This window comes from Microchirus variegatus (assembly GCF_963457635.1).
Source record: "Microchirus variegatus genome assembly, chromosome: 9".
NCBI lineage: Eukaryota > Metazoa > Chordata > Actinopteri > Pleuronectiformes > Soleidae > Microchirus > Microchirus variegatus.
Window position 1 is genome coordinate 9,961,800 of NC_139810.1, and position 60,948 is coordinate 10,022,747.

General features: G+C 41.4%; 4 protein-coding genes across 4 annotated transcripts in view; 2 read left to right on the forward strand and 2 right to left on the reverse strand.

Annotated features, from left to right (window-relative positions):
- Nucleotides 1-10,818, forward strand: part of slc26a6l2 (solute carrier family 26 member 6, like 2) — a gene marked incomplete at both ends in the record, with an annotated part of 22,888 nt that extends 12,070 nt beyond the window's left edge. Inside the window, 11 exons of the mRNA XM_083895022.1 lie at nt 2,555-2,668; nt 2,792-2,869; nt 3,001-3,096; nt 3,458-3,564; nt 3,670-3,739; nt 5,385-5,477; nt 5,637-5,723; nt 9,227-9,574; nt 10,348-10,402; nt 10,580-10,710; nt 10,792-10,818. Coding sequence (XP_083751148.1) covers nt 2,555-2,668; nt 2,792-2,869; nt 3,001-3,096; nt 3,458-3,564; nt 3,670-3,739; nt 5,385-5,477; nt 5,637-5,723; nt 9,227-9,574; nt 10,348-10,402; nt 10,580-10,710; nt 10,792-10,818 — 1,206 coding nt within the window. The remainder of the gene's footprint in view (nt 1-2,554; nt 2,669-2,791; nt 2,870-3,000; nt 3,097-3,457; nt 3,565-3,669; nt 3,740-5,384; nt 5,478-5,636; nt 5,724-9,226; nt 9,575-10,347; nt 10,403-10,579; nt 10,711-10,791) is intronic.
- Nucleotides 10,819-13,712: 2,894 nt separating this feature from the next.
- On the reverse strand, nt 13,713-35,071 carry LOC310931627 (sodium- and chloride-dependent creatine transporter 1). The gene is made up of 14 exons (XM_083894844.1): nt 34,454-35,071; nt 32,476-32,775; nt 28,464-28,595; nt 27,683-28,010; nt 27,031-27,163; nt 25,052-25,186; nt 23,879-23,982; nt 20,491-20,615; nt 19,432-19,544; nt 17,307-17,447; nt 16,113-16,215; nt 15,915-16,015; nt 15,667-15,837; nt 13,713-14,657 (listed from the first exon to the last, which is right to left on the reverse strand). Exons 1-14 carry the CDS (start codon nt 34,482-34,484, stop codon nt 14,529-14,531), a joined length of 2,046 nt encoding a protein of 681 aa, XP_083750970.1. The 5' UTR covers nt 34,485-35,071; the 3' UTR covers nt 13,713-14,528.
- A 6,554-nt stretch (nt 35,072-41,625) lies between these two features.
- Nucleotides 41,626-60,577, reverse strand: LOC310931794 (transmembrane prolyl 4-hydroxylase-like; the record flags this gene model as incomplete). Its single annotated transcript, XM_083895023.1, has 9 exons — nt 41,626-43,286; nt 45,727-45,850; nt 46,049-46,139; nt 48,997-49,182; nt 49,283-49,445; nt 52,070-52,160; nt 52,821-53,017; nt 59,141-59,222; nt 60,218-60,577. The coding sequence occupies 9 exons, from the start codon at nt 60,575-60,577 to the stop codon at nt 43,072-43,074; spliced, it is 1,509 nt and encodes a 502-aa protein (XP_083751149.1). The 3' UTR covers nt 41,626-43,071.
- Nucleotides 55,892-58,481, forward strand: LOC310931705 (secreted frizzled-related protein 5; the record flags this gene model as incomplete). The annotated part of the gene is made up of 4 exons (XM_083894936.1): nt 55,892-56,451; nt 57,306-57,481; nt 57,566-57,652; nt 58,156-58,481. The coding sequence occupies 4 exons, from the start codon at nt 55,892-55,894 to the stop codon at nt 58,479-58,481; spliced, it is 1,149 nt and encodes a 382-aa protein (XP_083751062.1).
- Nucleotides 60,578-60,948: the final 371 nt, after the last annotated feature.

Genomic DNA, 60,948 nt, shown 5'->3' on the forward strand with positions numbered 1-60,948 from the left:
TTTGTTTGCTCTCAGGGATGGCGGTACCAGACGGCCGGCTGATGTAGTAGAGCGAAGTGCTCTAGCTGGGGTGTGTGGTCTGATCAGTGTTTGGAGGTAGACTGGTGCAGTTCGGTTGATGGCTTTGAAGGCCAGCACCATGGTCTTAAATCTAATGCGGGCCGCAACAGGAAGCCAGTGGAGGTCACGGAGGAGGGGGGTCACATGGGATAATTTAGGTAGATTGAAAACGAGGCGCACTGCAGCGTTCTGGATACGTTGCAACGGTTTAGTCGCAGAGGCAGGGAGTCCAGCCAATAGCGAGTTGCAGTAGTCGAGGCGGGAGATGACCAGGGATTGAACCAGGAGTTGCGTTGCTTCCTTTGTGAGGAGGGGCCGGATCCTTCGGATGTTGTAGAGGGCAAATCTGTAGGATCGGGCTACCGCGATGATGTTGGGGGTGCAGGAAAGTCCGTCGTCGAGGATTACACCCATATTCTTTGCAGTCGATGATGGCGATACAGTGAAGTCTTCAACAGTGACCAACAGGTCCATGTGAGGGCAGTTTTTTCCCGGGATGAAGAGAAGTTCAGTTTTACTAAGGTTGAGCTTGAGATGATGAGCAGTTGTCCAAGTGGAAATGTGTGCCAGACATTCCGAGATGCGCGTGGCAACATGGGTGTTGGAGGATGGGGGGAAGGAGAGGAACAGCTGGGTGTCATCAGCATAACAGTGGTAAGAGAAACCATGTAATGTGATTGCAGAGCCTAGTGATCTGGTGTATAGTGAAAACAGAAGCGGTCCTAGTACTGAGCCTTGAGTGACACCAGTATCCAGGGAGCAGGGTTTGGACAAGGAGCCATTCCACATGACCTGAAAGGTGTGTTCTGTCAGTTATGATGTGAACCAGGTTAGGGCAGAGCCAGTAACGCCAAGTTTGGCCAGAGTGCAGAGGAGGATTTGGTGGTTGACTGTGTCAAACGCGAGGAGGTCGAGGACCGAAGAGAGGGACGAGGTTTTTCAGGCCTATGTGTATCATGTTTATTACTTCTAACTGTACTTGTGTTAATGCTTAACTGTAGGTGGCTGGTTTTTTATTGAGGAAGAGCTGCTTTCATATTGCCCAAGGTAGACTAGTGTAGCCTAAAATAGAACCCAAAACTTTCTAGTTGAAAGAGTCACTCTATTACTGACCTAGCATCACAGTTGTACAGTGAAATGATATCTATTCTGTTCCTCAAACCTGTTATTCAGTCATTTGCACATAAATGCTTCATTCAAATCATCAGTTCAGTCAAATGTGTTCAAACAAGCCTATCAGCTCCACACAACTCTGTCTATGTCTCTCAGTATGACAGTGTCTGTGACAACGTTCCTGTGCTGCACACAGTGTGATGTTTGCACCACGACTGATCGAGGCGACTTAACAATCGTTCATTTCAATCTGTCGCGATTTTTGTCTGCCAGCAGAAAGCAAAGCAAATCAAGTGCTCCCTTAAACAAAACGACTGCCTGACTACAGGTTTGCATTTGCCAATCACAGTTGCTGTTTCCTTCATCATGCAGCTCCAAGTTTCCTGGATAAAAAGACTGATAATTTAACAAAATAGCTTTGTAAAAAGACATCAGTAGACAACACTGTTTCTTTTGTATGTGTGTGCTTGTGTAAGAGACAGTGGACAGGGATAGGGGGAGACAAAAGTAGGTCATAGGCTGCAGTGTTTTGGTAATTACTCAGACGTCCATGATAGAGAATGCACCTGGTCTATAGATGTGGGTCACTCAGAGGTGGCCACAGCCATCCGTGGAGGCATGATTCTGGTCAAGCTGTCAGAAAAAGTAACAAGATCAGTAAGCCCCACAGAGTGCCCTGCAAGGTTGCTCGTCTCATCTCTGCTCCTGACTGATACACTTCTGCTCGGAGTTATACTTGGCAACTTTGCCATGTTTGATGCCATCTCCAAGACATACAGCTGCCTGCCCCCAGTCACCCTACCAAGAGTAAATGTTCCATATGGCCTAGACTCACACCAGGGTGCAGTATAGCGACAGGCTCTCCAGGTATCGACCTCCTCCAACAATCAAATTGCTGAATGACTAGTTTTTTTTCAGAAGTTGTTTAATCCACTTCATCTGTCCAGCAACAGGAATGTCTCTTGGTGGACATGCAAGATTAAACAATGCTATACTGACACAAAAGCCGTGTTTTCATTTAGTGGAATGGTTGAGTTTGGTACAGTGTGGGACATAGTTTTTTTTGCATTTCCATTAGGAATAGTACCAAAATAACCAGCCCCAACTGTTTCATTTTTTGGCACCCTTCCGTAAGAGTAAAATGGTGCGGAACAACCCACATCCTGCCTACCATGTAAGGGTACTGTTCTAACGCGAAATGCAAGCCTGACCCAGGGCTTTACCATCCCAAACACAGCAAAAGCGAGTCAAGTGGAGCTGATAAGCTTAATCAGCATTTGGGCTGTACGTCCGCCAAACACTAGCATGGGAATAGGCAAGTGGAATAACACTCCACAAAAACTCTGATTCACCTGTCACTGTGTTTCTCTTCTTCATCCAGGAGCTGGTGGCTCTGGGTCTCAGTAACACCGTGGGCAGCTTTTTTCAATGCTACTCTGTGACCTGCTCATTGTCCCGCAGCCTCGTCCAAGAGAGCACAGGGGGCAAGACACAAGTAAACACACCTACACAGATGTGCATTCACAGCACATTACCTCTAATTTCTGCTGTATATTCAGCTAGAGACCATTTATTGTGCAGTAAGAGTGTGTGTACCTGTGTGTGGGCTTTGTTGTAGGTTGCAGGAGTGATTTCATCCATCATTGTGCTGATCACAGTTTTGAAAATAGGTGCTCTCTTTGAAGACCTCCCCAAGGTAACACTCTCCTCCCTGTGCTGTTTCTTGCTAATGATCATTATCTATCCTGGCATAAAATTTAATAACCAAAAAAGGCTGTGGGTGTACGCAATTAAATCTGTGCTTGTGTGTGTGTGTGTCTTCATCAGGCTGTTTTATCTACGATAGTCTTTGTGAATTTGAAGGGAATGTTCAAACAGTTCACGGATGTGCCCATACTGTGGAGGACCAACAAGGTTGATCTGGTACGATTTCACGCTCTCAGCTTGCTCAGTTCACAACTGTGTACATGTCATCACATCATGACTCATAGACATATGTCATGATTTGTTTTCCTCCAAACAGGAACATCATTTATTAAAGTGACACCATGTTAGTTATGAAAAATAACACCTCAGGAAAATGTTAACTGACTTTATAAATCAAGTGCAAATTAGAAGTCAATTTTCCCATAGAATTCCATTCAAACCAAATTATTTTTTGCAACTAAGGAAGTCGCCCTCTGGTGGCTGCTGACCGGCAAACTAGAACACTAAACCCACTTTTGTATACAGTCTATGTGCTGACCCTGCACCATTGACTCATTGTGTTTACACTGCCCTCTAGCTGGTGTGGCTGGTAACATTTCTGTGCACCATCCTGTTCAACTTAGACTTGGGTTTGGCCATCTCCATTGGCTTCTCCATGCTCACCGTCATCTTCAGAACACAAAGGTAACTGCACAGCACTTATTATAAAATATTTATATTCATCTTTTTTTCCTGCAGCTGCAGCACAGTCTGTGCTCTAATGATGTAATTTTTCATTCCTGATTTCAGACCCCGTTACTCTGTCTTAGGCCTCGTGTCAGGCACTGAGTTGTATCTAGACACCAAGAGCTACAGGGAGGTAAGAGGCTCATTCTGGAGTAATGGGGGGAAAAAAATCAGTTGATTGCATACTTATGAAAATGTATTATCATTATTTTATCTTCAATGATAAGACTTGGTACCACTTTACAATGAAAGTGACTGCTATTTAAGAATGGCAAAAAGGAGGCTTTCTGGAATAATAATACATTATATTTGTAAATTATGCATTCAACTTAAGAGGAAACTCTACCTGAATGAAGTTGCAATGTATACAGTGATTAAAAATTATTTATATTGAGTGGTAACAGCAACACTAATCAGAATGGTAATATTACCATAACTATAGGGATGAGTGGATACGATACTGGCAATCAGTATCAGTTTGATGCCGGTCGAAAGAAATCACTGGATCAAATATTATATGGATAAAAATATAAAATCCCTTAAAATCCTATATATCTAATACATGCTTGTGGGCTATTTATTTCTTCTTTATTGGAAGAAGAAGAAGAATATTCGTTTGAGAATACAGTTTGAGAATTCTATCTTTGAAATAGGGCACAAATGTGTTGTTAACAGCTTCACAGTTTTAAAAAAAAGCCTAAAATGACTGTTATCACACTGATATCATCATCATGTGATATCAATATCAGACACTCAAAAAAGAGCTATTGTGCCATCTCTAATAATAGCCTTCAATAAACGAGTTGGTCATCACACAAAAACCACATATATGTATATATATATATATATATACATACATACACTAAACACCTTGTATGTGACTTACTGTGTATGTCCTTCTGTTACAAACCATGATATGAGATATACCACATTATTTTGGTTCAATACCATGTAAATGAGCAAGTGTTACAAATCACTGTGGATCAGTGGGGTGAAAATGTGGAACACTGATAATTATTATGACTAAATAATATAGGCATGGACAGCTCTAGGTTATGTATGTGTTTACAGTTCAAAGTAAACATTTGTTAAATTTGATTAACTAAACTTTGACTTTGGACCTTTTGTGGTCACATGCTTAGTACCTGCTTACATATGTGTGTTCTCACTATTTGGCAAGTCTAAATATATGTTGCCCTTTTGATCTCATGTGTCACAACATGTCATCCTATTAGTTTTAATACATAATTATAAACCACTTAGATCAGTCTTCTTGTAAAATGGTACCACCATATTTTTGTTTTGTTTTACATTGAGAATGTTATGTATTTCCAGCAAATTTTCTACAAATCTCCATGACAACCGTTTTCAACTGACCACCCCCTCAGTAGGAAGCATTTTAATATTACAATCCTTTTTTTTTTTTTACTGTAAACATATTGTGGCATGACTCTCGGGATGCCAGGTTTGGTCCAGATTGAAAGAGGTCAACAAACACTCAGTGGACTGCCATTAAACATGAATAATTTGTGAGCACATACGTAGTTGCCCTGAGTCTGTGGAGGATCAAACTGCAGTAATACTGATCTTCGTTCATCTTTTCGTCCTAAAAAATTGGCTGAACTGAACTGACCCGCTTAGAAGAAGACTGTGGGGAGAGTTGTAGGAAAACTCCATTTAGATAAACAACACCAGGGGGAGAGAGGTGGGAAGTGCCAACAAGAGCAGAAGCACATGTGTTTTTCTGAACTCTTCAACCCTATAATGTCTCCCTGCAGGCTAACGAGATTCCAGGAATCAAAATCTTCCGTTCATCTACGACTATCTACTATACAAATGCTGAGATGTACTTGGAGGCCCTGCAAGAGAAGGTTAGCCTTCATTAATGTGTGTGTGTGGGTTATATATTATTACACGTACAGTCCTTGTTTGGCATCCACACCACCCTCTAATTGCTTTTCATCATCTCTCTTACTCATCTCACCTTCTCTTTTTATCTCTTCAATGCCACGCTATGGCTTTATGAGCAGAGTGGAATTGATATTGGGAAGCTGCTGACGGCAAAGAAGAAGCGAAAGGGGGAGCTGAAGCGCAAACAGGAGAAAGAGAAAAAGAAAGGGAACGCAGAGGTAAAAACAAACAAGTGTTGTCACACATTTACAGGTTTAAAACCAGTTCCATAACTTTTATGGTAAATGCTCTTTTTCTGTCACAGATCTTTCATACGCGTTCACACGATCCCATTTAAATGAATAAAGGAATGGCTTTTACATTTGGCCAAATCGTAGCAATCAAAGTTCAAACAAAGCATTCCTGGGTATAGTGGTGGTGTCTACATCTCGTGTCTGGAAGCGATTTGTTTCATGTCAAGACAGACGGAGGCCACAAAAGTTTGTTAATTATTATTGGGTGACGGTGTATCCAGTGGTAGAGCAAGTCTTCTTTCAACTGGAAGGTTGTGGGTTTGATTCTATGGAATTACATTTGTGTCAATATAACACTTTTTAAGAAGCAAAAAAAATATGGAATTAATCCATCCATCCATCCATCCATCTTCTACCGCTTATCCGGGGCCGGGTCGTGGGGGCAGCAGTCTGAGAAGGGACGCCCAGACCTCCCTCTCGCAGGACACCTCCAGCTCTTCCAGGGGGACCCCAATGCGTTCCCAGGCCAGCCGAGCGACGTAGTCACTCCAGCGTGTCCTGGGTCTTCCTCTGGGTCTCCTCCTGGTGGGACATGCCGGGAACACCTCCAGAGGGAGGCATCCAGGGGGCATACAGATGCCCGAGCCACCTCAGCTGGCTCCTTTTGATGTGGAGGAGCAGCGGCTCTACTCCGAGCTCCTCACCCTATCTCTAAGGGAGCGCGCCGCCACCCTGAGGAGAAAACTCATTTCAGCCGCTTGTATCCGGGATCTTGTTCTTTCGGTCATAACCCAAATTCCATGACCATAGGTGAGGGTAGGAACGTAGATTGACTGGTAAATCGAGAGCTTTGCCTTTCAGCTCAGCTCCTTCTTCACCACAACAGACCGATACAACGACCGCATTACTGAGGCCGCTGTCCTGATCTGCCTGTCAATCTCACGCTCCATCCTTCCCTCACTCATGAACAAACCTCAAGATACTTAAACTCCTCCACCTGAGGCAGGATCTCTACACTGACCCGGAGGAGGCAAGCCACTTTTTTCCAGTCGAGAACCATGGCCTCGGACTTAGAGGTGCTGATTCTCATCCCAGCTGCTTCGCACTTGGCTGCAAACTGCCCCAGCTAATTCTGGAGTTCCTGGTTCATAGGAGCCATCAAGACCACATCATCTGCAAAGAGCAGAGATGAAATCCAGTTGCTCCCGAACCGGACCCCCTCCGGCCGCTGGCTGCGCCTATAAATTCTGTCCATAAAAATAATGAACAGAACCGGTGACAGAGGGCAGCCCTGCCGGAGTCCAACATGCACTGGGAACAAGTCTGACTTACTTCCGGCTATGTGAACCAAGCTCGTACTCCGGTCGTACAGGGACCGCACGGCCCTTAACAAAGGGCCCCCGACCCCATACTCCCGGCGCACCCCCCACAGAATGCCACGAGGGACACGGTCGAAAGCCTTCTCCAAGTCCACAAAACACATGTGGACTGGTTGAGCAAACTCCCATGAACCCTCGAGCACCCTGCGAAGGGTATAGAGCTGGTCCAGTGTTCCACAGCCAGGACGAAAACCGCATTGTTCCTCTTGAACCCGAGGTTCGACTATCGGCTGAACTCTCCTCTCCAGTACCCTGGAATAGACTTTCCCCGGGAGGCTGAGGAGTGTGATCCCCCGATAGTTGGAACACACCCTCCGATCCCCCTTTTTAAAAAGAGGGACCACCACCCCAGTCTGCCAGTCGAGAGGCACTGTCCCCAACTGCCACGCAAGTGCCTTGCCACTGGGCAGCTTCCTAACTACTTCAGTGACTTCGGCTTGGGTAATGGATGAGTCTACCTCTGAGTCCCCAGCCTCTGCTTCCCCTAGGGAAGGCGTATCAGTGGGATTGAGGAGATCCTCGAAGTATTCCTTCCACCGCCCGACAATGGCCCCAGTCGAGGTCAACAGCTCCCCACCTCCACTGTAAACAGTGTTGGCGGAGTACTGCTTCTCCCTCCTGAGGCGCCAGACTGTTTGCCAGAATTTCTTTGAGGCCGACCAGTAGTCCTCCTCCATGGCCTCCCCGAACTTTTCCCAGACCAGAGTTTTTGCTTCTGCGACTGCTCGGGCCACCATCCGCTTGGTCTGTCGGTACCTGTCAGCTGCCTCAGGAGTCCCTCGAACCAACCAGGCTCGATAGGACTCCTTCTTCAGCTTGACAGCATCCCTTACTTCCGGTGTCCACCACTGGGTCGGGGATTGCTGCCGCGACAGGCACCGGAGACCTAACGGCCGCAGCTTCGAACTGCCGCTTCCACAATGGAAGTGGAGAACACGGTCCACTCTGACTCAATATCTCCAGCTTTTGTTGAAGACCTCCCTGACAGGTGATTCCGCCAGGCGTTCCCAGCAGACCCTCACAACACGCTTGGGTCTGCCAAGTCAGTCCAGCTTCCTCCCCTGTCAGTGGATCCAACTCACAACCAGGTGGTGATCGGTTGACAGCTCAGCCCCTCTCTTCACCCGAGTGTCCAAGACATGCGGTCGGAGGCCAGAAGACACAACCACAAAGTGGATCATTGACCTCAGGCCTAGGGTGTCCTGGTGCCACTTGCACTGATGGACACCCTTATGCTTGAACATGATGTTCGTTATAGACAAACTGTGACTAGCACAGAAGTCCAATAACAAAACATCACTCTGGTTCAGATCAGGGCGGGCCATTCCTCCCAATCACGCCCCTCCAGGTCACACTGTCATTGCCCATGTGGATTTTGGTTTGTGGGCAGGCCTTAGGAATCTGCCTGCTGATTGGCTAATGAGTTTTGAAGCGACAGCTAAATAGGTCGGAGGTAATTGTAAATATCTGACGTTTGTCAGATTATAAACATTAGATATTTACAATTATTTTGTTGGATGTCAAGGGAGAACGAGTTCCAGATCGACAGTGACTCCAAACCTGTGACGACTTCCGGTCTATTGAGCTGTCACTCCAAAACTCACTAGCCAGTCAGCAGACAGCTTCCTAAGGCCCGCCCACAAACAAAAAACCACAGTGCAAATAACCGTGTATTAAGTGTATTTTAAAAGAATAAAATACAATATTTTTGAATGATTAATGCAATATTTTTGAATGATTAAATCAATAGTGTCATTTGAAAATTGTGACACAAATCCAATTGCGTATGGAATTGGATTTGTCTTGCCCAATTGGATTCGTTTGTCTTGCCCATGTGCCAATGTGTCCATGGGCAAGACACTTCACTCCACGTTGCTCCTGACATAATGTGCCGGAGCTGTGTGAATGGGTATGAAAGAAAAAAAATGTGCTGCATATGAATGTGTTGATGAATGGATGAATGACAAAACTGTAGTGTAAAGACCGTTGAGCGGTCATCAAGACTAGAAAAGCGCGACATAAATAAATACACAAAATTTAAAAGTTGATGTGTGTGTAATGGGTGTTTCTATGTTTGTTTTTTTCAACTTTCGATAGAAAAAAGCAGCCAGACACTTGACCAGTGGTGCACACTACTTGAAGAAAAATGAAGGAAAGGCCTCTGAAGGACTGAATGGTCCAGTCAACAGTGCGGCCATATCCATGACAGAATCCTCTGCGTATGGCTTCAGTAAAGGAAACATTAACTGGGCTTACCAACATGACACAACCATGATGGATTCAGACTCAGAAGCTGGTTTCCAGATCTATGACAGCATCGAGCAGGTTTCGCACCATGGCGACGAGGAGAAGAGATGGAGCGGCACAGTGCGCACACACAGCATTGTCCTGGACATATCAACAACCAGCTTTGTGGACACAGTGACTGTGAACACGTTCAAAAATGTATGTTTGTATGTTATCACCTGATGTGACTACAGACCGAGACGGGACCATATGTCATTTTATCACACATTGCGAGGAAAAAGCACCCACAATAAGTTGATTGTGGTGAATTTCCATTATTGCGATAATTGCGAAGAGAGAAAAATGTTAGGTCATGATTCAAATTATATTTAAAGGTCCAGTTAATATACTATTAAAAATACTGTTTCCATAGCCTTAGAAGATTAAGGCTAGTAGTTTAGGAAAGGGCCTTGCTTTACTGTTTATGTTTCTACGGCAGACTGAATTCACAAATCAGCCAGTGTTTCATTTCCTTCACCTCACCCTTCCCTTCCTAGTGTGTTGGAGAAAGCATCAAAACTCAAAACGATGTATAGTTTGTCCATTGTGGGCTACTGTACAGTAAAAGAAATATGGTGGTTAAAATGGCTACTTTCGTAGAGCTGATCCCCGGCTTTTGATATAAATTTAAAAGGCTCATTCTAGGCTAAAGAAAAAATACTACTCATTTTATTTTCAAATTAAAAAAAGCCTTCACCTATTTAATGTTGTAACACTAGACCTTTAAGTGTTTTGTTTTTCACTTTAAAAGAGGGGTGTAAGAAAACTATCTATACACTAACAATAAGTGTAAAGGAATATAATTTAAGATATAATTTTAAACAATTGAAGCAATAATATGAATAACAAGATAATAATTCCATATTGTTTATTATTTTCTCTTTTTAAGGACAAAAGACAACAACAAAGTAATATCTATGATTTTCTCCCAGATTTTCAGGGACTTTGGGGAGGTTGACGTGGACGTTTATCTCGCAGGCTGCCAAGGTGAGTGTCACACCAGACAAAATAGAGACAACGTTAATGTCCTTAATGCAGAGTCAAGGCACCGAAGCTCTGGATAATCAACGCATCAAGGCCTCGGCCACATTGTTCTTTGTCTGACATGTCAGCCGAGCATCAATATTTATGTCTCTAATCTTGTGGTCTCCCGTTGTCGTGCAGCCTGTGTCGTGGAGCAGCTGGAAACTGCAGGCTTCTTCTCCGAGTTGATCCCGAAGACTAAGTTGTTTGTCACGGTCCATGACGCGGTCATTCACATTCTCAAGAAAAAGCAGCAGATGGATGTCATACTAGTATGTTCACCACAGTGTGTTCACTCAGTATCACCACTGGCATTTTCTCCTGAATGTTGCTCTCTCTCTTTTTTTTATTAGGATATTTGCTGCAACACTCAGATGTAACCATCAGGGGTCAGACTGTCCCAGCTCTCACCACCTTCCTCCTCCTCCTCCTCCTCTCTGGCTACAGGCTGTTCCCCTCCTCACCATTGGTCATCATTGTCTCCTCCCTCTTTCAGTGGGGGAGAATGCACCACCTTGACATGGCGGCTGGTTGCCATGGAAACACAAGGGAGCCGTTGCTGTGGCAACGGGGCTTTTTATGATATCGCCTAATGAGATAGCAGGCAATACGTCATTGCAGTTCTGTCTCTCGCGCTGTGGCGTGTGCAGTGAGTGGGAGAATGTAACAGACTAAAAGAAGTCTTTATTTATAGCCTGTGTGACATAGTAGAGAGAGAGTGGGGGGGGCAGACGTGAGTGGTGTGTTTGTGTGTCGAGCTGCTGCGGTTTATTGGGACAATTAAAGGCCTCACCCCAAATCAAGGCAAATGTCTTCCAGCACTAATCAATAAAATGTAAATATTAGTCATTAACAGGGAAAGACTGTGCCCTCTGGGAGGGCTTCCAAATCCTCACACTAACACCCATTTGCTCAGAAAACCCACAAGAAGGGGCTGAGAAGCAGATATGGTATAATAGGTGCAGCTGTGTGGGTGTATTTACACTCAGCTGGGCTTTCTTCAGGCGTCTGATTCTTCTGACAGCTCATGCTCCCCTTTCCATTTTTAGGCTCCAGCATGGTCTGCTGTATTATCTTATCTTATTATATTATTATATTATTATTGTCTGTTTTGCATGTGATGAAGTGTCTGCAGTGTCACACAGTATATGCTACATGTTTATATGTATTTAAGGGCTTCTTTGGACCACTTGTTCAAGTGTATTCACATACAGCTGTTTTTTTTTTTATTTCTTTGTGTTGGAAGCTCTGTAAAATGGATTTGTATTTGTGTCTTCAACAGAGAGTTCAGGTCAAACACTTTAGCCACTTAACAAACGCTCACCTCATGTAATCCCTGCCCATTTAAGATTATATTCATTTTACCATTAAACGTAAAAGTTTTCCAACTTTGTCCATAAAGAATCTCAAAAGTTCAAATATGTTATTTTGTGACTGCAGAGTTTGAAATAGATACACATAGTTACCAAATGAGGCAGCAGTAAAACAGCAACTTCAATGCAGGAAGCAGTGCATAAATGTCTGTATCCTGTTGGGGAAAGGCCATCAAACTGATCAAATATTTTGCTAAGTGGCTAAAAGGCTAAAATCTGTCATGTCAGCACCTGATACGACTAGAACTCTTTAGTCATCATCATGTTTGATCAGTAAGTACTGTTTTTCCTCATTCAGATGGTTCTGAAACAGTGGAAGATCACCAGAAAAATAATGCTCCACATTCATTCATACTAAAAAATGATGGCAATCGGTCTCCACCTGTTGGGAGAGAGCAAACAATCAAGTCAGGTTCAATAGAAACAGAATATATTTCTATAATAGTTGTACAGACAAGGTTTTAACATCAGTCTACTACATGTCATAACTACATTTTAAGTCATAGAGAAGTCATTATTTGAGGATATTATGTTCTTAATGAAGCTGCTACTAAAATACAAAAACAACTAAATCAAAAAATTCTGTTAATGTTAATCACAGAAAAGTCAAAAGGAATAATAACAAAACTTTGACATATAGTCAACTTAAAGAATGATTTAATGAGAAAATGAGCAGCTCCTCAAATAAATGCATCTCAAAAGATGTTCACACCTCAATTCCTGATGGAAATCACTGCTATGGTTGTTTCAGCCAATGTAATTATAATCGTAGCCGCTTCATACATCCTCATATAGACAAAGAAGTTCCTATAAAGGGAATTATCGCATGTCAGACTACATCTGTGATCTGTAAGTAATATCTTGCAGAACACAGAAGCACAGTTAGATGTTTGAGATCTCAGGTATTGGTACTGAAAAGGTATCCAGGTAAACAGGAGGCTTTGCTTTCATGGAGAGAACATTTCATTTCCTGTTTAAAACTCTCCTTTGATGTCTAGATGTACAGTTCAAATATATTTAGAGCTGCAACTCACCATTATTTTCGTAATCGATAAATCAATCTTTATTAATCGTTTGTTTCAAAAAATGTTTAAAAACACTGATCAGTGTTTGTCAAACCTGGAAATGACGATGTTTTCGAATGTCTTGTTTTGCCCGTAACTCAAAATGATTCTGTTTTAATTATTTATTTGTTATGTGGAGCAAAGACACCAAGAAAATATTCACATTTAAGAGTTAAGAATTCAGAAATCTTGTCTAAATAGTGGAAAAAATCTTCAAACCGATAAATTGATTATCAAAATATTTGACGATTAATTGTGCGATCGATTAATAATCACTTAATCGATGAATTGTTTCAGCTCTAAATGTAGTCATTTAACATGCATCATGTCCAAACCTCTATTTTTGTTTCTATTTAAACTGACTCGATTGTTTTGCTCCCTGCAGTAGATGTGAAGGACCGTCTTTATAAATGGGTAACTGGGTCTAGAAGTAGAGGCCTGAACTTGTAGGAAGCCTGCGTCTCGTTTGTTAGTCATCAGGGTCACAAAAGGACCACACCAACACAAACACTGTCAAGTATTAACTATATACACGGCATATTTCCTTGGAACTATCGCTCATTGTTGCGTTCACTGACACGTGACACTCCAGCTAACGGCTTCTTTGTTAATGTTTGACTGTGAAAAGTTTTTTTTATACAGGTGTAATAATAGTGTAGCATGTTTCGGTGTCATTGAAGCAGAGCTGTGTCTGCACGTATGCACCGTGTGTTGTTTTATGAAGATGTCAATAAAAAAAAGTCACAAAACGACATCAGAATCCATCTTTATCTGGCCGTTTATTGCTTCTTTCCTTACATGGCATGAAATTCTCTTACACCTCGTGCACATCCCTCGTCTCCTGCCGTCGCAAAAAAATCCCGACTTTAAGATTCTCTCTCCTTCAATTTCAGTGTAAATATTGATCATCATCCCCTCCAAAATATTGTTAACACTAATGCACAGACCCTACAATACACTGGTTAGTTACAAGTGGGTGAGTTAGTCTCTTTTTTTTCTTTTTTCTTTTTTACAAATGGAAGTTGTATTTTCATTTTTTTCTTTTACTTTTAATTAGGAGAATACACAATGCTACATGTAAATGGAGACACCGCTGCCATAGTCCAACACACACGCTCTCTCTCTCTTCATATTAGACACACACACTCACGTGCGCACACACACACTCAGACCATGGCATATAAGCAACATGTATGAGGGTTGTTTCTTTTTTTAAGTTTGACCAGATTCTCTTTTCACTCACAATGTCATGTCGAAGGGCTGGCGAACTATAATACAGAGGCGCAGAAAAGGGAGAGATCTCGCAACTACACTGGACACGCCACACTTACAGAACAAGACGTGACATAACAGCACAAAGGCAGGAAGTGGAAAGAGGGGAGAGTTGGCGAGGTAGCGTCAGACAGCAGAGAGGAGAGGGAGCATCAGCCGGCAATGACTGTATAACATGTGGGTGTGTTTCAGTTCTTCTCCCGTCTAATCTTTGGTCCATTTGTCCAGGGCCGTTTCATAGCTTTCTAAAAACTGTGTGAGGTGCGTAACTGATCTGCACTTTGCTATTACTGGGCCGGTGTGGTGTGCATGCATTTTGAGTGGGTTTGCATGTGTTTGTGTATGTCAGAGTGCAGATGTCGGATGTCGGTTCTCAGCTCTTCAGATGACACTCTCAAAGAGAAGGGTGCTCTTGGTTTCAGCGGGAGGCAGAAGTTTGGCCTCGCTTTCTGGGGCCAGGTACTCCAGGTGATGTCTGCCCCACACTGGGGTGGTCAGGTGCTGCCATCGCTACACAGAAAAGAAAAAAAAGACAAGGACATGAGGAGCAGTTCCCTGGAGTGATGTTTTTAGTCTTTGTTCTGTGATTATTTGCTTTTTATTTATTTATTTGTTTTTAAAACAGAACTTTGCAAGTCTTTGCCCTTTTTCTCTACAGAGCTCCCCTATATTTTCGTGTGTACATCACCATAAACATTTACACCACCATAAACATTAATCCACCCAGTGTAGCCATGTCCAGCTACGACAGTTTTCTTTTTTGTCTGCGCTGCCTGTCTAAAATAACGCTATCACTGCCTTGATCTTATAGCTAGTACCTGCCTCAGGTGTCAGGTGTGTGTGTGTGTGTGTGTGTGTGTGTGTGTGTGTGTGTGGGGGGGGGGGGGGGGGTGTCTGTGTGTGTGTGTGTGTGTGTGTGTGTGTGTGTGTGTGTGTGTGTGTGTGTGTGTGGGTGTGTAGTGCCATGAAGCAATTTGTGTTTCTGAGATTCTGAGGACTTTGGGACTCTTTATTTGACTATTTCAAATCTAAGGAAGTGCTTTAGACAAACACAGTGTCTACAACAACATTTGCACTTTGCAGGAGTTACAGTTGCTGCTCTCTCTGTTTCCTACAGGCGGTGTAGTACTGTTGGACAGATACGGGAACCAGGCTGCAGTGTTCATACACGCAAAAAAAGTCTAAACTAATGCAGACAGAGTGACGTGTGACTCAGAGAACATCAGAATTCGCACCACCTCAGCAGCTGCAGCTTCCTTGATTTATTTATTTCACTTCCTGACTTGGTGACTAATATAACTTTCGGGGATTTCTTTTATGATCAGGTTTGATGTAGCTTGAAATCATCAAGCCACTGAAAGTGAAAACGTTTTTTGTTTCAGAGCAGTTTTAGAGGTGGTACCTTTTTTGCACCTAAGGTGCTGAGTGTTACTTTTTTTAAAAGCTACCTGAAGATTAAAAACAGAGACACAAGCAAAAGAGAAGGAAGGCGTACAAAAACAAATGAGCCTATACTGACCTCTCGCAAAGATCCTTTGCAGCGCAGTAGTTTGTAGAGGACAGTGACAGGAATACAGAGCATGGACGACAGAGCTAATGCCCAGCCAAGCGCCTCACCCCATAGAGGGTAAGTATACACTGTGTTGTAAGTCAGGGGCTTGTAGTTCACCACGTGGAACAGGAACACTCCCTACATGTGCACAAAAATGTCACATTTTTAAAAAACTAGCAGGTAGAATGTACAGAAAAATATAGAACAACACTTACCACGCAGACAATAGGTGTGATGTAGGCCCAGCACCACTTCATGTAGGGGAGGGGCTGATAGCCAATCATACGCGCCACGTCATCCAAGAAACGGTCCGCACCTAAGAGAGCATACAGTATGACATAAAGACGCTGAGATGATGCATTCAATGGTGCTTTCTGTGTTGTTAGCACTGTGGGTTTGAAATGCTGCCTTACCATAAACCCATGCGATCACAATGCACTCCCAGAAGGCCTGCCACAACAAAGTGATGCCACTGGCAGAGTAGTAGTCAAACAGCTGGAAGACATACATCCCTCCCTGGCAGAGAAAAAAGAGAGAGCAGACAGAAACACGATCGTCCCGTTAATTGTTGATGTGTGGCCTGATTTCAGCCTTATCTCTGTTGTTTCATCACAGTTCAATCCTGGTAACAAATGTGCTCAACTTTACTTGAGCACAGCCATTTGTGTTCAGTAAACGATAAATGTGTTGTATAATGTTATTATTATTTACACATATTAGAAGAAAATAATATAAGATACAATAAAAAATCTATTAGATTGTGAAGGAGGATTGTCTAAAAGACTTCCAGGGGCTTGAAAAGTGAAGCACAGTTAGACTTATCCAACGGAGCATGGGGCATCTGGAACAAAAACAATTCCCCCCCAGGGATTAAGAAAGTATTCTGAATCGGAATCGGAATCTGAATGAAAAGCCCCAAAACAACTCTAAACATTGCAGCACATATGCCAGGCCTGTATGTGGTGCTCTAGTTGTAGTGCTGCTAAAATAAATACACCAAAAAAAAGAAGACGTGCACAACTACAAAGATTACAAACTTCTACAGGTTCTACTAAACCTGATTCAAAACATAGTTTTAAAAAATGTGTATTTTTCGAGAATTGATACAGGTACAATAGACGGGATTGTGTTCTTCTTTGGCTCCGTTTACAGCCTTTGCTAATTCTGTCCCATCCCCTCAGTGCATTTTCATGGAATTATTGCTACTCTAACACTGGTAACACCTCCCTGCACTGTAAATAAATATGAATCTAAAAATAGAGTTGGACATCATCATGGAATGAATGCAATAAAACATGTGTCGCTATGGGTTCTGAGAGTCTCAGAGATGGAGAGATGGCCTCTGGGTCAATCTGTCGTGTATTAAATATTGTGTTCAGCGCTCAGAGCAGAGAGCTGCAATTCCACAAACGTCAGTATTTTTAATATCCTTAAACAACAATTAACAACTTTTCTAGAGATCCCGCCTATACTACAGCTTTAAAGACGCTTGTTTTCATCTAGTTTCTGAAGTTATTTGTGTTACAATCTTCCAGTTTCTTGTTCAGATGATGTATCCGGCACGATTCACAAATTTATATGTAGGAGGTTAAAAACACATCTTGTACCTCGGTGACCATAGACATGTCGATGAGGAAGCAGATGAAGCAGCAGATGGCTGCCACCACCTCGCGGCGCAGAGAGCCCAGGACAGATTTAGGTGGGAGCATGTCCATGATTCCCGTGATCAAACCCTCAACCCCGACAAACTGAAAACAAGAGAGAGAGAGAGAGAGAGAGAGAGAGAAAAGTGAGTGATGGTCTTAGAGACAAAGGAACACAAAGGCCAGGGGGGTCGGGCTGACACATGAGTGTAGGAACATGCATGACCTACATTGTGTCCTGCAGAGTTGTCACAACAGTGCCCACTAAATACAATTCTCAATACCAAAAATGTACAGACATATTTTCACAATAAAGATTAGAACAAAATTTAACTATTTAAGTGAATAAAACTTTATTTTCTCTAATAACTTGGTGTATTTGTGTTGTTTTTATCACTCAGCAAATAGTCGGTTTTCATCTGTTCCAATTCTGGTGACAGTAAGAGACACAACAGACTTTTAAACACAGATAAGTGTATTCTGTTAAACAGCGGTGTCAAACTAAAAGGCCAATGAGTGTCTCGTCTGCTCAGAACGAAAATAAAAGTCATACTGTTTGGGGAATAAACTACAGAGTACCAGGGCAACACTAGAATAAGAAAAAGAATGGGAGTTTTTGAGAATAAAGTCGTAATATTTTCAAGCAAAATCTCAATGATGAAAAGATGAGGCACTTGAAGCATCTTGTGAAGTCATACTTAAGTTTCACAGATTACAGGACACCACACACAGCACCACATGAGCATCAGTGTCAGAGGTTTGAAAATATTTTGTAAGAAAAGGAGTATCTTCTGATAAATGAATCACTCAGACTTGAAGGAAGGAACTCCTCTCTTTTGCAGGGAGGAAATGGGCTGGTCGTGGTTACTGGTTACTGTATCTGTGTGCTGTTCATAGAGGTTTTACAGTTTCTCAAGAAACAAGTGCTGTTGATAATTAAAGACTTTGGAGATTTCAGAGAGGCCAGAGAGCACAAGACTTGAGAACATATTGATTCTTATGATAAACTGAGGCAGAACTATAGCCATCACATTATGTGGATGTAGGCATACGTCACAAAAAAGTGGTGAAAAAATATTACACAATTTTCCCAGTCAAATGATGGCTTTATTATCATAATCTCATAATAAAATATTATGACTTTATTGTCAATGTAGCCCTAATAAAAAATGTTCAGTAGGGGTGGGAGCTTAATCAAATTTTACAATTTATCATTCTGTAAAAAAACAAAAACTATATAATTCATAACTTGATATCAAGTGGTGGTGCCACGTGAAATCAATTTAGGGACCATGTGTGGGCCCATGTGTCACAGGTTTGAGACCTCTGTGACATTAACATTCGACAGTGTTGAATAACCCTGTTAATGTCACACTGTTGCTATCGATTCTGTTGCAAATGAGTTCTATTCAAAAGAAAATTGGACACAAATTGAACAAAAATGTCCAGTTAAAAAAAAGGAGAATAAAATAGAGGACAAAACAAAGATCGTCCTTGTTGCTTTTGTTGCATTTCCATGACTTCCCACTAACATTCCTCTCAGCCAGTGCACTGCACTGTGTCAGATGCACCTGACGGCGCGTCAGCTCTGACCACACTCTCCTCAGCCTCCCGACAACACAACACAACGCTTATGTGTATATTTCAGCCTGCAGACTGAGCTCAGCTGCGGAGCGAGCTATTTTTAACAGTTTACTAGAAATAGCAGAAACATCGAAGGACAGCGAGGAAAACAAGGAGAGCAGTGGACAGAGAAGAAATACTGTAAGTGAAGGAGAGAGAATGGAAAGTGAGAGTAAATGAATGAGCTGGAGAAAAGACAGACTCTCTCTGTGTGTGAATCAGACAGAAGCTCATTGACAAAATCCCTGGCCAGTAAAACAATGCATGTAGGCATTGGCACAAATAGACACACAACAAACAGGCTTATGAGAAATGCAACGCTGACACTGGACGTGGTGAGTTTAGGAGGAAATGAGGCAAATAGAGGCAGGAATGTAGATCTGGCTGATATATCGAAGTCTGAAAGTGCTGCAGAATTAAAAATAAAGAAGCAGGCTATTATAAATAAACGATGAGGTATCCGTACCTGGCTGTCCAAGCCCAGTATGAGCAGCATGAAGAAGAAAAGTGCTGCCCAGAGTGGTGCCAGAGGCATCAGAGTTACAGCCTTAGGATAGGCTATAAAGGCCAGGCCCGGACCTGCACATTAAGAGGCAGAGTGAGAGGCATCAAATATCAAGGCCAAAGCTTCTTCAAGTCCACACATCAGGTTTGAAGGTAAAAGGGTAGACAGTCAGACAGACCCAAAATATATCTTGTGTCATAAATGTGTCATAATTGCAAATTATTATATTAATTAGTGGCTGAATTATTGGCAGAATCATCCAATTCATCCACATTTTCTTACAGATTTAATTCACAATATATTTTGTATTCCAATATTCACTGTATTGCGTGATTGAGCATTACCACATTTAGATGTATTAGTATGTATGTAGTATGTATTTAGATATGAGTTGCTTACAATAAAACAAACAAACAATAACATTGCAGACATTGCAGTTTGCTAATTGGATAATTTAATTTAAGGTTTTTTTTCAGACCTGTTTATTTCGCATATATGATACAGCATCAATGTGTAACATTTTGCAAAATTGTATTACTTCAGTTAGCATTAAAACAGTTAGCATCAAAACACAAAAGATGTTTAGATTGTCCATTTGTGGGCTACTGTAAAAAATATGGTGTTACATCAGCTGACCTGATATAAGTAAATCATTGTGTGTGTTGGCAGTTGTGTATCTGAACATATCAGTGCAAACCGCAGAAGTTTGACCAATGAACATTTGGATGTGTCTCCATCTGGTAATCTGGTACCTCCCCGTGTCTCATTCCAATCAACAGATTGCAGACAAACAATGCTATTCCTCGCACTATAGTCTTGTATTTATACTAGGCGGGAGTATTTTGACTAACTTAACTGCCTTGAACTTGAATTTACTGTATTGCTATCAGTGTTTACTCCAAATCTGTGACATTGAATAAGAGATTGACATGGACCTTGGGTGATATGTTTGTGAAAAAGCCCAGTCAAGTGGTCGCTTAGGTGGCTAAATGTAAATGGTTGGGGAAGCTATATCCTTACCACTCTCAGCTACCTTACTGATGTCCACGCCTTGCTCTGCAGCCATGAAGCCCAGCACAGAGAACACCACGAAGCCTGCGAAGAAGCTGGTTCCACTGTTGATGAGAGCCAGGACGAAAGCATCCCTACACAGAAACATGGAGGAAGGAGGAAGAACAGGGGAACAGAGAGAGAGGAGGGGAAACAGAAGAGCAAGAATGAAACTGTGAAGCCAAATATGCATTATAATATCCTGTAACATGAGGCCCACAAAACACTCTGTGTTGGTAAATCAGGAATCAATAGTCATTTTCTCTGAAAGCTCACTCTTTCATAGGAGGGAAATAAACTTTGCAACATGCTTTGTATTTGTATCTCACATAATAATGAATGCATTTGGGAATAATAATAAAAAAAATTCCCATTCAAATAGAGAGATCTGAAATTGATCAAATTTTATTTGGTAGCGAATTACACCTGACATAAAAAAGCAGATTGTCCAATCGCAGTATTTGACAGCTGTTACCATTCACTGCGCCTCACTTATTGTCTTGTCGTGGATAAACTTGGATATAAATTCTGGGGCAAGATTACTGACACATCTAATTTAAGAAAACAGTGGTTTCCACGGAGATGTGTCTTTTACGTTGGAGGACCTTCCTGATTCAATGTTCCCATTTATCCTTTACAACCCTAACCACCCTGGCACCAGCACTGGGAGTACACTGGATGTGGTCAATCAAGAGTGTCTGATTAACAATGAGCAATGCACCACCAAACTGGCAATCCTCTGCTTACAAGCCCAATTCCCTTGCACTCGATCTTGCTGCTGCCCTGAGACAACAGAATTTGATCAAGCTGTCAATTATTGTCCATTATCCATTATTTTTAGTGCCCCGATTATATAAAGAGACTAAGAGATGTCTTATTTAAGATTGGGATGTTTGAACCCAACTGTTATACCGCAACAGTTTCTTTACTAAGTCAACAAGTACAGCGAGCAATGACCTTCAGTTTATTCTGATAAGTCCAGCGCTGGCTGCTCCAGCCAAGAATCTCAATGGTTATTATAACAGCAACCTCTATACTCAGTTGACCGTCAAAAAGCTACTCTGGTGGAAAGGGGATGAAACAAGTGAGAGTGGATAAGACCACAATTATTAAAAGTCTATAATTGGTGATAATGCATCATTATATGCTACAAAACAAAGCTGTTGAATCAAGACAAATTTAGGGAAGGAGAATTTTCCATGTAAGGGTGCAAAATGTTAATTTATGCAATAAGTTGTGCACAAATTAATACACTATTAACCTACTGTACAAATCAAAAAGCTATGGTACCTTTGTTCAACTGTGCTTTGAGCTGAAGTTGACAGACTAATGGCCATTTTTTTGGTTTTGGTTGGGTTAGGTATTACAAAATAGTACGTACTCAATGTGGACTTAGTCATCACTGCATGGCTGCATTAAAATGTGATGACTTTGTTTTACACCTGCACACACAACATTTGTGAATGAGTGACTAGTGACTTGCAAAGCAGTTGTTTTCAGTGTACCTGAATCATTAGATTTAGTTCATTAAAACTATTTGTTCAGTACTTCCTCCATAGACTTCCACCAGAGAACAGACTGAAATACAGCAGCAGGGTTTGTGATGCTGCTCATGATCAGCAGTGCTGTCCCTAAATATACCAGACTCCTCTGTTAAATATTGAGATTTTAAACATTTCCCTGGTAATTGTTGGCGATTAACCAACATTTTTAGTATTGTCAAGTATTTTGAACTGATCTACAGTTTGGCATTGTTCAGCTTGATTCTTGTGTGGGACGGCTCTTCCTGTGACGGCACTCTGACCAATCAGTGGCCAGCAGTCTTGCAACATCACACATAGTACCTACTCAGCTTGCTTTGAACCTCAATCAGGTACTAAAAAATGTACCTGGTACCAGGTACTTCGAGAGTGGAAACGCAACTTAACCGTGCCGAGCCAAGGCGAGGCAAGTAGAGCCTGTGGACACGACAATCCTATCCTGAACCGACTATACAATTTAACTGTGAGCTTTGTGTTCCCTTAATCAGAATCGTTGGATATTCATGTGTAGATATTTAGCATGCTGCTAACTTTTGAGTTTAGTGCATAAAGTTTGCATTTGTCATTGGCAAATTTTAGCTTAGCACATTAGCATGTAATGCTAGGTCAGTGCCAAAAAACATTGACAGTTGAAACAGTTGAATGATCAACATGTTATTTTCTGCACAACAAAGGTGCATTCGTATAAAAGCAAAGATCTTGAATACCAATATTTATTTTCTAAAATTGTCCAGGGGGGGCTGGATGGGGGTTGTGTATTATCTCACATACCCGGAATCTTTTCCAGCCAACTCCCTCGTCAACATTTCAGGCAATGTCAACACGACCACGTTAGAGCTCAGACGGCATTTTCCAGGAAAAAAAACAAGTGGGTGAGTGGGTGACTTTCCCCCTGTATGACCCCAAGTACCACTCCTGTGGCCTGAACATTACAGAGTTTTCTCCTGCTGTCTTTGTAAACACAGCTGACCCAGACAATCTCCTGCTGTGTTCCTAATATGTCATTTACAGACATTTTAGGCCAGTTCATGTCTGGTTGACACTAGAGAATCAATAATAGATAATAGATAAAAAGGAAACCAGTTTTAATGTCAACAAGACCCCAAAGTGTAGTCCTGAGTCCTAAATATACTGACATTTGGGAGCAGTTTATATACACAGGATATTCCTGTGTGTGTGTGTGTGTGTGTGTGTGTGTGTGTGTGTGTGTGTGTGTGTGTGTGTGTGTGTGTGTGTGTGAGAAACAGAGCAGGGCAGACATACCTCACTATCTCAACTCATCTTTTAACTTCCAATTAAGGTCAAGACAGAGGAAAATGCCAGATGGCAGCATATTCATGAGACTACTATTACAGACGCTCCAAATATAAACAGCAAGTGATTTAATTTATTTAATTTTTTTTCAATTATCTCTACTAATGCTGAGGAGCTCATAAATGTCTGAATATTATTTACATATCTGTCTGTCTGTTAAGGGTAAAGATGTTTAAGCTCTACAATCCCGTCTTTATTAACAGCTTTAAGACAGGAATGATTGGAATGATTGACTTTCTATTTTAGCAGTTATTGAAATAAAACAGAGCTTGTAGGGAGGATAAAGGATGATTCTTCTATTATTATCAGGGAGGATTCACGCGATCCCTTTAATTCAGCAAGTGTGAGTCATGACAGCAGGTTTCAATCCAGTGGGAATACTATCTTCATGGCGTGTTCAGTGTTCCACAGCAGTGGACAGAGTCTGGCTGATGGTGTTTGTGTTGATGCTGGCCTCCATCCAGTGACAGTGGTGTCTGATTTTATGTTGTGTATGAACTCACTGGTAACAGTTGTTATGGAAGCGGTTGTAGCTGCCCAGTGCAGTCAGAGCACCCAGGCCAATGGCGTAGGAGAAGAATATCTGAGTGCCTGCATCAATCCACACCTGTCACAGGGGAGGGGGGAAACTGTGTGAGCACATTCCACATGCTTTGTAAGCCATGTCCCTTAAAGCTGCAATAGGCAAGATAACGAGGAAAAATTACGTTTTATTTCAATTAAAATACTCTTATATTTTGAGGTTGTAGTTTTCCTGTCCAGAGCTCCTCTTACCACCTGAGCACAGACACAGCAGATAATCTGAGGAAATCTTTCAATCTCAGTAAGCCTCATGTGACCCCATGATGGGTCAGAATAAACAAAAGCTGTAATGGCGCCTATAATGTGCACAAGTCTCACCCCCCCCCCTCTCTCTCTTTCTCTCTCTCCCTCTATCAGAATGCTGATTTTAACATACACTGAAAAGTTATGATGGAAGTATTGGGAAACAGGAAACTGAAGTTCGTAAACCACTCACTCTCCCACACCAAAGTCCATAGAGAAAATCAGTGATTTTAGCTCGCGTGGACACAGGAGCTGCTGGTCTACTGCTGCCTCGTGTGGTCACTTTGCGTCACTGAGGTCAATCTGAACAAATGATTTAAATGCTGAATTCACTAAAATAAGACATTTTAAACTTAGTGATGGAGGCAGCGGTGGATCAACAACACCTGTGTGCTGTGATGTTAAAACCACTGATTTTCTCTATGGACTTTGGTGTGGGAGAGTGAGTGGTTTACAAACGTCAGCTTCTTTCACTTCAAAATACTTCTTTGAAACAATGTAATGACGTCATAAGAACACATAACGTGACACACGGCTGCAGATAGGATTTAATATGACCCAACTTGTTGAGATTAGAGAGGAAATTGATTCAATGCAAGGTGACTTAACGTCACGTCATTTTTAGTCATTTGAAAATACACTTGTTTATTTTGATATATATTTTGTAGTTTGTTTTAAATTATTTATTTTTCAGGTATTTGGTATTTTACTTTTAAATACATGTTTTGCCTGTGCATGACCATCAAAAGTCTGCCTACTGTACCTTTAATCAACCCAGATGTACACACATTTGTCACATTTTCATTTCACCATAGACAAAGAGTATGTATACTTGTGTAACGAAGTTATACCTGGGCTTCGCCGAGTTTGGACCAGTCTGGTTTCAGGTAGTAAACAATACCATCAATAGCTCCAGGTAAAGTGACTCCGTGGGCCAGAAGAACAACCAGAACCAGGTATGGGAAGAGAGCCGTGAAGTACACAACCTACAGAAAGACGGAAAAGAAAGGGAACTGTGGAGTACGTGTCGTGACAACATAAGTCAAGGCTACACTTGGAGGGGTGGGGGAAGTGAATAGTGAGTGCTATGCATTGACTTGCATTAAGTTAAAAAGTATAAAATTCCACACTTAACATTTAAATTCCTCACATAACCTGAGTTAAGTGCACAAAAGGATATGATTATATGATGAATTTAACACGCTAGCTGAACAAGTTTAGTGCTTATTAACAGGGTCCATCAGCTATGCTCAAATGTTTCAATGCAACACCGCATAAGCATGTTTTTATTACTTTGATTAAGCAATTACCTGCTTTGCAAATACTCATGTCTTAAGAAGAAGCCCATTAGGTCCTTCCTGTAGATGTGTAATGGGCCCTGTCATGTTACTTTGTAGAAAAGGTAGCCTGTAAATGGAAAGCCAGACAATTTGTAAACCTCCTGCAATAGCAGGGGTTTGTGGAAGACCTTTTCAGAATGTAATAGCCTTTGTCACTGTTAAGCTGAGAAAGCAGCCCCATGCTACCTAGTAAGAAGCAAGTACGAGCTAAATCAGTGTGGTGAGAGCTGAAGTGCTGTGAACGCACATATTTGATCTGGGGGGCGAAACATGGGCAGATTTAAAACACCTACATTGTGGAAAGTTTCTAATCGGCTTACAGCTGGCTGCCTTCATCCCCCTTACTCTATGAGCCGTAGCAGCTCTGGAGAGACAGGTTATTCAAACACAAGCAGCTCCATTTGCTATAAAATAAGGATGAATTATTTTTGGCACTCATTAAAAATACTTATGCACACATTTTTTACATTAATAATAAGCAACTGAAAACAATGTTCTGTTCATAACCTGACTGACACGTTAAAGCTGCAGTGTGTAACTTTTGGTGCTTATTTTTGGTGTTTATTCCGCTTCTGTTTGGTCTTCATGAACATTATTTGTATAATAGTACATCAGACCTGACTCAGGGAGGGAGCATTTGTATGTATACAGCGGCAGCATAGGGCCAGGTGGGGACAAAGAGTGCTTACGATTTCACTTCTGAAACTGAACCTGAACTCTTTTCCAACTCAGAAATCAGGTTGTTACGACAAAGCGCCACCTGAGAGACATTTGTTTCACTTTAAATCAGCCGTACACATAATACCTTTTAAAAACAAAAGCTGTTTCTTATCGACTGATATTGTTTCCAGCGGCTAAGAATGGTTAGCCTGAGACTAGACTGTGTTCAACTGGAACACAGTGAACATCGGGGGTTAACTTAACTCCATAGTTCCGACATCTAAGTTGCGATGTAAACAGAAAGCAGCCTTAGAAGCACAGGGAGAGTTTGTGTAGAGCTGATAGACTTCATCTGCATTATGCCAACTGATTTGACAATAATGTTGAATCCAATGAAAATCAGTAGAGTTTTAAAAAGTTACGCACCACAGCTTTAAGCTGCATATATAACAGCATAGACTTGTATAGCTATCATTACACGTGAGAGAACAGAGAGGGAAAAAGCAACTAAGCAAAGCAGTTCATGTTCATGTGTGCTTAGACATGTGTTCATGTGTTTCAGTCTAGACAACTTATCCTCTCACTATACCAAAGCTGATTTTGGGGTCAAGGGGCGAAATGCTGCAATTACGTGAACTATTTCACATGAAGCCATGCAAATAAAAGGTCTGACCTGCATGAACCCTGACGCCAGAAATCAGCAACATTTTTTTATGTGACAGTGTACTGTTTGAAGCCAGTTATGTGAATCTACGCTCATAAACCCCCGAAAACACAGACATTAGTGACATTAAAGCACTGTGAAATTGTACAGCTGAGAAACACATTACCTTGCCGGTAGATTTAACACCTTTCCACATGCAGAAGTAAACAATGACCCAAGTGGCCATGAGACATAAGACCATCTCATAGCTGATGTCACCAGCCTCGTGCAGGCCACCAGACAGACGGAGCACTTTACGCCTGGGAGGGAGAACACAGAGATAGAAGTTACCAAATACAGCCATTTTAAGACCATAAGTTCATCCTGGAAGTCAAATGACTTGCACTACAGACGTGTTTATTCTTTCCTGCGATATTCACATAGTTACACATATTGTCCATAAACAGTAGATGTAGTCTTACAGGTGCAAAACAAACTACCATTTGCACATCAGAATACAAGATGGTCAAGATATCACATTAAAAATATTGATATAATCAAATAACCTGGGACCCTTGACAAAAAAGGTGATAGGAGCTAAGAGGTGAGGTGCTAAATTTTAAGCTCCTGAATCAAAGAAGCTCTTCTCTTTTCTCCAGTGTTTCTTTTCATTCAGTAAAATAACTGAGGACCAGCTCATCATCACTAGAAGCAAGTTTGTCCTGGTCCTTATAATGGTCCATTATAATGTATAATGTATTTCTTTGGCAGTAGATAATGGTTTTCAAAACCAAATTACATTGGGTTGCATGACACTTCTGAATAAAGCGACAACATACTCCCAGAACTCGATGACCGGGGAGCGCATTCCATCGGACTCTGCGCAGCTGCCGTTGAGGAAAAGCTGAGCTGAGGTCAGATTCACTGGGGACACAGAGGCGGTTAGGTTGGACGACGGTGTGGCTGCAGTCGCCTGGGTGGCGCTGCGGTTGTAGCAGGCACGTCGGAAGTCCTGTGTACAGTTGGGAGTGTTCCAGGGATGACCGCAGGTGGCCCACGGCAGTGGGTTTGTGAAGGAGTGGAACAGAAAGTAGAGGCCCCACACCAGAATCATGATATAGTAGGTGTTACAGAAGAACACGATCACCATCGAGGCCAAGCCCAGACCTGAAGGAGAGAGGGTGATGAGACAACATGAGGGGTCCAGGTAAAATACAAAAAAACATGTCAAGTCAGTGTGGTGAAAATATAAGCACCTAACCCGTCAGTATACACATACACTTTATCCTAAAAGACAATGGACAAAACAATGCACTGTCCATTACACTAAAGCTGAACTTTTGACTTAAATGTGACCTTGAGATGTTAATACTGATTGCACAGCATCATGGCAATTAAGAAAATCTATTATTCTCTGTCACGTTGATGCAGCTTTTGCAGAAGAAATGATTCCCTATCTAAAACAGTGTTTGTTACAAGCTTATGATTAGAAATACTTTGGCATCTTACTAACTGCTGCTTTGTGATGACATTGGCCCAACAATACTATACAACTGTAACTAACTAACTAACTAACGGATGACCTCTGTGTCGTAAAAAAGAGAAAGGTACAGTACATACCTTTAAAGAGGGGCGCGATGTTCCAGGCAGAAACCCCTCCTTGCTTCATAAATTGTCCCAGTGCAATCTCCAGGAAGAAGACCGGGATGCCCCCGATGAACACGATCAACAAGTAGGGGATCAGAAAAACACCTGCAACACACACACATTTATGACATCATGTGACTCAGTTAAAAAAAATTCAAAACAATTTTAAAAGTCTAAAAACGTATTATTCGTTATTTTACCACAACAGGTGTATTTTCCACGCAGTTGCGTTGAAAAACACACTCAGACAGAAAATTGAGTATTAATTGTAATAAAACATATTATTAATAATATTTCCACTTTTTAGGAATTAAATACCTTGGATTAATGTATGTTAGCAGTGTGAATAAACTGCACTAACATGCCACAGAGTTGATAGAGTGCAAAATGTGTCACATTTCTTTTTACCCTTTAAATCAAGGAGAATAAAAGAGTCAGACAAACACTGTGCGTCAGAGTTTTCTATAAATAATCTCCTCTCGGACTCTTGCTCTGCAGCAGAAGCTGCAATCCGCAAAAAGCAGCAGAAAAAAAAGACACTTTTTAATTCACTTAACAGCGAAGGTTTGATTGATAATGTAACTGGGTGATGCCGCCACAGTGCTGCGCAGATGGGAGGGGAGGAGTCACATGACCAGCTATGACGCAGCGCAAAAGGGAGGGGAGAGAAGAAAGGACACAGAGAGATGGATAGATCACAGAAAAGGGACACAGGGAGAGATTAAATAAAAAAAGAAACTGGGACAATGCAGCACCATGGTGGCAGAGGAGGTTTAACAAATGCAGCAATGTCACACTCCGCCGCATCTCTGCAACTGCGCTATTGATTGACAATTGGTGCTTCATTCAGTCCATCATTCTTTGTGTCACTCTGTGTGACCAGAAGGGCTGCAGCCTTATAAGGAAACGTTTGTGAGCGGGAGACTAAGAGGGAGAGGGGAGGGAGGGAGAGAGAGCGATGCAAGGAGGCGTTGAATGGAATGACTGGAGGAAAATGATATTACATTAAACATCAATACCCCCAACGTATTGGCCAATGTAATCTTCCCTCTAATCGTGACTCGGCCTGACAGTTGAGTCACAATGAAATAAATGAGTCTTAATTCTCATCTCTCGCTCGCCTCCAGTTGAGTGTGTCGCTGATTCAGAAACAAAAATTTCAACCAAAGAGCTTTGGACCTCGTCTGAGACATTCATTGTATTGCGTACAATGTGGACGCCCTAGATTTCGTCGAGGGCCGTGAAATGAAGAGCGGTGGTGGCGAAAAAAGGGGTTGGGCGCACGCTCACAGGGACAGTTATTGTGCAACATTTCCATATGCCTCCTTATCAAGAGCAAGGGTGGGAGAGAACACCTTTGTATACTACGTGCGGGCCGGGCAGGAGCACAGGAAGGAGAGAGGTGGGAGGGGGGAGAGACACGACGACTGTGTGAGGCAGGCCATTGTTATACGATACCAGAAGGTGGGTATCAAAGCCATGGGTCACAAGACCCACACAGACATGAGAGGGAGGGAGAGAGGGAGGGAGGGAGTGCTGGACTTAGAAACACACGTATGCACAGTACGTGTCACACTAGTCCATTTAATTTCAAATGAGCACCTCGTAAAAAAAAGAAATAGCAAAAGTGGGTAGGGCAGAGATAAGACAAGTCAAGGCCAAAACCTGCAGTTGGCAGTGGTCACCATGAGCTAAACTGGCACAGATGGACAGGGAGAGGATACAGGGGGGGAAAAAAAGTACAATAACAGCTCATATCAATTCCAGCGAGGGTTCAGCAGCAGTGCAACTGTAGGACAACGTGTTCTGTTTCACAACATAACAAGAAAAGTGTTGTCCTAATGAATGCGAGGAGTCTCTGACGAAATACCAGGAAGATTCTTCAATTAGGGGGTGAAGTGAAACTTTTTTTTCTCATGAAGACATTTGTAGGAGTTTCACATCTCATCAAGCAGAGAACTGAGTCATTGGAAGAGTAGTTCAGGTTCTGTGTACAGTATGAGGTGCTGACACATAGTCAGCAGTGAGCATTGTGAAACATGTGACTGCCAGCGGGGACACGAGGAAAGGCAGGTTTTAGACACCCGTCTAGAGGCTCATCTATAGAATCTGATGCTTGTTTAAGTCTATGCTATCTTTAAAATGTATTCACTGAATTATCTGTAAGTTACAAAGCGTGTAGACTGAAGTTTATAAACTGCTGAGCCTCCCACACCAAATTCCATTGAGAAAATCAGCTCACATGGACACAGGAGCTGCAGGGTCTACTGCTGCCTTGTTTTTGGTAAATCTGTTTATCTGTTAAATCTGTAATCTGTTTTTCAGAAAACAAAAGCACAAAGTAACACATTTGAACTTGCTGATGAAGAAGGCAGTGGATCAACGACTCCTGCGTGCCGTGACGCAAACTTGCTCATTTTGCTCATGGACTTTGGTGAGCGAAGTGAGCTAAACCTGTGACCATATTCTTAAAATTTCGGAGACTTTAGCAGGCATAGATTATGTTGGATTAGCCTTTTGTTAAATGGCTTTTAACAACTTGTTTTCCTCACTGGCAGCCATGTTTGTTTGTATTTTTGTGCCTTTTGAAAAAGTCAGCCTTGGACATCGATGAGAAAGAGAGCTGCGACAGTCAATTACTAAGTAACTGTAGAATAAATAGCATAATCAAATAAAGCTGCAGTAGACCGGATGGCTGGATAAATAGATGCTAGTTGGGTTTTTACATTACATTACATGTCATTTAGCAGACCCTTTTATCCAAAGCGACCTACAATTGGCGAAGGGTGGAGTTGAACTTGTGACCATGATGTCTCCTGCACATGGGAGTACCAGTCTTAATCACTGAGCTACTCCACCCCTCCAACCCCACCAGGGTTTCATCCCTCAGGGGATCCACATCCCCTATAGACTCTAGAGCAGGGGTCACCAACGTGGTGCCCGCGGGCACCTGGTAGCCCGCAGGCAGCCAATACGGTGCCCGCGGGCTCACTTCACTTCACCTCACTTGCATGTATCCGTATGATCGCTCAGTAAAATATCTTTGATATTGTTTATAAAAACTGGTAATCGTTAGGAGTAAGCACTGGAATTAATGTGTATGCAGTTGAATGCATAATATTAATCATTTAAATGGTAAACAAACAAAAAAATATTATATGGTAGCCCTCCATATTATTTTTACCCTTAAGGTAGCTCTCTGTCTCAAAAAGGTTGGTGACCCCTGCTCTAGAGTCACTCGTTCTATTTTTTAGGCAGTTGATATCAAAGCTAGAATAATGATGTTTCCACTGAAAGGGGGGGGAACAAGCAGCTGTTTAGTAGAACAGCCAATAGGATTGCCGTCTGGCTCAGAGGTGCACTGTGATTGGTCAGGATGGTCAAAGCCTGTCACGGGACAGGAAACTTTAGAGTTTAGAGGAGAAGCAGAAGTCCACTTATCTCTCGGATCTCTGAGATTAATCACTGATCAATAGCACCAAAAAATATGTGAATGTTTTGAATGTCTACATTTTGAGCAAAACAGTTGACAATTTTCACTATTTTATAATATCATCGAGAATCAATGACAGAAAGGGTAAGAGATTGAGTCTGAGTCTGAAAAGGACGCAGTCACGTCCCACTTCACAAGAGGCGTGAACAATGAACGTAGATAAAACCGCCTCTGCGCGTAATTGGAGAGACCTACGACCAATCAGACCAATGATCTTGACGGCGTATGAGGGGTGCTGGAAAGTGTTGTGGTTGTAGTAATGGCCTCTTAAGACGTTTGCTTTTGTTGGATGCATAATAAAGATGCTATACATTGCTTCCCTCACGTCGCCATGTTAAGCCCGCCTCTAGTGCGTCAGGGGAAAGAACACGTTTGTGACTGGTTCACTTTTTCAGGAGATTCTGGAGTCAAAATGGCCTCACGTGGGAAATTCTTGTGTGTTCATGGCTTCAGACAACTATATTCACAACACAGTGTAGTCTTGTAGCTCACCTCCTCCGTTCTTGTAGCAGAGATAAGGAAAACGCCACACGTTGCCCAAGCCGACAGCAAAGCCCACACAGGACATGATGAAGTCCATCTGTCTGGTCCAGGTCTCCCTCTCCACCACTGGTACTGCTACCCCGTTTCCAGTCCCGGCTGCAGCCCCGTCCTGGGACTGCAGTGGACCAGCTCCTCCACCCTCATCGCACCCTGGGCCCACTCCAGGCACAGGCACCAGGGGGCGAGCTGACCCCCCACTCTCCTCCTCAGACAGGGCCCCGGCCTCGAGCTGGGGCAGACTGATTTCACCTGGACGGGAAAAGATCACATGAGGAAAAAAAACGGTCTGATGTGAAAGTAGAACAGGAAGGAGGAGGAGGAACAGGAGCAGATAAGACACCAGGAACTAGCCTGTGTCTGAGTAGCACTCCAATAAAATATCTTATCAAATATACAATATTGTAACAACACTCCTATCTAAAACACACTCACACACAACTTCACACCACGTGTCCTGGGCCGCAGCCGAGGAGCGTGACTGCAGTGTGTTTACTCCTCAATGTCATTGAATGTCAGTCAAACATTGAGTAACACCACCTCAAATATGTGTATCTGTGTTTTCACAGCTAATAATTGGGCTGAAATCCTCTATAGCTGCTTCTACCACTGAACCCTCCCCCGATGTTCATTCCCTCTGTCTGTCTGCCTCGCAGACAAGAGTGATTAGTGTGTGCTGCAGTACGACACAGCAGAGAGCACAAGGTTACAGGCATTATCTCAAGCGGCACAGCTTCCTCCTCTGTGTATGCCACACACAGACACACACAGACATGACAATGAATACATGCTGGCAGAGGCTCAAACTCAGATAAATAAATGTGACGCGTCATCTCGCCACTGCTGCCATTTCTGTGATGATCAATGTCAGCCGCGCTCTGTGCTGGATGCAAAGCAAGGCAGCTGAATCCAGATCAGAGCAGTTTGAGAGGGAGTGTGTTCGCGTGTGTGTGTATTTGTTTGTTACCTTGTCAGGACCGGTAGCCTTCATGGAGACCAAAACCTGGTCCTAAATAAGGTAGCACCATGATTTTGCGGAACTGGTTTTTAGAATTGTGGTTATGGATAAGGTGAGCGATAACACTGTGGTTATGCTACAGTCCAAGTGAGTGGAAGTCAATTAGAGTCAGTGTTTTAGAAATTATAACAATATTTAATCTGACTTTGTATCCAAATATTATGCTGATTTTTTTCCACTTAAATATTTGCATCAATTACAATTATAAATAACAATTGAAGATTAATGGTCTGTCTCTGATATGATTTTGTGTCTGCACTACAGTGCACTTATATATTTTAAATACAAACTAAATATGAAGTCATTCAAAATACTAAACTTTATCTTTCGTCAACTTTTGGATGAAAAAGAGTAATATTTTATTGACTTTCCTGAGGACAAAACACTGTCAAAACTTGCCGAAAGTCTCTTTCTACTCTGAATGACACTAAACTTGAACTAAAGTAAAGGTCAAGTAGTCTCACACAGGACGTCATTATATATATAATATATAAAATTGACCACTTTTATTCTTCATGGGATGACAACAAAAAGACAAATCTATTGTCCTTGGACATGAATGGGGGTCAAAAATAAAGTCGTCGCAACACAAACAGTGTAAACAGATACTGACCACACTGTCTTCAAACTGCACAGTGATATACTTTCGGGTGCATGTGTGTATGTTGTGGTCTGAAGTCATGAGGAGTGACACCTGTTCCGGCAGCACATTTATAGCTTTCAGATCACCTCTGCAGCTGAGTAGGGTCTGCTGTTAAGTGTATATTTAGATCTCCTCAAGAGTGTATTTATAATGTGGTGATGATGAATATACTGTAGAGGGAGGCAGTGCTGCTGCATTAATAAATCATAAATCAGGAGTAGGGAAAAAAAAGAGACAGTGGAGGTCATTCAGTTTATATTTATACTCACCCTGACTGTTCTCTTCCACTTCAGGTGACATGTTTGGTAGGAAAAAAATGCTTGGATTAATTTCTACTTCTTCTTTTGCTGTTTGAGCCTGATTTTGCTGTCTGAGTCTGATGCTGCTGGTTTTTTGATTAAAAAAGGCTCACAGAGACATACAGGCAGCTGTGCAGAGCTCAGTATGTCTCTTTTTGTGATTTTTCTCTCTGAGTTTGTTATTTATGCCTTCTTGAAGTAACAATTTTATCTCTTTCTCTCTCTTTCTCTTTCTTTCTTTCTCTTTTTTTTTGAAAAAAAGGACCAGGATCTCAGTTTTATGTCGATGATCACACGTTGGAAACCCTCAGCTCAGCCAAGAGATGGGAAAAAAAATGTCACAAAGCGCCGCGCGGTTCAATTCAGCCGATGACTAGAGGGAATTCAAAAGCAATCGACGAAGCACTTGAAGGTAAGCCTGAAGAATCTCATGGATGACAGTTGGATGAAAAAGATGCTGCGCCTTTAGGAGGAGAAGATGATTCTCTTTAAACGCTCCAGTCAGAAGTCCATGAACCTGTGCGTATCGCCGCTGCGCGTCCACCAAGAATGCGATCTGCTGCTGCTACTGCTGCTGTTGCACGGTCCGATAGCTGTGACGGACTCTCTCTCTCTCTCTCTCTTTCTTTCTCTCTCTCTCTCCTCCCCCCTCCTCCTCCTCATGCTCCTGCTGCGGCTGCTGTCGGCTGACCTGATTGGCTGAAAGCGAGCCAGTGCGGTGCGCACCATCATCATCATCAGCAGCAGCAGCAGCAGCAGCATCATCATCACGTAGTCAGAATGAGAAGGAGTCACAAGGATGGGTTTATTACGCTGCTGTGCGTCCTTGACCTGAAATCACACACTCACGTACACACAGTCAGTCACATAACTGTAGATAAATGGCCACAGCAGGCATGGACCGCTGCAGCTTTGTTTGGTCTACAGAGAGTGTGCTTATGTGCAGCGTCAGCAGTTTGCAGTCACTTCCATCCACTCAGGAGCTGCCTAAGGGCATTTGGGCTATTTATTTATTAATTAGTGTCTCTGCTCTCGGCTATCATCATCACCCACACCACCAATGGGGGATTAGCCGATCTGGGGGAAAAGTAAAATCAGATACAAGCTGTAAAGCTTACAGGTGCAGTGTGTGTATGACATTGAGTGTTTCTTGGCAGAAATTCAATATTCTATCCAAGGCATGAGCAAACAAAGAGGCTGCTTGGTTCCACCTGATCACAATCATCAACCTCTCGTCAGACACCAAACAACAGGAGCGTCTGATTCTTGTGTCGGACATCGCGCTCGTGACTCTTCCAGTGATGAAACTTCAGTTTTTCTAAGTAAAAGAAACTTATGAGAGGCAAGTTGACTAAAGCCAAGTAGTGATAGTAATTCTGGCAACACACACGAGAGCCTTGGGTCTTGGGAAAGGATGATGCAAAGCAGTCCAGTATTTTGAATGTTGATTGCTCCAGTTCTACAAGGGTGGGCTGAAAAGTTCATATACACTGACCATATGATGCAATGGTCAAATTTGACTGTATGTGGAATATTTGTCATTGGTGTTGCAGTGCTTGTATGTCCTTGGTAGAAGCTCTCATCCTGACAATCAGAGAGTCCTCGACAGTGGATATGACCTCATCATCAGTCTGTGGGTTTTCATGTTGGGGAACAGGAAATGGTGCCAAATCAAGAAAACATTGAGGGTGATCAACCAGTTCAAAGTCACACCCACACACAGCAGCTAATGCAACCAGGGTTAGTACTCATTTTCAAAAGTCCTTGATTAGCCATTTCACTGTGTGCACAATTATTAGGCAATATGTTCCCCTGATGATTCATTTTATTGTTTAACAAATACAGTTCTCTCAGTCAATCCACAATGTTAATAAACATCAAACATGAATATTTAACAAAGGAAAGGTGAATTGTGGCTTTCTCAGGAGAATCTCCATGTGTACACAATTATTATGCAACTACAGTAAATGAAAAATCTTCCCATCTCACTTGTACATTTTCATTTATTAGAGCAAGAATTATAAATAAACACCTCAAAGTTTGAGCCTTCATGAGCCTTCCATCCATGGAGTCTGTCGGTTTCTTGGTCTGTTGACGATGCAGCAGCAGCCATAGCCTCCCAAATGCTGTTCAAAGAGTTCTTCCATTCCCTACCCTGGTATACTTACTCGTCAGGGTCCTGTAAGTATCTGACTTCACCATCGGGTGGCGGTACAAGTCTGAATGTATGCAGGGAATAGGAATTTGTACCAAAGAAGAGAACGATGCTACAGCTCAGACATGTTTGGTTCATCAGCCGTGTACAAGCGCCACCAGGTTGAGGCTCGGATGACTTTCCTTGGCGACTACTTCTGCTGCTTGATGCACGCACTGTGCACGCAAGTACACAAGGGCCTTAAATATCACTTTTAAGAGGGGCCCACAAGTTCTCAATAGGGTTTAGGGTTCCCCACCTTGCTGGGGCCGGACTCAAAGTGCTCTGTGTCCGTCTAAAGTCACTCTCATTCCATCTGTCCGTGATACCTAAATCTGTCTTCAGCTCTTTTCTTGGCCCAGTCTTGAATTTTCAACTTCAGAATTTTGTTCAGTGGTGGTGGTGTTTCAGCCGTCCTTACATTAACCATGTCTCTGAGCACCAATGATACCCTGGACTTCTGGACACTTCAGGAAGGTTGTATTCATGGATACGACAGCACTGGAGGTTAACGAGTTCCTGCTATAGATAGCTTCAAGTCTTCAGCAGTTGATTTGTGGCCTTTTTTTTTGTTTGTTTTCTATCCACAAGTTTCTTATAACCCTGTTGACTATTGGCAACAGCATGGTTGACTGTGCATGCAGTGCATTTTTGCGAAAGATGTCTTACATATCGCTCTTTTAAGTTGATTGGTTGCTTTCTTGATCATTTTGATGAATTTTTATGAGAATTTCAACCCACAAACCTTTTTGTCTACATTTAAGAATATATATAAGGGGCATTTACTCTTGGGTCAACTTACTCTGTTTCGTAACAAACTCCCTGAGGAGATTAGACTGACAGCCTTCTTATCCTCTTTTAAATCCCTCTGACAGGAATATTTTTATACGTGTATTTGAAGAACCGGATTGATTATTTCAATGATTTATATTCTTTATATGTATATAATGTGGTTCATTTAAATTAAGCTGTTTATCATGTATTTGGTTATAAAATGAATATTTTATATAAAATCAGTTAAAGGTGCCATATGTAAGAATGTGGCCAAAAATGGTTACTACATTGAAATTCAAAATACAGAGGGTTTTAGGGTTTTAGGTTTTAGACGGCGGTAGGTGGCGCCACATGCAAAAACATGATTTCAAAACATAAACATGATTTCCAGTCTGCAAAATATTTTTTTAATGCAAATATTATATAATAATAATAGTTGTTGTTGGTGAGTTCAGTATGTTATATGAATATTATTCCTGAGTCTCTGTGACATATTAGAAGGATTTCATGGCCAGTTGCTTTAGATTTATTACATAATGCATCTTTAAATATATCATATTGGAGAAAAACACAGTGATATTTGAGAAGTGAAATAAAGTTTATATGATTTACAGAAAGTGTGCAAGAATTATTTATACAAAATTAGGCATGTGCATAAGTTTGGGCACCACAAAAGAAACATTTTGTGCATCCTCCTTTTGCAGAAAAAACAGCCTCTAAACGCTTCCTATAGCTTCCAATTAGAGTCTGAATTCTGGCGAAATGTATTTTGGACCATTCTTCTTTACAAAACATCTCCAGTTCAGTCAGGTTTGATGGTTTCCGAGCATGGACAGCCCGCTTTATATCACACCACAAATGTTCAATAATATTCAGGTCTGGGGACTGAGATGGTCATTCCAGTACGTTGTATTTGCTCCTCTGCATGAATGCCTTAGTAGATTTTGAGCAGTGTATAGGGTCGTTGTTTGTTGAAAGATCCAGCCCCGGCACAACTTCGCCTTTGTCACTGATTCCTGGACATTGTTCTCCAGAATCTGCTGATATTGAGTGGAAACCTAAACTTTAACAAGATTCCCAGTCCCTGCACTGGCCACAGCCCCACAGCATGATGGAACCGCCACCATCTGCAGCAAGATGATGTTGTAGGTCTTTGGAACTGGTCTGTGAAGTTCCAATTAACGCTCTTTTTTAGTGTGTATCTGCGTCATTACCTTGTTTACGAAGCCCTGAAGTTTCGAAACAAACAGTTCAGCCATTGCTGAGAACGCTGTGTTTTATTGTAATCTCGGGCTCAGCAAGATCTCTGAAAAACCCCGGTCGGGTTACGTAAACAGCGGTTCTCCTGAACAGCAGATCCTCCTGGTCCGGGCACATCCGGTTGCGTACATTGAACCGCAGAAGAAGAATAACGTCCCTTGTGGAGGTGTTTCACGAGCAACAGTGTCTTCTGACTCTGGGTCTGACTCCGGGTCAAAGTCATAAAAGGGACTGCGGCGGGGAGTCGTGACAAAACTATTTTTAAACATTGTAAAACTATGTTTTGATAATGAGGAGCAGTGCATCCACCGTTCCAGAGGGGGGAGCTGCGCTTCTGAGAGCGGGTGTGCTGAATATGTCACTTCCGGGTACTGGCCAATCACAAGACAGTCGAGAAGGCTTTACGCTGGCTGGCCAATCACAACACACTCTGTCTTCTGGGGGTGAGATTTATGTCTGAAATATCGTGGCTGGAGAACAGCGTCAGAAAAGAGGATTTCTATTGGCTCGTTTACAGCAACTAGGAGGTTTTTGACCATAAAATCAAGTTAATGTATGTAAGTAGACCTCGATAACTCACGTATATGTGCAACAGGACCACTCTATGTGAGCTTTAAATAATTTTTGCTCACTTTCTGTAAATCATAGATACTGTATTTCACTTCTCAAATATCACTGTGTTTGTCTTCTATATGATATTTAACTGAAATTTCTTATCCAAACAACCAATGCTTTATAAGGGAAAATCATGAAAATTTACATGGGTGCCCAAACTTTTGCATACCACTGTAGCATCAAAATAAATGATGAAAAGATGTTTTGTTTGTCCATTGTGGGCTACTGTTAAAACATGGTGGTCCAACATGGTGGCCTCCAGGGAACAGACCTGACCTGAAATAAGCGATAAAAAATTGTTGATTGACCTCCGCCAGGATGTATATGTTTTCGCTGGAGTTTGTCTGTCTGTCTGTCTGTTAGCAACATAACTCGAAAAACCACAGAGTGATTTGGATGATATTTTCAGGAAATGTCCGCAATGGGACCAGGCACAATGCCGGCAGGGTGTATTTTGTTTTGCTTTTCTAGTTTTATTTTCAATTTCTGCCATATCACAATAATTTCATCAAAATTTTACACACTGGACACATTAATGTCTTCAATGTTGTGGCAAAAAGTACTGCTGTGTTGTTCATTTCACACCATTTATTTACTTGGCAGATGTATTATATGTGTGTATATATATATATATATATATATATATATATTATTCATACAGATGTAATGTATGAATAAGTTACCTCTCTGAAAAGCTTTTTGAGAAGCTTTGACAATTTATGTTTACAAATAAAAACCTGATCATGCCTGTTAATCAGTGTAGCAGAACGATCCAATCTCACGCTGTATTACATTGTTGATGCCGACTAAAGGAACTATTTTAATTCAAGGCCTTCGTTCTATTTACTTTCTGTTAGTGTGTGACCTAAACGATGGTGTAGAAAATTGAATATACTACCCATCACCTAAAATATAATAAATAAAAATATTATCTTTTGGTTTTTTTTGTAGCCTTATTTCACTTTTCTATTATAAAGTTCAAACACCACTAAACTTGACTCTGCTTTTTTGTTTGTTTTGAGCTTTTCCATCAGTGATAGTACCTGGTGCTTTTTTTTTTAGTACCTGCTCTGGCGAGGTTCAAACCGAGCTGAGCCGATACTAAATGTGACGTCAACTGACTCACAAGCAAACCAAACAGTTTCGTGCAGCAGTTGAGGAGGTACTATGTAGTAATGGAAAATGACGTTCCTGATACCAGACAAGTCGAGTAGAACCCAGGAGTGCCGGAACTCTATGATGGAAAAATGGCATTAGATTAAGCTTGTTGTAAAACATGGTTTTAACCTCTTGGCTCTTGAGCCTTTTCCTATTTTATTCCATCCATCCTGTGTTGTATTGTTTACTGTTTTATTTGCATCTTTTGTTTTATTTCAAAGTTTAAAAAGGTTTTTTTTGTTACTTTTGATGTCTGTGTTGTGTTCTATTGTTGTATATGATTTTTAAATTTTACTTTCCTTTTATTGTGAAGCACTTTGAGCTGCAATCCTTGTATGAAAGGTGCTAAATAAAGTTATGCCAAGGGCCTTACTTTATGGAGGCTTCCTTGTGTACTTGCATGCTCCACTGTGTTTCTAAAGCAGCCTGAATGGACAAACCAGCAGTGACAGCTTAATATGCAAACAAAGGAAAACGTCATCCTTTGTGGTATGTGAAGGCCACCGTAGTTCCATGAGGCAGCTGGGGGGAGGGAGAGGTAAGCAGAGTTCTCCGTTTGTTACAATCTGCAGTCTCACCATTAGATGTCACTAATTCTTACCCACTGGACCTGAATACTTCTGAATATTACCTCCCACCACTGATTAAACACAAAACGGATGTATGTGTTGTGTATCTGCTCTGGCGTCCTTCACAGAATGGTGATGGTGAGTTTTAAGTGGCATGCTAGTGGTTTAGTGTCCACCCAGAATACGCCATCACCAGTATTTCAGTTGGACTGAAAATGGACACTGACTGGATTATCTGTGGTGGGACCTGGTGCCAAGAGGATGCTGAAAAAGATCAGTTGTAATTTAAACCACAATTACTGTATCACAGATCTGATCCAGCTCATGTTAAACAGGTCATAGTGGCTGACGTGCAGCAGTGTTTGATTTTGGGTGACATCTAGTGGATGCCGTGCACACCAGCAGTCTTGCATGAATGACCCCACAGACACCACTGCTAATAAATCACCACTTTATACATTTCATATCATAGAACACACAAAAAGTGACAAAATCAGTGCAACATCAAGCCATACTGTAATAAATAGTTTGTTCCCTTGATTTCAAGTTCACCAAACGGTGTAAATAAATAATAAATAATACATTAAAATTGCAATAAATATAATAATAAATTAAATATGAGTGACATTTGAGTGACATGTGAGGATCAGAAGCACAGAAGATGGAAAAAGAAAACTAACTTTGAAATACACCTGAGGGACTGGCCTCCCACAGCCAGTGTGACGGACAGATTATCATTTAGTCCAGTGTAGAAAAGTCCTGTATGTATACTCTAAATAACATTTCATAATAAAAGCTCATGGACTGGCAAGAACAGAACAAACAGACAATGAGCTTTAACTTTCCAACAGTAAATACCACTGACATGACTTGCAACAGGGACAGATGTCTAAAGTGAAATGAAAGGCAGGTAAGCAGGCTTATCTTTTACATAATAACTGCAATCTTTTTCCCCCAACTCACATTCAAGCAACCACAGATATCTGTTATTCTGAATAAGTCAGATTTTTAAGGCTCAATTCACTGGAACAGAGAATTCGTATACGGCATATGTATACGATCAACAAATCCATAATAATCATTCATCTTAATGTAAATCAAGTGATCTGAGAGTCACAATGGCGGCTCTCGTTCTACACGCGGGTTTTGGTTGTGTTAATCCACATTGCCCTACGTTGTAGCCTGCTTCCTGCATTTGGTTCACTTGAAGCAAACTGAGATCTATGTTTTCAGGCGGACGAGAGTTTGAGAGTTTGGTAGCACATTTGCACCTCCCCAAATGAACCGGACTTTCCGAGCAAACAAACTAGGGTTCGATTAAGAAGGGATGGTGTGAATACAGCCTAAGAGTTCACTGAGTACTTTAAATCCGCAGAGATTGAGCAATATATCACACAACCAGACAGACAGAATGAATATATCTGATCTTTAAGAATACCCCGGCTGCTTTTCACCATTGTGGAAACAGCTGGAGCGGACATTATTAACTTCATTCTACTCCATAGAATGCTTAGATATCACAATAAAAGCATGTAAAACAAACAAGATATTGAAGTTACTCTACAAGTGGGAATCTGTTGTCTGTGGGTTTTCCATCACTCTGTATTCAACACTCACTTTGACTGTGTTTTATAAGCAGTCCTCAGGGTCTTTGGTGATCCAATTAAATGTCCTCCATTATCCTGTCCCTTCATATTACTGCCGACATTGGACAAATGGAAATATTTAGTCACAGGGACTAAAACGGACTCTATGGACACATGGATGGGGTATATATGACATAAAGGCAATAAATATTGGTAGAAAGTCTAATGAAAAGAGAAATTTGAGTATTTTCTCAACCTGTGGATGAAACTATTTGATGATCCTGCCTACTGTAGCTTTAGTAAAAGGCTTCAGCAAAAATAAAATACATTGCCAAATTTACTGAAAGTAGAAAATCCTATTTTATGTTGTGCAATTTTAATTTATAAAACATCTTTCAGGCCTCACCAGCTTCACGAGTAAAAAAGGCCTGACTATAGATCCTGGTGGAGGTCACTTTGTGACAGAGGTTGGTAATGCTCCTCCATAACCGACTTAGCTTGATGCCTCTGAGCAACAAGTCTCTGGTAGCGTGCCTGCATCTGATGGTCTGGGTCCACATTGACCCAGCTGTTGGCCACCCACTTTACCCCACGCCTGACCGGGCAGTCGCCGTGCAGGGAGTATTCATCCAGCTCACCTATCCAACCTGGGGGAGGCACGGGAGAAGGTTAACAGGTGAATCCACTGTGTTGTTGTGTTATCAATATACTATCAACAAAGACAGTGGCACTAATATGATGAAAGTTAGCACAATTTTGATTGTTAGAGAAAACCAAAAGCAGACAGGGAAAACGAAGAGGACAGAAGACAGATTGTCAGCTATTTCGATAATGATAACATGTTTTTTCAGTAATTAAAACAAGTTCTCAGATTTTTCAGCTTCTTAAATGTGAATGTTTTCTGTTTGTTTTGCTCCATATAGCAAATAAATCATTTTTGTTTGTGGGCAAAAACATGACATTTACTGATACTGATAAACACTGATTTCCTGACAGTTTACGGACCAAAGAAGTACTTGAGATTACTTGGGGAAATAATTGACAGATGATTGAATTAATTATGAAATTAATCATTAGTTGCAGCCCTAGAAAGATATAAAGGCAGACAGTAAAAACTAAACAAAGTCAATGGAAAATAATTTCCCTTAGTCCATCATGTGTGACCTTTCTCCCTTCATTTCTGAGAGATGCTGCTCTCCCACAGGTGATTTCTTACTGGTGGACCAGTTTATCGTATGTACAAAGTGACCGCTCTACCCCAAGAGGAATCGGGACATACTACACCCAGATACACTCCTGTTCAAAAGTTTGGGGTCATTTAGAAATGTCCTTATTTTTGACGGAAAAGCTCTTTTTTTCAATGAATATAACATTAAAGGTCCCCCATTGTGCAAAATCATTTTTTTATCATTTTAGTACTTATATTTGGGACTCAGTGGGCCATACCAGTCCCCAAAATGTGAAAAAACAAGACTCAGTCATGTTTTAGTGGTTCCACTTTGTGTAAGTATAGGCGATAAAACACACGATGTTTACACCTCCCGACCAAGTGACGACAGTGCGGACATTTCACCGTGAATGTTGGCACCCCGCCAGGCAGAGTACTTCACAGCTCCACCGTAGCTTCCCCTTTTCCCTGTGAAATACGAGACTGCATGCGAGGTAAGAAGAGTGGCTGCACAGCAGAGCACAGTGTTTTACACAAACTTCTAGCCTCAGAGGACTTGTGTGTCCAGTAGATATATTTTATTTATAAAAAAAATGGTCACAAGCTTCACAAGCCCTTTGTTGTTGATCGTGTGTGTAAATTCCTATGCTGGAGGGACAGCTTGAACGCACCAGTTACGTGCCTGCGGTTAGCGAGTGGCGTGTGTGGATCGGTGATATGAGGAGCACGCGTTTGAAAGCACTGCAGAAAGAAGTAGATGTTGTCCTACATTTCTTCTCAACCAAAGGCTGCCTTTCTGTCGTGTTTCCACGTTCTCTCCTCGTGTTGTTGATCCACACACGTCACTTTCAGTCGCAGTTACACTGGTGCTTTCAGGGTCTTTTTCTAGCATGGGAATTTACATATGCGGCGCATTAATCGTTTTTCTTCGATTTTAATGTTTTTATGATCGCGAGAAGCCAAAATCGTGGTCACTCACTATGCATTACGGTGAAACTCAGTAACAACAGGTAAACGGACATTACTATGGGGTATATGGAGCGGGGGTTGGGACAACGGTGCATGACAATAGGTGATAAGTGGAGACACTCCCCTGGAAGCAGTGGATGTGTATTAACTTGGGTCTCATTCACATGTAAATGACCAGGCACAAAACCGAGCGTTTTGAAAAAGGCTGTTTTGGCAGAGTTATTGAACTGCTATTGTGCTTCATCCTTATGATATTTTGACTAAAGCATGACACAGACATGTTCATTAGGGCACCAGGGTATAATATGGGACCTTTAAATTAATCAGAAATTCACTCTTTACATTGTTAATGTGGTAAACGACTATTCTAGCTGCAAACGTCTGGTTTTTAATGGAATATGTACATAGGTGTATAGAGGCCTATTTCCAGCAACCATCGCTGTTCTAATGGTAGATTGTTTTTGCTAATCGCGTTAGAAGGCTATTGGAGGATTAGAAAACCCTTGAAAACTCTTGTGCATTTATGTTAGCAAAAGAACTATGTTCGTCAAAGAAACAGTTTTGCTGGTTCTTTGACGGAAGCAAAGTTTGAAGGGCAAAATTATTATTTTAAATAAAAATCATTATTTCTAATCTTGTCAATGTCTTGACTATATTTTCTATTCATTTTGCAACTCTTTTGATGAATAAAAACCAAAACTTTTGAACAGTAGTGTATGTGCCATACAGAGGGATAGGGGCAAGGGGTGAGATAGGATTGAGCCTCAGTTTGGAATCTAACAAGAGTTTTCCCCAAATTTCAAAATAATAACATCTTCATATGTCTTGTTTTTGTTGTGAAATTAAAGATATTTCATTTACTATCATGGAGGAGGTTCAGGACTGTTGTAAATACCAAGTCTGAATGGAGCCATTATCCACAAGAATGTGCAATAAAATTAAATTCTTACCTCTTCCATCAGACAGGTGGTTGTACCAGAGCAGTGCTGTCCCAGGAGAAGGTTTTATTCTCAGGTTCCCTCTGCCACACGTCTCCTGTGTGTCCATCAGGTCAACGCCATCCTGGACCAATGCCTAAGACGTGCAAAAACATCTGTCAACACTTTATGTCTGATCATTTGTTCTGGCAAACGTTTATCACGTAGGTGTCAGATTCCTTGTCATGAGTCATCAGTGTCTTAATCTCTTAATCATTCAGGTCATGTCAGGTTGTCATCATTTCACAGAAGCAGCGTTATGAACAGCTCTGTGGGGTTGTAAACACACGCTCACCTGCTCTTCATAGGTGCGATTGTCTGCCACAGGGAAGGTCGTCTCTCCACCTTCCTCTACAGAGCTGAGGTAGAACAACACGGTGAGATACCTGGAAAATAAAACCAGAAAGGGAATGAAAAATACTGATAACAGTGCTGTTATGTTACTCTTGTCATTATCACTTGCACTATAGATTAGAAGACGACAGTTATGGGTTTTTCTACAACCAATTTTTAGAAATTAGAGCAGCCAATGGCCTCTGACGCCAATTTCCTTTTTTTCCTCCATCTGATAAAATATAACAGTGCAATTATTAAATAATACTTCCATACCCAGTTACTGGACAACACTAATGGTCTGTCTCTAGATTTTTTGGTCTGCACTCCAGTTAGGGCTGGGCGATATATCGATATTTACGATATATCGATATATTTTTTAAATGCGATATGGAATTAGACCCTATCGCGTATATCGATATAGTTCAAATTAGCGCTGTGATCCTTGCTCCAGACAAGCCGCTGACCGGAGCTCTCTGCACTGCTCCTCCCGCCCCTCTTTCATGCACAGAGAGGGGAGGGGCAGGTACAGACGCTCCGCTTCACATGGAGAAAGCAGCAGCGTCTACGGAGCGTGCATAGGAGAGCGTCTGGGTTAGTAAAAGAAAAAGCAGTGGCTCAATCATTTCTAGATGGTTTGGATACAAATCATCGGACGAGCAACAAAACCACGCTATATGTAGTGAGTGCCATACGCACGTTGCAGCCAGCGATGGAAGCAATACGAATCTTTTTCACCACTTAAAAACGTGGCACAAAGTGCAATATATGCAGAGTGTGTGAAACTGCGCGCTGCAAAAGCCACAGGCGCAAGCCGTCCACAACCCGACAAAACTCCAGACAAGTGGTGTGCAATAACAAAAGCGGTGTCCTTTCACATTGCCAAAGACACGTTAATGAAAAGCTAATGAAGACGATGGACCCGAGATATGAGCTTCCCAGTCACAACTATTGTGCATGAGAAGCACTGCTGCAAATGTGACGTCAGACAGTCTTGCAAACCGGCTCGCTAACGTCACCCATCTAGCGTCGACCAGCGATATGTGGTCAAGCAGCACATGTGACAGCACTACTGTTTATCAAAGTAAAATAAAAGAGGGGGAAATGTTTATTGAGTTGCTGCTCTGTTTCTTGTGCAACTGGTTGAGACTGTTCAGATAAGTTAACAAAAAGGAAAAGGTAATCTGAAGCTGATGTTTAAAAAACTTTTTCTTAAAATGAGCACTTTATTTTGTTGTCTCTATATATAAATGCTGCCCTTACTAGGGTTTGTCATATTTTGTTCTTTTATAAGAGAAGAAAATCTGTAATTTGATTTTCAAAAGCCATTTATAGTTGTCAAACTAAAACATTTTGATATTGTACTTTTTTCTCATATATTTATTTCAGAAAAAGATTGGCCTATTTTATAGGCTATTTTTATTTAAGATATTTTTTTTTATTTAAATGTGCACCTTATGGAGCTTTGATTTTATAAAAGGCACTCCTGTTGCACAGTGTTTATGTTTTCATTTTATTATTATGAGTAGTTTTCAATAAAACAACTCATATTTGGCTTTGACTTTGACTGAACATTTAATTTCACAGCTCTCACTTTGCGGAAAAAATATCGAGATATATATCGTATATCGTTATTCAACCAAAATATATCGAGATATGACTTTTGGTCCATATCGCCCAGCCCTAACTCCAGTGCAATTATATGGAGTATTTTTGATAAAAAAAAGAATGTATCGACTAAATATTAAACACATGACACGGGCAATAAAGAAGCTGTATTAATTATCACAAGTTGAAAGCTACATCAGATGCACTCTGTCATGTCGGATTAACCATTCCATAGATTAAATGTGTTACAACTCAATTATTAATGTGCTCCAGCCCACAGACTCACAACTCAACATGTGTTGCTTAACTGCTTCCATGTCCATCACAGTAAGTGAACAAGCGCATGTTCTCCACTGTTGAACATTAAAGTACTGTCTGCGCCGCAAAGATGTCTGGACTGTTTATTTTTAACCACTGAGCTAAAGTAGCACTGGCACTACTGGTGCAGGAGAACAGAGGTAACAGGAAAATAAATGTTCGGAATGAACACAAGGATTAAATAAATAAAAACAATATTATGATGCATCTACACCTAAATACCGCATTGGCATCGTTTTTATAATTAACTAACCTAATCGATTATATTGTCTAATGCAAGCCCTGCAAGGAAAATGCGTGGTTATGAAGAAAGGTAATATTAGGTAATAATAGGTAATAACTTAACGACCACTTTTCTTGTTGCCGTCTTCCTGGAGAACTATTATTATGAAACTGTGACTGTGCATATTGTTAGATGCTATGTATTCATCTTTGTATCTCTTTTTGTTGATGATCCTGCCTACTGTAGCTTTAGTAAAAGGCTTCAGCAAAAATAAAATACAATGCCAAATTTACTGAGGTGTCTTGTCTCGTCTTGGGATGGGCACTGTGGAGAGTACACTTTCGTTGTGTTTCCACCAGCTCGACTCGACTTACCTCGGCACGGTTAAGTTGCGTTTCTCCTGGAATAGTACCTGGTCGGTTCCAAGCGAGCTGTGGCAATACTATTTGTGACATCGCCAGACTGCTGGCCACTGATTGGTCAGAGTGATGGCATGAGCAAAAGTCTGACACAAGAATCAAGCCAAACAATGTCGAACTGTAGATCAGTTTAAAAATGTGTCAATTACCAGGGAAATCTCAATATTTAACAGAGGAGTCTGGTGTATTTAGAGACAGCACTGCTGATCGCAAGAGGCGAGCAGCATCACAAACACTGTGCAGAGATGACTCCGCCCATGTTGAGTAGGTACTTGGTTAATTGTGAAATGATTCAACATTTTTGTGAGTTGTGGGTTAAGAGCCGATCTGAAGAGTTCATACCTGCAGGAGACCTCTGTGAGAGCAGACGTGTTTCCTGCCAGTCGTGTGTGCGCACAGCTCGTCTCTAAATGAGAATGGCTGCTGTCATGGTGGGCGTTACTGAAGTCTCCCTGTTCATAGCGAATCACCTGCAGAGGCTCACTCAGTTCCATCAATGTAGAGGGCAAACGTGTCAGAGTGATTACTCTGGGGAAAAAAAAAGTTAAATGACAGATATATCATCACATAATATCATCAAATATGAGTGTAAAAAATAAGAGTATGATGTGTGCGTGGGTACGTTTACCTGTTCCTGAGTGTTTGCAGTATGTGGTGAGATCCTGATCCTTGGTAAAGCCATGTGTGTTTGCTTCTCTGTTTGAAGTGACTCTGGAGCTTCCCACTTCGTTGCTGTCCTGGGCCTTGTGACACATCATAAACATGCCTGAAGTCCTCCACGGACAGAAACCCTGTGGGGCACACAGACACACACAAACATCCAATACAAGAATATTACATACCATCATATCATATCATAATAATAATAACAATAGCAATGACACACAGTTCTGGGGTCAGTGACGTTGTCTTTTGGCTAAAGTCCCAAAACAGTGTGGATCAGTTTGGTGCATTAATCCCATCCCATTTTTTGGCATCCTTCTATTGGGATACCTAACACAGTGGTCCATAACCAAAAAGGTGGAGTTAGACACACAGGAGTTTCTTGATTGGATGGCCTCCAGTGTGAACATGAGGACTAAAAACACCAGGATTCAAGGCTGCGTGTGCATTTGCTATATCGTGTTGCACTGGTATGATTTTACACTATTTATGTGGCTGAGGCAGCCATCTCCTTTTGGCTACAACAAGGTAAACTTCACTGTAGCATTTGTAGGAATCTGAAGACCTGCAAAGCAATTGAGACCATTAATGCCTCAGGAAAATGTATAATGACCATATAAATCAAATAGGAAGTGTTTTGCCAAAGGTTTCTATGAAAACTGAGTTCTTTTTACAACCAGAAGAGTCACCGCCCAGTGGCTATTCAATATATTCTTATTTCCTGGTTGGCGTCACTGGACAATTGATTATAGTGAATGGGTGGAAATTAAGTTTAGCTTTTGGCTAACTAACTTGCCTTCCCTTTGACTTCCATTCCCTTCATCATATGAACACATTTGATAAAAGGGGACCTTTATTCACCAACAAACATCCTAACTTCACAAGTGGAGAAGACTGTTTGTGGGGTTTAGACTCTCAACTGGATAAAGTGTTGGGGGATAGTAGAAAAGTATTGGCTCATACAATGAAACCCTACGACTCATGATTAGTGCTGTGCTGAACTGTTAGACAATGTAGTGACCAGTAAGTTATGACAGCTCCCATCTTTGTTTTCCCTCCATTCCTTTCCTCTTTATTAAAATAACCAATTACTCTCAGTTGAATGACCGTTTGTCCCCCAACTGCAAAAACAGCTCTGAGGTGCCAGTGAAGAGGTGACTGGGGAGGAGGGGGTTCATTAACAACAGTGTGTGTGTGTGGGGGGGGGGGGGCAGTTTGGAGAATAATCGGCATGTAATGAGTTGTGATAAGACATCCGGACTGGGATGTGTACAACAAAACTCTTCCAGCCGGGTCACTCACAAAGACTTTCACAGCCACCAATCAGCCACCCACTCAAGAACACGTGTACACCTAACATTCACACATAGGATGGAAGGTGGTTGGTCCAACAGATTATTATTATTTACATATCTGATTCTGACAGACTCATAAATGACTGAATGGACTGACTGTGAGGGAAAAACAAAACTGAACAGATAAAGTGAAGTTGCCTTTTGCAAGTTTCTTGGATTTCCTTGTATATACAGTAGTGCAAAGGTCCCAGGTCACCACCAGATTGCGATGAGCAGATATTCAACATTAAATAGTAGGACAAACAGATTTTTACCATGAACATAAATTTAAGGTTCCAGAGCCAGGGTCATGCTATTGTTCAAGTGAAAGGGTAGGTCATACTAATTGGCGGGGGTTGTTGGGTTTCCATTAGTGATCGTACCTGGTACTTTTTTAGTACCTGCTCTGACGAGGTTCCACGTGTGGCGTCAACAGACTGCCAGCCAGTGATTGGTCAGAGAATGTCGTCACTGGAAGAATCATGAAGAGACGTCCGAGACAAGAATCAAACCGAACAATGACAGACTTTAGATCGGTTGAATGGACTTAAAAATCCTAAAGATATGTGTTAATCTCCAACATTTACAGAGGAAATGTCTAAACTCGCAACAATTACCGAGGAAATGTCTGAAATCATTTAACAGAGGAGTCTGGTGTATTTAACAACAGCACTGCCGCAATCAGGGTTGGCGAGCTGCATCACAGCCCCCTGCGCCGTATCTCAGTTCAGTGACTGTGTCAGAAGTCTGTGCTCCGTTCATGCAGGAAGGAACTGAGTCTAATGATTCAGTTACACTGAAAACAACTGCTTTACAAGTCACTAGTCATTAGTTTGTGTGTTGTGTATAAAACAAAGTCACCAAACCATGTAGAGTCAAACCATGCCGTACCGTGATGAGCCAAGGCAAGGCATGCTGGAACTGGATAGTGGAAAAGCATCATAAATACTTGACACTTTATCCTGTAGAAGTAGTTTTTCTTTTCTGACAACAACAAAATCCAATGGGCTGTATGTGTCTCAAGATGCTCGGAGACATGAAATTAAATCAGGGAATTTTCCTGAAATTATCCAGAGGAGATGCATATGAGCGAACCGTAAAGTCGATCAGTATTTTCCGGAACTTGTCGGCTCGTTCCTGAAACCTCCAGAGAATGTCCAGACTACATTTTCCAGAGAACAAAAAATATTTTATAATTGAATATAATTTTACACATATAGGAGTATATTCAATTTCTGCCAAGAAACAGTCCAATGTGTTACACTATGGACCTTTAAAGTGAAAACACTGACTCAGGTTTAAGAGACTCATTCTTCAACTTATTTTCATTCGCGCAGCTGTCCGTCTCTTCAAAACTGATCAAATCAGGCAGAACACACTAAAATACATTGACACTAATGAAACACATGAACACAAACCTGTTGGACGAGCCTCCAGAACGCTGAGTATCTGCCGCAAGTTGTCTGGGCTCAACCAAGTTCCATCTCGAGAACGTGAGTGACTCACAATCTGCAGGAAAGACCAGAGTCGGTTTCTCAAACTCACAAAAACAACAATAAACAAAATATGATGTCACAATTAATCTAGGTTATTTTACATCTGCATTTGTTGAAAGCCAGTAAACAGTCTGTCCCATTCTTGTGAACATGATATGTTTTATTATCAATATATCATAATATATATATTATATATATTATGATATCGACAGAAACATTTAAAAGGTGGCACTCAAAGATCATTTGTCTAGATGTGGGTGGAAAAAGCCACACAAAACATGTTTATGGCCACTTGAATATCAAGGTCTGGCAAAACCTTGTGTGAATTGAAACTCTATTAGTCAGTGTAGGCATACACCCACTGGGCCATAATTCAGTCTAGGGAGTTATGTTTTCATGTGTGGGTTTATCTGGAAGTGTGTCTATCTGTTAGCAACATCCTGTCTACAGTTTTCAATCTGATTTTTAATGTGATAGGTAGGCGACTCTAACATCAGAGTTAGTTTCACCAGGATCTGATCCAGATTACGGATTAGGCAGCAATTTCACATGGGAAGTCTCATTTATCAAGTTCTTATCTTAACAGATCAGGATGAGTTATGTCATGCTTATGTAAGATGGTAATAGCTATAAGCAGATAAAGTTCTATATAGAGGTCTGTGCTCTCTATTACCTCCTGTTTTTGCAGTAGCCCATCCTGGTTTAGGTCTAACAGGCTGAAAACCTCCTCTGTACTGATAGAAAGTAACGGCTGGTTGGAGTCCTCTCGTCCCTGGCTGGGTGATGGAGCCTGGCTCTCCATCAGACCCTTGAGTTGAGCGAGCTGCACCACAACGCGACACTCCTCCTCCGACAGGAAGCCAGGGATCTCTGGTGAACATTGATGAAAGACAACAGTGGTGAATGTGGAACAGGATTTCAAATCATTCAAACCATCCACAGATGGTCACAGGACATGTTTTTGGGTCCCTCAAAAAAGGATTTATGTGTATAAGTTTAAAAAAAAACATGCATTTGATTTGGGTTACAATTGTTTGCCATATGGGTCCTAAAGGGTGTTTGTAAACCAGGTAACGGGGCTGCTGCACCCTCTTACTTTTTTTCATACGCCCTCTAACCAAAATACAGACTGAGCGTTGGATGCTATTCATTGCTACTTTACAAAAGAGTATGGGGGCCCGACGTCGGTCGCTTGGCGCCACCATACTATTTTATTCTAGAAAAAACCCTGTGTCCTCATGCACAACATTAGCTTTTCCATTGTAAATGACATGGAGTCTAAAGGACAGACTGAAACATATTATTAGATGATCAGAGGATCAAGGACACTGGAGTGGAGAGGCAGAGCTTAATCAAGCACTACCAAAATGAGGCTGAGGGTTTACTGAAAGATAAGCTGACTCACACATTCCCCTGTTAGGATTACATACTGTAGGTTGATTGGGTAATGCTGACAGCTAATTTATGGAAAAGAAAGAAAAAAAGTTCTGTTCAATCTGTGGAAAGACAAGTAATCTGCATCCAGCCTAATATGCCTAAAAATGTATATCATGTGACCAGTCAGGTGCACAGCTCATGTGTATGCCAGTGCAAACAGGATGTTTACTCTCTCTTCTGTGGTTGTTTGCTCAGTTCCAGAGATGATCAATAACAAGAAACAACAACAATAAAGAAAAGTAAGAAAATGATTTCTTTGATTAGACACAGTTAACTAAAACTGAAAATAAGTGTTATGTTAACATAACTTTGAGGTAACAGCTCATAGTCCAGACTAAAAGACAGCCATTGCGAGTCAGCAGCATTTTTAAAACTTTATAAGATTTTAACATGGATGTAGTAGACGTGAATGAAAATATACTTGTGATTTTGTAAGTACTCATAACAGGGTGATCATGCCAGAGTCACTCATGCCTGTAAGTTTATTCAACATTCATTTAAACACGTGCACATTAAAAGTCTTAAAGTGGATTAAAACATTTCTGTGAACAGTGCTGGATTGATCTGTCTGACTTGGATTGGATTACTTTTTGATTGCCAATCAAAACCTCTCAAGGTGAGATAACAGATACTTTGATCAGTGGGTGCTAAGTAGGACACTTACATTCAAAAAGGTAGGACAATTAAATCCCTCATTAATTAAATGACTAATATGGGTTGTTCTTGAATTTTGGTCTTGCTGAGCAAAATAAACAAAAAATAGTAAATGAATTTATATCAGGTTACAATAGGGCATTGAAAATTCTCATATTTATTATATTAAATACTAACATTGAAAAATACTTAAAAGTCACTACATAACAGTTCTGTTTTGAAGCACAAACATCTCAAAAGAAAACTTTTCATGAATCCAGAGTATGTGGAGTTTTACATGCAGCTGTACCTGATATACAGCCTAAAATATCCAGGTATCATTTACAAGCCCTATCAGTAAGCCTTACCTTTAAGCTTGACAAAAAAAATATAGGTTGGATTTATATAGTTTTTCCCTTAACACCCAGCCCCAATTACTAGTTTGGCTAAAGGGAGCTAAGGTTCATATCTTATTGGTAAACTTTATTACCTCTAATTGTTGCAATTAGTAGGTGTTAAAGCACAGGAAGACTAGTAATGATCCGCACAGTAAACACAAACTCTATATAATAAGTAGATGCTATTCTATTCTGTCCTACCAGTCCCCAGTGAGTCATTTGTGGTATAGTCTAGCCCACATCCCACTAGAGGTTTTAATGAGACATCGGTAGTCTATCCCAAAGGAAGGTAGAGACAGTGCAGGCCCGTGGGACGCAGTAATTGCGGATATCAATTACTGCAAAGTTGAGTCAGAAAACAAGAACATTGTGATTGCCATGTTTAAGAACTTGTATCAAACACATGTATTGACTTATTGGGACCCCAATAGTGAAGGTGTGGTGCCCTCCCGGTGATCCATCAAAGTGTGTTGATCATTACTCCTCTTAATAAATGGCTTCCGGCAGGTTGCCTGCCTGTTCAGTAGTAGTTTGTCTGACTTGGTTAATCCCCATTGTTCAGTCAGGCCTCATTAACCTGGATAACTGATATGAATAAAGGGGACACTCTCACTCTCTCTCCCTCTCTCTCTCTCTCCCTTTCTCTTTCTCCCCTGGAATGGAAGTGACCTGCTTGTCTGAACAGGAATCAGGCCACTGCGACACAGTAAGTCTACATCAATTTTATTTTGGGTCACAAGTACACGTCACCACATACAAAAAAACAAAAATGTCCTGTCACTTTGAGATGTTTTCTGCATGTTGATTATTTTCTCAATGAAATGGAATCTCCCTAGGGGCAGCTTAATTGTCTTCTTACTATTATGAGCACCTTCCGTCTCATGACGAGGACAAAATAAAAAAGGTCAGGGAGGAACAGGGTTGTGAGTTTTGAGGGTTTCACTACATGGGGGCCAGTCACTTCCTTGGTTCAAGCTGTGGGGGTGGAAATGGCAGAAATCCAGAAGGATCCAAATACCAACTCACCACATTGGTGAAGTTGAGCTCTTTCAAACATGCTTAACTCAACTCTGCATCTCTAGTTATTCTTCAATGTGCCCCCCCCCCATCCCTTCTCTTCTCCACACCTCCCCTTACCCCCTTCCTATGCAAATGTAATCACTGGCCACTATAAATACACCTTTTCTGCCATCCTCTTGTCCCCAGCACAGTCACACAGAGGACTTAAGAAAAAAAACATTTAAAACACACTACAGGATTTCCCCTTTTTCCCAGGATGACCTCAGAGCTCTGTCCTCATTTCAGCTCCATGAAGTCTTTCCATTCAGCCTCTGTGCTAATTCTCCTTCTGCTTGCTGGACCTGGAAGCACATTGGGCCCCGGTGCTCACAGAGTGAGGGCAGGGCTTGAGGGACGAGCTAGAGCTGAGGGGAGGATTAGCGCTGGGGTGAAAGACCAGAGCCAGGACAAGGCAATTACTGAGGGCAACGCTGAAACTGGATTTGGAAATACTCATGTTTCTAGAGGAGTAGGAGAAGAGGGCGAGATGTGGTGGGACCCTGGTCTGACTACTGGATTCAGGTCTGTGCTTTCTGTCGGAGATGGTGGCATGTGGGAGCCACGCAGTTCCTCTCGCTGTGTGCCCGTCCCACCTGGCATGGCCTTGTGCCAGAACATTGGTTATGACTCTATGAGGATGCCCAACCTGCTGGGCCATGACTCTCCCGCTGAAGCTGTACATCAGAGTGCCAGCTGGCTGCCACTGCTAGCCAGAGAGTGCCACCCTGACGCTCGCATCTTTCTCTGCTCTCTCTTTGCACCCATCTGTCTAGACAGGTAAGTTTGCTTCTACTGGCTTTTTTCCCTGTTAATATAGTTATCAAACCTAGATTTTTGATTTTTTTTTTTTTTTTTTAAATCACTGAATATTGTGTAGCAGTATAGTAATTATGTTCCCAAGAGGGGTTATTATGTGACAATACAAACTGGGGATGAGATATGATATGATAGTATCAATAGCATTCTGATACTGGTGAAAATCACCATAGGGGAATAGCGGATAGCGCAAAAAGAAAACTATTAAGTCCGAAACAAAACAAAATCCTATGTATTGCATGCGTCCCTATGCACAATTTTACAGTGGACTGTAAATATGTAAAATAAGTCATGTTTTGGGCTATTTATTTCTTCTGTATAGGAGCAGAATATGTGGTGCACAGTTGGGAGAATTGTGTATTTGAAATTTCGTGAAATGGATAGTACAAATATTGACTGCTTCATAGTTTACAAGGTCTGTGTCAGTCATTGATGTCAGTATCGACAGATGCTCAAAGCTGTGATATATCGGTATCGGACACAAAAAAGTAATTCCCTGATGCTGTTAGACTATACAACAAGCACTGCTCTCAGTATACCACATGTAACATGTTAATCATCCTATGTGCAACACTTTTTATAATCCTAATAATCAAGATCCTCTATATTGTACATTAATAGATGTGAAAATCCATGTATTTATTACCTTTAACTTTGCAGTCTTTGCTGCTCTGACTTATAAAGGATTATCTTGTGTTATGAGGAAAGAGCAACCAAATGTCATTGCTTGTCCTCGGTCACTTCATTATTGATTCAAATCCCCTTTCCTCTATCCAGTGCTGACCCTGTTTTCCTCTCCATCTCCTCTCGTTCAGGTTTATATCACCCTGCAGGAGTTTGTGTGAATCTGTACGGGACAGCTGTGCACCAATCATGAGTTGCTATGGCTACCCCTGGCCAGAAATACTGCACTGTGACCAGTATCCTGTAGACCATCTTATGTGCATCTCCTCCATCACCAACACCACTGTAAACACGGGTGGGCACAAGGGTGAGAGACACCGACATCACGCATAAAAATGATGCGGCTGACTTCATTTAACAATAGACTGAATTAGTGGTTTGAATATTTCAGTGCCTGTGGCGAGTTGCAGTGACTGTGAACTGGAGGTGGCCTCCTCGTCTAAAGATACACTGGAGACATTTTGTAGGAGTGATTTTGGTGAGTATCAGCATTCCTCCACCTCATTTCATGACATATGTTCCTAATTTATTTTTTACAGGAGATAGTAGACAAAAAGTCACTGCTCCACAAATAGGTCGTATTAAATCAAATATATCTTACTGTCCCCACAGGGACATTTTTTTTACTGTGCAAGTGCTACAGCAGCTGTGGCACAAGACACAGTATGACAAAGAAACAACAAATGACCTACAATGGACATATAATTCACAGAATATGAATTACAGAATTCAAAAAAAAAATTATATTGCACCTGCCCTAAAATACATTAAAAGCTAAAAAAAAAAGTATTACACTATAGTCTTAGACAACTATTAGTTATGATGTTTTAGCAATAGCTATAATGACCATATGAGATAATTTCTCAACTTATTTTATTCAAATACAACAGGAAAAATATGTCATGTGTGCCAGTCAAATTGCAGAACCTTAAAAAAAAGATGATATCAGTCATGCCTCGTCTGTCTCTGCTCTCTTTCCAGTCGTGAAGCTGCGCCTAAAGCGGCTCAAGTACAGTCCGGCGAGTCTGTCTCAGTACTCGCTGGCTGCCAAACTGCAGGTTCTGAAGCACGGACCTCTGTTAGGAGGGCGGATTCGCTCCCAAATTGAGCTGTGGCTAGAGAGGGACGCCACATGTGTGAGGAACATGACACGGCACCACCCACAGGGCGGTACCTTCCTAGTGACAGGTACAGTGCAAGGGGAGAGGCTGGTGGCCAATAAGGCTTATCTCTGGCAGAGACGGGACAAGAAACTGATGGGAGCCGTGCGCAAATGGAAACAGCACCGGTGCAGGAGTTATGATTAGGTGTTCATTGTGAACTGAATTGTGATACCGGCATTGAGCAGCTGTGGTTAAGAGATGCATAGATAGAGAATGTAGGAATGTAACCTTAAGCCAATAACTGTAAATAATATTTGGTCTAATCTTTTCACCAAGGAGCTTACGTATCAACAATGTAGGGCTGCAACATTTAATTGATTCATTGATTATTAACTGATTACAAAGTTAATTGTGAACTATTTCAATAATCATTTAATTAATTAAGTCATAAGTTTCCTTAGGTTCTCTGATTTCATCCTCTTAAATGTGAACAATTTTCTTTACTTTTGGGATGCTTATTTTCAGACCATCTAATTTTGAGGTTTTGTAAACATCCGTGGCATTTTCACCATTTCTACTACTCACATGATAACCAACAGATGAACCATTAATGTACATAGTCTTTACTTGTAGCCCTACAACACTGTCTTTCAGGAAGAAGAGGTCAAAGTAATTAACATTTCTGGGTTTTTTTTATTTTTATTTTTTTTAAATGTACATAAAATATCTGTGAATTTTAAGTAAATATTGCTGGTCTATATTTGTATGACTTTGAGAGGAATTAAATGTAGCGCTGTGAAGACTGAAGAAAAGCCGTTTATTCATAAACAGCACATCATACCCAAAGACTAAACTGTACTCACCAAATAGAAGTGGTTTCAAGCTTAGTGTCACCATCGCATGTGTTCTGCCTGGCACCAAGGAAACGTGCTGAACATGTCCCACCTGCAGATACACAAGAGACGTTATCAATGCTATGACCACACAAGGATTTAGATAAAGTATTTACCATGTTTACATTTGCATGTTCTCCCCGTGTGTGTGGACCCGTTTTCCTCCCACAGTCCAAAAACATGCAGAGGTTAAGTGGACACTCTAAATTGACCATCGGTGTGAATGTGAATGGTTGTTCATCTGTATATTGGCCCTGCGATGGACTAAGATCCATTTTGACCTTACGTCAGCTGGGAAACTGCCATGCAAACAGCACTCTGATTACTTAAATCCTAATATGATCCAGTAGTTACAGAAATAAGATCTGTGGAGTATTACCATCTTTGTATAGCTTGATTTTATTAACACTGAATGTGAAGTTTGTATTATTGAGGTAATCCTCGATCCCAACACTGCTCCCTGCTGATACTATTCCTCCATGCAATAATATTTCACTGATTGTTAGTCAAACTAGAGGTCTCAGACTTTCAGCTTGGCACATAAATGTCTGTTTTTGACACTTAAAGTTCTATCATGGATGGAATATTGTGATTTAAAACCCCCAGGTCAGGTCAGGTCAGGTCAGGTCAGGTCAGGTGAGGACTTGACTTACGCATTTACTTCTATGCTAATTTAACACACTGCACTGCAGTTTTAAACACAGAGTTAAAAAAGCATATACCAAAAATCAGACCAAAAGTAAAATTGCCACTCCATGGTGTAAATATAAAAACACATGGCAATGGCTAAAACGTAGGACATAAAACCGATTAAACAGTTATAGTAATAGTTGACAGTTAGTTGAGTAATCAATTAAATCACCACAGCTATAATAAATGGGAGGAGAATAATTGTAAAATGTGTACTGGATAAATAAGGAGTATTTGTATACCAATATACTGTTTTTTGTTAAAGTGGAAGCAACACCAGTGGTTTATACTTTGTTGTTACTACATTGTCACATTTAATCGGCCAACCTGTAAAAGAAATGATACCAATTGTCTTACCCGTATTCCCTCAATTCGAGACAGACTGAAAGTTTGACTGTGGTCCTCCACATGCAGCTGCCGGGCAGCTGGAGCAGAGGGACGGGGCAGGGAGCTGCCACCCGGGCCCACTGCTGCTGCTGACGAGGCCCTGTCTCCGCTCACCAGATCCCCGGCTCCGTTATTGTAGTGCACGTAGAGCAGCAGGGCGATGACATTCAGGATATACACATGGAAGAAGACCATGACCACGACGAAATAAGCCCGAGAGCAGACACTACTCCTCTGGATGTTGAGTCGAGTGGAGCGACGAGATGGTTTCTTGCCGTTGACAAGCGGCAAATCTTCCTGCTCCATTACATTTTCTTCAGTGTCTTCCATTTTATCTATCTAAAACAACTGTAAATAAACCGCAGCGTAAAGCTGGAAACGCCTGTCAATTACTGTGTAACGTCAATGTCTAGCACTTTACGACTGTTAGCAAAATATTAAGCTAGCCAAGAGACAAACATCACTGCAAAAGTCTGGTCTTTTCGACAAATACCGGCGCTGTCATTCATGTTTTAGGCGAATAAGTAAAACCGCTATGCACGGAAAATAAATTACCAGCCGCCAGTCGTTTTCTTAAATGAATAAATCATTACATCATTGCCTGAGTTTCATAATCTCCTGTTAGCTTAGCTGGGCTGTGGAGCGCTGCCCCTGACAACCTCCCTAACAACAAGCCGAGAGGAAGTGCTGATTTCAGATTC

Coding starts and splice junctions, on each gene's coding strand:
- LOC310931627 (XM_083894844.1), bottom strand. CDS start 34,484: ATGTCACCTGAAGTGGAAGAGAACAGTCAGG. Junction 28,596..32,475: donor CTGCTACAAGAACGGAGGAG/GTGAGCTACAAG, acceptor TGTGTGTTGCAG/GTGTTTTTCTGATCCCCTAC. Junction 27,164..27,682: donor CCGGTCATCGAGTTCTGGGA/GTATGTTGTCGC, acceptor TCTCCCTCCCAG/GCGTAAAGTGCTCCGTCTGT.